This window comes from Amaranthus tricolor, chromosome 10 (genome assembly GCF_026212465.1).
Source record: "Amaranthus tricolor cultivar Red isolate AtriRed21 chromosome 10, ASM2621246v1, whole genome shotgun sequence".
Taxonomy (NCBI): Eukaryota; Viridiplantae; Streptophyta; class Magnoliopsida; order Caryophyllales; family Amaranthaceae; genus Amaranthus; species Amaranthus tricolor.
The window spans coordinates 24,851,159-24,923,247 of NC_080056.1; the positions used below are offsets into that span (position 1 = coordinate 24,851,159).

Below are 72,089 nucleotides of genomic sequence, written 5' to 3' on the forward strand. Positions count from 1 at the left end.
TCATTATCTATGCATGCAAACAAATATCCAATCACAATACATGCAAATATAATAATCAATATTGTAATGTAGCATCATATCAATACTTTAATATCAAAAACATGATTATCAAACATTATGAACATGAACAATAATCAATAAACAGCAACTATCAATTTTTATATCTATATTCCCTTTTAAACAGAAAAATATTAAATCAGTATCTCCACAAATTTTCATCATTCAAGTTTCCACAGATTTTTCATATCTCCCCAAGCATGAACATATCTCCCCCAAGCATGAATGTTGAATGAATGCATTTAGCAACAAAACAAACAGCAATATATCAGAGCATAATATAGAGCATAATATATCAGAACATCTACAAACTATGCATCCAATCAGTAAATTATATGCAACATGCAACATGATATATGCAACATGATAAGCAAATTAAGCAAATTAAGCAAAGAAAAAATAATTTACATATAAATCTCCCCCTTTTTGACTTTCATCAAAAAGTAAACAAGGAAAAAAAAATTGTTCATCAACCATCAACAACTAAAAAATTACTTCCTGGACCTTGTCTTCCTTTTCTTGGAAGGTTTTGGTTTACCAGGTGACGTGGTTTCATCAACTGTTGGAGGAATGGTTTGGATTGGGGTGGTATCAACATGAACAGGAAACTTCATTTCCTTGTCTGCCTGCTCCTCATCAACTTCTTTCTCTTTTTCTCCTTCCTTCTCCTTTGCCTCCTCCATGACAACATCCTCTTGTGGCACAGCAGCAACACCCTCATCAACATCTTCTTCCACTACCACATCTTCAACTACCATACCTTTCATTTCTTTCATAAATGTGTCTAACATAAAAGTCAGAGTAGACACCTTATCATGCAAATCAAGTAGGGAAGATTTCATTTCACCAACCTCTAAGTCAAGAGACTGGAGTCGGGAAATAGTGGTGTGTTCTTTAATGTGAGGTTCAAGACGTGAAAGCCGCTTACCATGGATCTTTTGCAGATCCTCTTTGTCAGTTGAAGACAAATGTGAGTATAACTGATACTTGCCATGTATTTTAAAAATACCAAGAGGAGGGAGGATTTCACTTGACAAAGATAAAGGACCAGAATAATCCACTTCCTCTGAATCAGAGAGCAGATTAAAGTGATCAAAGATCAATGTCAATAGGTTGGCAATAGGAAGAGAACAATTGCGAGTATGAGAACTGCAAAATCGCATTGTAGAGAAAATAACAAAAGCAAAATCAACATTCTTAAAAGAGGCAATTTTCCACATCAATATTAGATGGGAATCTGTAACTAATTCATATGAGGAGTTGTGAGAGAAGACAGTTCTAACAAGAATATAATGCAGTAATTTACCACATAAATTCAAAGCATTGTGGGTCAATTGTTTAATAGAGGAGAAATCAGAATATGATTCAAGAATAAACATATCCTTAGCATTTTGTAAAGCCAGAATGTTAGGAGTTTTATCATCATTAGGGTTTTAGAGATGATAAGCTCTTGTCCTTTGACAAAGCTTCTTAAAGCTTGATTGCCATCAATCATAGTAAAAGACAAGTTTGAATAAAAGACTTTTACAAGAGCCGGATAAGTAGAAGAACCGGGGTTTAACAACATACCATGAGTTGATTGAATGAATGTAGAGATAATCTCAAGATCTTCAAATAAGAAGAAATTGTAATCAAGAATATCAACATAAGAAAGTGAACGATTTCTGAAAATATCAATCCATCTCCCATACGCTGTATGATTCTCAAACCATTGTTTTGGAACCTCTTTAGTGTTTAATGGTGAGTGAATGATAGGAGTTATTGGTTCAGGCATTTTGGTTTTGGATGATTCACCTTTTTCGGATTTTGTACCACATTTATTCATCTTTTTTTTGGGTGCCATTGAAAGATATTTTGAAAGCTTGAAAAGGAAATTGAATAGGTGTTTGATTTGAAAATGCAATTAAGAGATTAATTGGATTTGAACCAAAGTCATGAACAAGACCCTAATGCATGGTTGACGTCCATAAGTAATTCAAACAAACAATTTTGTTTTAAAATAATTAAATATCCTTTATTGATTAAAGGTATTTAATTATAAATCCCATATTTATAATTAAATACCTTTAATCAATAAAGATAAAGGACCAGAATAATCCACTTCCTCTGAATCAAAGAGCAGATTAAAGTGATCAAAGATCAATGTCAATAGGTTGGCAATAGGAAGAGAACAATTGCGAGTATGAGAACTGCAAAATCGCATTGTAGAGAAAATAACAAAAGCAAAATCAACATTCTTAAAAGAGGCAATTTTCCACATCAATATTAGATGGGAATCTGTAACTAATTCATATGAGGAGTTGTGAGAGAAGACAGTTCTAACAAGAATATAATGCAGTAATTTACCACATAAATTCAAAGCATTGTGGGTCAATTGTTTAATAGAGGAGAAATCAGAATATGATTCAAGAATAAACATATCCTTAGCATTTTGTAAAGCCAGAATGTTAGGAGTTTTATCATCATTAGGGTTTTAGAGATGATAAGCTCTTGTCCTTTGACAAAGCTTCTTAAAGCTTGATTGCCATCAATCATAGTAAAAGACAAGTTTGAATAAAAGACTTTTACAAGAGCCGGATAAGTAGAAGAACCGGGGTTTAACAACATACCATGAGTTGATTGAATGAATGTAGAGATAATCTCAAGATCTTCAAATAAGAAGAAATTGTAATCAAGAATATCAACATAAGAAAGTGAACGATTTCTGAAAATATCAATCCATCTCCCATACGCTGTATGATTCTCAAACCATTGTTTTGGAACCTCTTTAGTGTTTAATGGTGAGTGAATGATAGGAGTTATTGGTTCAGGCATTTTGGTTTTGGATGATTCACCTTTTTCGGATTTTGTACCACATTTATTCATCTTTTTTTTGGGTGCCATTGAAAGATATTTTGAAAGCTTGAAAAGGAAATTGAATAGGTGTTTGATTTGAAAATGCAATTAAGAGATTAATTGGATTTGAACCAAAGTCATGAACAAGACCCTAATGCATGGTTGACGTCCATAAGTAATTCAAACAAACAATTTTGTTTTAAAATAATTAAATATCCTTTATTGATTAAAGGTATTTAATTATAAATCCCATATTTATAATTAAATACCTTTAATCAATAAAGATAAAGGACCAGAATAATCCACTTCCTCTGAATCAAAGAGCAGATTAAAGTGATCAAAGATCAATGTCAATAGGTTGGCAATAGGAAGAGAACAATTGCGAGTATGAGAACTGCAAAATCGCATTGTAGAGAAAATAACAAAAGCAAAATCAACATTCTTAAAAGAGGCAATTTTCCACATCAATATTAGATGGGAATCTGTAACTAATTCATATGAGGAGTTGTGAGAGAAGACAGTTCTAACAAGAATATAATGCAGTAATTTACCACATAAATTCAAAGCATTGTGGGTCAATTGTTTAATAGAGGAGAAATCAGAATATGATTCAAGAATAAACATATCCTTAGCATTTTGTAAAGCCAGAATGTTAGGAGTTTTATCATCATTAGGGTTTTAGAGATGATAAGCTCTTGTCCTTTGACAAAGCTTCTTAAAGCTTGATTGCCATCAATCATAGTAAAAGACAAGTTTGAATAAAAGACTTTTACAAGAGCCGGATAAGTAGAAGAACCGGGGTTTAACAACATACCATGAGTTGATTGAATGAATGTAGAGATAATCTCAAGATCTTCAAATAAGAAGAAATTGTAATCAAGAATATCAACATAAGAAAGTGAACGATTTCTGAAAATATCAATCCATCTCCCATACGCTGTATGATTCTCAAACCATTGTTTTGGAACCTCTTTAGTGTTTAATGGTGAGTGAATGATAGGAGTTATTGGTTCAGGCATTTTGGTTTTGGATGATTCACCTTTTTCGGATTTTGTACCACATTTATTCATCTTTTTTTTGGGTGCCATTGAAAGATATTTTGAAAGCTTGAAAAGGAAATTGAATAGGTGTTTGATTTGAAAATGCAATTAAGAGATTAATTGGATTTGAACCAAAGTCATGAACAAGACCCTAATGCATGGTTGACGTCCATAAGTAATTCAAACAAACAATTTTGTTTTAAAATAATTAAATATCCTTTATTGATTAAAGGTATTTAATTATAAATCCCATATTTATAGAATAAATAATTTTTAAGAAATTGAAATTAAATTTTCAATTCTCAAACTCATGCATACATACTCATATAATCACAATCAAAACATGCAAACAATATGTAATGTTCCCCCTTAATACATACTTAGTATTTAAGTAACAGTTAACGTCTCAATCCTTTTACTCTTATGTCATTACTCCCCCTCAATTCATGCAACATCATTTAGCATGCCAAGTTCCATACGTATATATGCAAAACGATCAGCACTTAAAGGTTTTGTAAATATATCCGCCAACTGATTTTCAGTAGATATAAAGGATAAAGAAATATGACCTTTTTCAACATGATCTCTTATAAAATGGTGACGTACCTCAATGTGTTTTGTACGTGAATGTTGTACAGGATTCTTAGTAATACAAATTGCACTTGTATTATCACACTTTATTGGTATACCTTGGAAATCAATTCCAAGATCTCGAAGTTTTTGAGCAATCCATAAAATTTGAGAGCAACATGCACCTGCAGCTGTGTATTCAGCTTCAGCTATAGATAAAGCAACTTAATTTTGCTTTTTAGAATACCATGAGATTAATGATTTTCCTAAGAATTGACACGATCCTGAGGTGCTTTTTCTATCAACCTTGTATCCAGCATAATCAGCATCTGAAAAACCAATCAAACTAAAATTTCCACAACTAGGGTACCATAGACCAAAGTCTTTAGTCCCATATAAATATCTAAAGATTCTCTTAACTGCTGTTAGGTGAGATTCTTTTGGGTAGCTTGAAAACGAGCACATAAGCAAACACTAAACATGATATCAAGACGACTAGCAGTTAAATACAATAAAGAACCAATCATACCTCTATAAGTCTTTTGATCAACACTCTTACCATTTATATCTTGGTCTAGACTTAGTGTTGCACTCATAGGAATGTTAAGCATTTACATTGTACTTCTTCAACAAATCTTTAACATGTTTACTTTGACAATTGAATATGCCATCTTTCTTTTGCTTTATTTGTAGTCCAAGAAAGAATGTTAAGTCTCCCATCATGCTCATTTCAAATTCCTTGCACATAATCTCAGAAAATTCCTTGCACAAAGAATCATTAGTAGCTCCAAACAATATATCATCAACATATACTTGAACAACTAGAATATCTTTTCCTTTAGTTTTAATAAAAAGTGTTTTATCAATTTTACCTCGTTGAAATTCATTTTCAAGTAGATGTGAGCTAAATCTGTCATACCAAGCTCTTGGAGCTTGTTTCAAGCCATATAGCGCTTTATTTAGTTTAAACACATGATTAGGTAGATCAGAATTTTCAAAGCCGGGTGGTTGTTTAACATATACTTCCTCTTGCAAGTATCCAGTTAAGAAAGCACATTTAACATCCATTTGATATAGTTTAATATTCATGTATGAAGCAAAAGCAAGCATAATACGAATAGATTCTAACCTTACAACTGGTGCGAAAGTTTCATCATAATCTATACCTTCTTCTTGATTATAGCCTTGAGCTACCAGCCTTGCTTTATTCCTTACAATGTCTCCATCCTCATTGAGTTTATTACGAAAGACCCATCTAGTTCTAATGATAGTACGATCTGAAGGTCTTTCAACTAGATCCCGAACTTTGTTCCTTTCGAATTCATTTAATTCATTTTGCATTGCAATGATCCACTCTGGTTCTTTTAAAGCTTCTTTAACATCCTTTGGTTCTACAAGAGAAACAAAAGTAGAAAATGCACATAAATTTTTAAGAGAGTATCGAGTTTGCGTACCTTTGTTTGGATCACTTATAATGTTTTCTGGAGGATGTTGAGATGATATTCTAATTCTTCTTCGTAGTATGAATGGTGTGTTTTCATTCAAAGAACTTGTGCTTACTCTATTTGAGGTGTTTCTAATTGGTGTATCTAAAGCAGTAGATTCAGGAACTATCTCAAGTTCTTGAGATTGGGTCTCAAGATCAGACTGTGAGTCTTCACTGTTTACAATCTGATTTCCTTCATCATCAATACTTTGTATGGTATCCTGCATGTTATTCCTTTTAAATGCACTAATATCATTATCATCCAGTTCGTCATCACTCAAATAATCAAAATGTTTATTAAGGTTCAACTTTTTAAATCCTTCATTTAATTTTCCATTTTCGGATTCATTTCAGCACTCGATAAGCTTTACAATTTATTGAATATCCAAGAAATATACCTTCATCACTTCTAGCATCAAATTTACCTAAATTGCCTTTACCATTATTATGAATAAAACATTTGCAACCAAATGGTCTAAGGTAAGCTATATTCGGTTTTCTTCCTTTGAATAACTCATAGGGAGTTTTCTTAAGTATGGGTCTTATAAGGCATCTATTTAAGACATAATTAGCTGTGTTAACAGCCTCAGCCCAATAGTGTTTAGCTAATCCATTTTCAATAAGCATTGTCCTAGCCATTTCTTCTAAGGTTCGATTTTTCCTTTCAACCACACCGTTTTGTTGGGGTATCCTAGGAGCTGAAAAGTTATGAGTTATTCCATATTTTTCACAAAAGGAGTCAAAGCCTAGTTGATCAAACTCTCTCCCATGGTCACTTCTAATCGAGACTATTGGAAGGTTCAGTTGAGTTTGCATCTCTTTACAACGTCTTGAGAATGGTTTCAAGGCTTCACTCTTATCCTTCAAAAAGTCAACCCATGTAAATCTAGAATAATCATCAACTGTAACTAAGATGTAAGATTTACCTCTTATGCTCCGTACACGCATTGGTCCACACAAATCAATATGTAAGAGTTCACATGGTCTCGATGTACTTACCATTTTCTTCAGTTTGAATGAACTTCTTACTTGTTTACCTTTAATGCATGCGTCACAAATAGGACTTTGTTTATAGTCAAGAGCTGGAAGTCCCTAAACTAGATCTTTACTTACCAACTTTTGCATGGTGTGAGTATTGATGTGACCAAGACGTCTTTGCCATAGTTTTGGATTATCTGTAATAGCTTTCAAGCACTTGAAATTCTGATCTGCAATTTCGTTAGCATGTAAGGCATAAACATTATAATTTCTAAGGGCAGTAATGAGAGTATCTCCGGTATTAGGATTTTTAACAACACATTTTTCTTTATCATATTTTACTTCATTACCTTTATCACATAGTTGAGACACACTTAGCAAATTAAATTTTAGACCTTCAACTAAATAAACGTTGTCAATAGTTTTAGATGGATTCTTACCAACTTTAGCAACGCCTAAAATTTTGCATTTACCTTTGTCTCCTAGAATGATTGAGCCATTGCATCTTTCCTTAAGTTCAGAAAATAAAGAGATTTTACCACTCATATGTCTCGAGCATCCACTATCTAGAATCCACTTTTGTTTATCCTACAAAACAAAAAAAATATATCCTTTCTCAACCTTACTTGGCTATCCATGTGACAAATTTGGAACCATATTTGGGATAGACCATGTTGGGTGGTCTTGTCCCTTTAAGAACCCATATTTGCTTTATCTATCCACGCAATTCAAGAGGAAAGGAATTCTTGATAATATAATTTTCCTTACGTCTGTATGGACATGCAAGTCTAATATGTCCTTTTTTGCAACAAAAGGTGCAAGTAGGTGTACGTTTATATTTATATGCACTTTTCACAAATGTGGTTTTACTCTTATAGTTATGTGTAACATTATTATAACCAATACCACGTTTATCACTAGATGGTTTTTGACGTGTAAGCATTTTAGTGAATTTAGATTCAGATTCATTTAGCTTGGTTAATGCTTGTAGATTTTTCTCAGACTCATGTTTCAAGGTTTTGAACCTGGCTTCAAGGTCATTATTTTCATTCTTAAGATTAATAAGTTGTTTAGTCTGGTTGAGATGCTATTCTTTCAAGATCTTGACAGTCTTTTCAAGTTTAATTGTTTCAGCCTTTAGCGATTTATTTTTATTTAAGATCTCTTCACAACCTTCAGCATAATGACGTATTCTATCCTCTAAGACATCTTTTTCTTCTTTTAAAATCTTTTCAATTTGAAACATATTAACGAGAGTTGTAACTAATTCATCTTTTGAGCATGTGTTAAGAAAGTCACGTACCTCTTTATGGTTTAGATCTATGTCATCATTGTTATCATTATCAGCCACAAGACATACATGAGCTTGTCCAAATCAATTTGTGAATATTCGGACTCAGACTTTAGTACATCATTTCCTTGAGCATCCTTTTTCATGGGTATCTTAGGTCCTTTAGTTATGATCTCCCAAAGTTCCATATCTTGATCAATCACGAACATTTTCATTAAAGTTTTCCAATGTGAGAAATTTGTACTGCAAAACAAAGGTGGTCTTGAGCACGAACGTCCTTGAGCAAACAACCCTTCTCCTATTGGATCCATCACAAGATATTACTCTTTTTATGTGAAACTTAGCTCTGATACCAATTGAAAGTTAATAGGAGGTTGAATACTCTCTAGAGGGGGGGGTGAATAGAAAGTTTGGACTATTTTAAATTGTCTGGCAACTTGTTTCAAGAGTTTGAGGAGTCTGTCAAAACTGTTTTCTGGAGCAGTTTTGAGTCAATTCGTAAACAATGACGTATGTGCGGAAAATAAACTTTAAAGTATAACACACGATATGTTAACGAGGTTCGATTCTAACCAACCTACTCCCCGCCCATGGGTTCTCTTTCAACCCGTAGGATTTCAACGCCTTTTATTAATCCGACTTTAATACAAACAAGAAGATCTCACTATCTCCTCACACCACGTTCTTCCCCTTGAAGAACCGTATTACAAGTCCCTTTAATAAAAGCAAATGCCAAATCTCACAATAGAGATTCACAAGTTTAACACTTAGAAAAGTATTCTTGGTTAGGCGTATTAAACTTAATCTAACTCTTTTTAAACTCTTAAGCCTATTACAAATGTAAGAGTTAGATGAACTAAGAATTACAACTCTTTAAACACTTAGAGAATTTCTAAATCTTAAGTCAAGAGAGAAAGAGGTGCATAGAGGTGTATCCTTAATTCTGAAATGAAGCCTTGTATTTATAGTGTTATGCCTCAACACATCATGGAAAACAATAAGGCTCATTTCCGTTATTTTCTGTTGACCTGGTCATTCTGCGCCTGTCTTCAAGATCTTGAGGTTAACTTCAAACTAACATGTACTGACAGCTAAAATAATTTCGTCATTGTGCTTGTAATTTGTCTTTAATATTCAACGCTATGCTGCCACGTTAGTACTCATACAAGATAATGAAAACTAAGCACAAACCAGATATATCAACGTTTAACATAATCATTCAAATTAATTCCTATTCTTAGTATTAATTCATATAGTCATTTCCTATTTTTAGTATTAATTCAAATAGTCATTTCCTATTTTTAGTATTAATTCAAATATCATCTTATTAATAAGAAACTCTATAATTACCATAACTAATTCAACATCAAATATAGCCGTGTACTATAATTAACAAAACATGTGTACCCTATACTATATTTAATCATCAAATTAATTTAAGCACATATTTAAATTCAAATTCAAATATAAAATATTTGAACTATTATATCTTAAACGTTCAAATAAAACATTCAAACTTAATTTCAAATAATATCAAAGATAATTTTAATGAACCTTGACCTATTAAAATATTTCAAATATAATTTCAAGGAACATTGACCTATTAAAATATTTCAAATATAATTACGAAATTAACCTGATTATAAATGTAATTATCTTCAAGACTTTGAAACGTATTTCAGGACTTATAAAATTAACTTTAAAATAAACTTAAGTTCTTTAAGCATATTCCAACATCTTCGAACTCAAATATATATCACTTATCAAATGTATATCAAATATGATTTTAGACTTACTTAAACAACTAAATGTAATTACTTAATTTATTTGTTTAAATCAATATGTGTTTTGAATTATCATCACTTAAAAGGAATTGAGTCTTCAATTTCCCTTATCATTATTTAAGAGAGTTGAGTCTTCAACGGTTCAGCATGAGAGTGTAGCTTATGGAGGTGATGCAAGTAATGACAATGTGGATGAACTGGGCTGGAAAGTTTAGAGCTATCAACATCTCCTTTATAAAGTGCTAGTCCATCGTGTCATAGACTTTGCAGAGATCAATTTTCATTAGGCGGCTAGGTGAGCAGCTTTTCCTGGTGTGTATTTTTTACCAAGTCTTTGCACAGAAGGACATTGTGTATTTTGCTTCTTCCAAATACGCACGCCCCTTGAGCTTGGTCAATCAGATCCCCAAGGACCAATTTGATTTTTAAGCATACCAATTTGGAGACACATTTGTATATCACATGGCAGCAAGAGATAGGGAGATAATCACCTAGGTGTTGAGGGCAATGTGTTTTGGGGATTAGGGTAATGGTGGTGGTGTTCCAGCTTCTTGACATCTTACCTGTGTTGAGGAATTGAGAGATCACCTGAATTACTAAAATAGCCCTAAAATTACCCGCTTAATTAATTATAATTAATTAAGTGTAAATGGATTATTTAATCTTAAGCGTAATATTTTATTTTGACTGAGTAAATTATTTTATCACCTTTGGGTATCAGTCTAATTAAAATTTGGGAACTAAGTAAGTTATACAGTGGAAATTAGGTAAAAGAAAAACAGATGAAAGATGATTATGTGTCAAAATGACACACAACCCCTTAGGTAGCTCCTTATTTGAGTTAACAGTCATCAAACTCTTGACTCATCATCACCATCACCTCATATTTCAGGATTGCAAAATCCTGTCCAATTTCACAAAAACTCAATCATTCATAATCTTCACTACTTGTGAAATAAATCTGAATTTGAGTTTATCCCTTGCAAAATCCATAATAAATTAAGGTTATGTTATGAAAACCAATCTCTTTTCCATCCCCATTTTCGAATCCTTCTTACAATTATGGGAATTCTATTTACTTCTATTTTTTGTCATCAATTGAAGGATTATCTTTGAGTTATTAATGGAACTTAAGATAAAGGTTTTGATTGAAGTGTAACTTGGGATTCATCATTCAAGTATCAAAAGTTAGGGTTCTTGTTGATTTAAATTGGGGATTTTGTGACTTAAATTGAAGTTCAAGATTGAAAGTTGGAAGGCCCTTCAATGGTGATTGAGATAATTCACAAACTAATCTATTTAAGCATAAATTAAATGTTTTAAAGTAATTTTAAGTTCTTAAATGGTTGTTGATTCATGTTCAAAGTTGAGAGTAAGTTCAGTTTATTTGAGCAAGTTCTGTTCAAAATTGTTTGGCTGTTTTGAGACAGTTAGAGTTGTTTCTAGGTTCTGATTTCTGCATAAGATTTGTAGAGCTTTAAGTTACGGTCGCGTGGGCACTAGTATCGCCCCAAAATGAGTTCGTATGAGAGAGTTATGTCCAAAATACTAACAGACTGTCATGAAAATCGAGAATAGTCAATTATGAGATTAATTGTTCAAATTGAATTTCAATTGGGTATTCCTTTAATCAAGTATTTAGGATTAATTTATATTTATTTTTTGGGTAATTATGGATGGTATGAATTTGTTGAGTATTATTGATGGCGATGCAAAAAGGGAGCTTGGATTATTATCTTTTGGAGTTAGAAGTTGATGCACACAAGGTGTTTGTTCAAATGCATCAATGAAGTTCTTTAGTTTTCTAATCTGACTTTTGATTGAACAATTTTCTCATAAAGGTAACCGATAAACATCCAATATCTTTTAAAGCTAATTTAAGTATTTTTAACTTCAATTGATGATGGGAAAAATATTGGTTTGATTGCTTTGTTTATGTAATATTATTAGTATTATAAAATGATTTTAATAAAAATTAATCATGTTATAAAAATTATATTTGATTAAAAAGTATGTTTATATTGTACTTATTTAAAGAGATTACAAAAGAATGTTTTGTATGTTATTGACTTATATGATATGAGTCTTGAAATATCGTATTATGAAAATGAAGTATGATAGTTGATTTCAAAGAAAATCAATTGAATTATTGTATTGTTTAATATTGAAATATTCGACATTGAAAAATGTCCGTTTTTGGGAATTGGCAATGGATATTTATATCCGGATTATTGTGAAATCCTATAGCTTGATAATAGGTAATGGTTATTTGGATCGGTCTCGAGCCCCCGATCCCGTTTCGTTCTTGCAAGAACCGTATTTTCGGTGATGACGATCACCCGTGTTCTCGGGATTTAGATCAAGCCTACTTCCTAACGGTCCATATATTCCCACGTTTTAAAGTGTTGTTATATTGTTGATTTAATAAGAGTTTTGAATAAATATGTTTGGTATGTAAAGTTTTGTTTGTTTCGCAAATGAAATCATATGTTTCATTTGTCGTTTTGTTTCACTGTTGACTTGTAAAGTAATAGCTGCATTTTGATTTTCGCTATTAACTTGTAAAGTTATAGCCATGTTTTGATTCACTATGAACCAAAGTTTCTTAGTCGTATTTATATCGATATCAAACGGTCTTTTAAAAGAGTTTAGGTTTTGATAAATTATTGTTTCATAAAGAGATACCAAATGAGCAAAAGATTAAATTGGAGACATTTGTTAATGACTTGTATATAGATGTAATAGTTGGTTGGATTACTCAACAATTCAATTGTTGACAGTCTTTGATGGGGCCTATCCCTTTCGGGGAATAGATCCATTTTCAGGTTGGCTCTGCTATGGAGACGATGCATACTTGTATTATGTGTTACGTGCGAGGCGAGGACTTCTTTTTGAAATTCATAATGTAAATTAGATATTTGTAAATTAAATTGTAATAATTTTATAATGTTTTGTAAATAGATCGGATTCAACCCAGATTTCTATAAGTCTTCCGTTGTGCCTTGTAGACAAAATTATTACACTATTTATGCTGGTTTGTGTTGTTTCAATTACGTCCTCTCCAACTATATCCCAGGAAGCTTAATAGAATTTATTATTGAAACCATCCAGCCCGAGGGCTTTATTATTTGGAATGCTTCACATAGCATCCTTGATCTCCTCCCTGCTGAAAGAGACGGTGAGTAAGTTCCTTTGCTCGTCAGAGAGGACTGGACCATTTTGAGCTATGCTTGTGATGGTTTTGACTCTATTTGTGAGTTCTACACTAAAAAGCTGGCTATAGAAGTTATAGAATTCATCTTGAATCCGTGACGGGTCTTTTATATCCTCTCCATTGATGTGGAAGCGATTGATTCTATTTGATCTCTGTCTCTACTTGATGCTCTGGTGAAAGAATCTGGTGTTATCATCCCCTAAGTGGATCCAGTTAATCTTGGCCTTTTACCTCAAAGCCGCTTCAGTATCTTTTTTGAGAAGTTGAAGATGTTTGGAGACATGAAGTTCTTCTGTAGCAAGCTGTTCATTAGTTGGTTGGTCATGGAGTTGACTCTGAATGGACAGGAGCTGCTTGTGCACTTTGTGAATCTCACACATATGCTTGTATCCACCATACTCACCTTTCAGTTGTTGTTTCAAGAGCTGAACACTTCTGAATGGACATGAAGTGTTCCAAATTTCACGCACGTGGTCCAGAAAGTTGTCCTTCCCGGTCCAGTAGTTGAAGAATCTGAATTGTTTTGTTCCCCTTGGAGTAGAAGAGGGGGAAATCAACATGGGAGAGTGGTCAAACAGTCCTTCAGGGAGAAAGGTCACTGTAGCAGTAGAGTATCTCTCTTTCCACAAGTCGTTTCCTAGGACTTTGTCTATCTTACTCAAACTGTTTGGTTGCCCTTTTGTTTGTTTGTCTAGGTGAAAAAGCACCAAGTATAGGGAATGTCATGAATCCCATACCAATCCATGCAGTCGCGAAAAGGCTTGATTTCCTGAAGTCTCACAAGCTGGCCATGTCTCTCATCAAAGTTCGCAACACAATTAAAGTCCCCCATAATGATCCATAGGGATGTGATCGAGTTACTAATTTCCCGAAGGTTATTGAATAGCTGAATTTTCTCCTGGTTAGTTGAAGATCCATAAACAAAAGTACCGAGGAACTTTTCACCTTTCCTAGTAGCTGTTGCGGTATGGATATGTTAACTATGGCATTGGAGAATGTCTAGGTGAATATCCTCCTTCCAACCAACTATAATCCTACCACCATCGTGCCATGCTATGTTGCTTGTGATGCACCAATTAGGGAAGATTTTAAGATAGAGACTACCCATGGCTTTCCTCTTTATCTTAGCTTCTAGGAGACCAATAAGACTAATATCATATGTAGAGATGAAGTTTGCAACTTCAACTTGTTGATTAGCCTTATTAAGACCCCTAACATTCCACGCACATATGTTAATCATTGCCTGGGATGGGGTCAGCCCCCAGCGCTTTTATTTTTGAATTGCATTCATTCAAATGCATAGTATCGTGGTCGTTCAAGTTTTCGGCCTCTGTCACATACTCAAGAGCTGCGAATTTGTTCTGTCCAAAGTGCTCATTGTCAGTGAATTGCGTAACAGGTATTTTTGCCAAGTATTGGCCAGCATTTAATGAATTTTCACGCTGCATTGGTGTTAAACCTAGGATCTGATCAGTGGGGACAACTGCATCATTGGCGTGTCAGTCAGTAGCTAGGTCACTGGCAACAACATTGGTGTGTTGGTCAGAATCAGTGAGGGTGAGATCAGTAGGCTGCCCTCTTGTGGTTGTTGTAGTTGCGGGTTGTCCTTTAGGCTCAACTATCTTCTTTTGGTAATTTTTTTAAAGTTTCTGAATTCGTTATCATCCACCTCTAGTTGTGTCTTTGTATGTTTTGGCTTACCCATTCGACATTCATTGTTTGGATGACCGAATTGAGAACATTTTGTGCACCAAACTGGAATCCAATCATACTGTATTGGTTGGGCAGTTAGCTCATCATTTTCATTTGAGTAAAATAATTCTTCTGGAAATCCCTCTGCCATATTCATATCAACTAGTACTCTAGCATACATCATTCGGGTTTTAGTGATTGTGGTGTTGTCTATTTGCAAGACCTTTCAAAGGTAACCAACAATAATCCTTAAAGCCTCCTCATTCCAATACATCAAATGTAATTTAGGTAATTTGACCCAAATCGAAATTGGGGTAAAGCTAGACTTCTCATAGGATATCTTGGGGTACCAAGGTTTCACAATGAAAGGCTTTTTGTCAAATAGGATCTCATTCATGTTACAAGCCTTTTCTTGGTCTGTTTTAGAGTTGAATCTAACAAGGAACACTCCCCTATTCATCATACCAATTTTGTCTATCTCAAGGCATTCCAAATTCTCCTAACAAAACCCTCAATGACTTGAAGGGGGAGATTGGCACTAGTGACATAACAAACCATAGAGTTTTCCCAAAATTTGATTTCTTCTTCTACCATGAATTTGTGAATTTTACCTATTTTTCGAGTAGTTGAGGGTGTACCTGAGACCGTGGGTTCGGTCTGTCCATCCAGAGGCGTTGCAACGTGGTTCAAGTGCTTGCTGCTCTCTCTATTAGGGGTTGTTGCTTTCACTACTTCCACGAAGGTCAAACCTGTAGGAGTTTTACTTTGAGATTTTGCAATTTCAGTTTTATACTCCATTATTGTCGATGAAATTCAATTGGGTGAACAGCACTTATCCGGCTGTGATTTGGGTGAAGAACATGGTGAGTGATCAGGAGATTGACTGTTCGTGACTAAGTTCATCTTGGCCAGCCTTCCTCTCTTGCCTGTGGCCGAAAATGGGCTGAGAACAGCCACCAAATCAGAGAGGAAAACCCTAGTAGGAGAAAGAAGAGCGTGAACTTGTTCTTTTTTTAATGTTAATAATATTCATCATTAATTATTATTATTATTATTATTGTTGTTGTTATTATTATTATTATTATTATTATTTAAATTTTATTTTATTTTATTTTTTTGTCAAACAAGTCTGTTAATCACAAAACATAATACAATGTATTATTTGCCACTTAAAATCGTAAAACTGATGTTTCATTAGTAAAAACTGTTTTTGCTTGTATTTGGCAAAAACTTGATGTACTTGACAAAAACAAATAAAGTTTAAACTTGATGTGCAACAATGTATGTGCGTTGTTTTGATATAGTTGACAAAAACAGGAGTAGAAGCAATAGAACAATGCTTCAATCTCAGCCTGGACTTGGCACCTTACGAAACAGACGAGCAGCAGCAGGTGACAAGAACAGACCAGCAGCAGCAGGGGGATCAGGCAGCAGGTGATAACAGACCAACAATACCTCCTGATTAGACCAAAATCAGCAGCAAACAGCAAGCAAAACACTACGCAACAACACCAAAAAAACAACACGCAACATTAAGCAAAATAGGAACGCAAAACAGCAATGAATCACAACAGCAACCTGCAATGGCAATAAAAACAGATCACAACAGCACGCAACCGCGACAAATCACCGCAACAGCAGCAAATCCCAAGCTAACATACACAGCAACAACAACATGCAACAGCAATACGCAACGCAACAGTACGCGCAGCAGCAACACGCAACACGCAACACAGCACAACAATAAACAACATCAGTACACAACAAAAACACAAAAAAAAGGAGCAAAGACATCAGTAAATAGCGGTATGGAACAACGCACGTTGTAATCAGTACACAACATGTTAACATCAATGCACAACAACATCAATACACCAACAAAACACAACTTCATCAGTTGAATGCTAAGAACAGCCCACACGTGCACATGCTAAAAAAAACAACGCATATACCAACAAAACATCTAAAAAACGTTGAACCATTGTCATTTCTATAAAAATTTAATAATCGTATACCAAAAGATGTTATTCTCATCCTCTAGTTCATTCTACGCTTGTATTTGGCACTTTTGAATGTCGTACACACTCCTTGGTGGCAGCCTAAACACGTAAAAGTTAGATTTTCATAATTGGTACCAATACAAAGAACAAAACATAATATAAAGTTAGATGAAATTGAACATTTTCATCAATTATACTTGCCTTATAATTTGTCCCACAATAAGTTGTCCAACATTTGTGTATTAGCTCGTTTCTTGGACATATACATTGCCTACAATTAAAAAAAATGATTGTTTAGAATTCAAGTTTAAATGAATAGATCAAAAACATTATAAAGAAGAAGGCACGTGATAATCATATACCATTCCAACTAAATGACAATGAGACGTATTTCTTTTATGTTTGTCTCCGTGAATAAAATTTTTGACTAGTTCAGAATTCTCCATGAGAATCTTATCAATCAACTTCTCCGATTCTTGATAGTTCAACTAATAAAAAAAAATCATGCATTATATATATATGAAAAGGTAGTTCAACATCATATATATATGAATACTTTATCACTTCCTTCAGCCATTTTTATTCGCTTGATCTGTCGAATTTCATGCGGTCTAGTATTAGCTTCCATTGTTCAACATTTCTCTAAGATTGGAGGTTGGTTTACAAGTAGAGCAAACTAGGAAGCATGAGTTTGTCAAGGTGAATTTTGTGTTTGAAAAATCGCCTTTAGTGGATTACGTTCATGTGGAAAGATTTGTTGAGTTTAACCCTACAAAAATTCGAGGTCGAATTTTTCTAAGAAGGGGAGGATGAAACAAGTTGATGGAAGCGTACATTTAAATTCTAGTGTTGTTTCACAAGGTAATTCTCAATTTCTATACAATTAGGATTATCTCGTTAATATTATCTGTAAAGTGATAATTAATGTATTTAATAAGGATGTGTGATTTTGTCCGATAATATACTTTATATTTTTAATAAACAAATTATATTTACTACTATTTTGTTACAAATTTAATTTGTAATATTATTTTGATGAAATTTATATTATTATTTTAATAATAATTTTAAATGCGATTGAATTTGGGAGAAAATTTCTTTTTGATATTAATTCCAGTTGCCACCAAATGATATTAAAATGGTAATTTGGAAATTGAGATTACAATTGAATATTCTTGAGATATATTACTTTTTTTGGGAAAATTTATAATCCTAAAATAAAATGTATAATGTATGTTTGATTATATGTTTATGTGCTGACAAGGGAAATGAAGCTCTTATATTTGTTGTGATCCAAGTATAAGGCTGATGAACAGGTATCCCTGTTTGGTTAGTATAGCTACCGATAGGAATTTTTATTTCTGATACTTAATACGATGTTTGGTCTTCCTTCTATTTGTTGTGATCCAAGTAGGGGGTGTGCACACTAGGGTTATCTGAGACTACTCTGCTAGCCTTGAATTATATGGGATGAAGACCTCTTAATGAAGTATGTATAGGGGTAAAGCCTTGCCTATTGGCGACTTCGTTCCCTCAAGTTAATGGGATCACCGATGCCTAACTTGCGTAATGTGCTATTGAAAGCCTCTGACGAAACAGCCTTTGTGAGAATGTCAGCTAATTGGTCACTTGATCTAACAAACGGAAGACGAATGACCTTGTTCTCTAATTTCTCTTTGATAAAGTGTCGATCGATCTCTACATGTTTCGTTCGATCATGCTGGACTGGGTTTTCGGAGATGCTTATTGCAGCTTTATTGTCACAATATAAAAGACTCGTCTGTTTCTGATGAAAGCCCAGCTCTCCTAGAAGCTTCCTGATCCATAGAGTCTCTGTAACTCCTTTTGCTATCCCTCTGAATTCTGCTTCAGCACTGGACAGAGCGACCACCTTCTGTTTCTTACTCTTCCAAGTGACTAGATTACCCCCTACAAGAGTGAAGTATCCCGAGGTAGACTTCCTGTCGTCCCGATCACCAGCCCAATCTGCATCTGTGTAACCAATGAGGTCAAGATTATCATTTTTTGAGTAGAAAACTCCTTTGTTACTGGTTCCCTTTAAGTATCTCAGAATCCTCAAGACTGCTGCCATGTGTTCCACTTGGGGTCGATGCATGAACTTGCTTACAATCCCTACTGCGTAGGCAATATCTGGTCTCGTGTGGGATAAGTAGATCAGTTTTCCCACCATCCGTCTATACCGATCTTGATCTGCCGCTTCTGCTCCTTCAGCGATTTGTAGACCATGATTAGCTACCATAGGGGTGTTTGCTGGCTTGCAATCTAACATACCTGTTTCTGCTAAGAGATCTAAGACGTACTTTCTCTGATTGATGAATATCCCCTTTCTTGATCTTAGAACTTCTATCCCAAGAAAGTATTTTAGTTGTCCCAAATCCTTCATCTCAAACTCTTGGAATAATTTACTCCTGAGACGATCAATTTCCTTGGAGTCGTTACCAGTAATAACCATATCATCTACATAAATCACAAGGCATGTAATTTGGTTTCCATTCTTCCTGAGAAATAAAGTATGGTCTGAGTTACTCTGCTTATAGTCAAATTTCTTCATTGCTGTGGTGAATCTTCCAAACCATGCCCTAGGAGACTGTTTCAAGCCGTATAGTGCCCTTTTGAGTCGACACCCCTCTCCTTGACTATACTTATCTGAGTACCCGGGTGGTGGCTTCATGTACACCTCCTCTTGAATCTTTCCATGTAAGAAGGCATTTTTTACATCAAATTGAAACAGAGGCCATTCTTTATTTGCTGCTACGGAGAAAAGAACTCGAATGGTATCGATTTTAGCCACAGGTGAGAATGTCTCCGAGTAGTCTACCTCGTAGGTCTGTGTGAACCCTTTTGCAACAAGCCTTGCCTTATATCTTTCAATGGTTCCATCAGCATGATACTTGACTGAGAAAACCCATTTACAGTCAACCGCCTTCTTATCACCTGGTAATCTACACTTCTCCCACGTTCCATTTTTCTGGAGAGCCATAATCTCTTCATTCATAGCTTGCTTCCACTTTGGTTCTTGAAGGGCTTCCTCAGCAGTTTTCAGAATAGTACTGGAATAAAGGGATGCATTGAAAGCAACAGCTGTTTGTGATAGATATTCATCACCTGGTCTACCAACAGGATATCGAGATCTCTGTGATTCATACTCAAGATCATACCTCTTAGGAGGCATTCCTCTTGTGCTTCGAGGGGGCAGATTGTATTTCCTGGGGACAGCAACACTACTGGGCACAGTATAGTCAGTGGACATATCAATAAAGGGAACAGTAGGACTCGGTATTACCTCTTGTTCGGTCAGATGCTCAGGGACTGGGGTAGTATGCTGAGGAGATGATACAGTAACAATGTCAGTGGCAATATCGGTGGTAGTGCCTACTTGCTCTTTAGGAGCTCGACTGTCAGCCAAGGGGTGAATCAACCAGCTGAGATCCTCACTTATACTCTCCCCCTGAGATCGAGGCTGGGTGTAGTAGGGAGTTTGTTCAAAAAAGTCACAATCCATGGTGGTATAAAGTTTGTTATGGAGTGGGTCATAACAGCGATAGCCTTTTTGGGTAGTACCATACCCAAGAAACACACATTTGACTGCCCGGGGTTCAAAATTTGTGCGGACACGAGATGGGAGATGGACATATACAACACACCCAAAGATGCGAGGGGGAAGGGAGTGAGAGGAGGGAACAGGAGTAAAGGTATTGAGTGTGGCAAGAGGGGTCTGGAATTTGAGGATTTTGGTGGGGAGGCGGTTTGTGAGATAGGTAGCAGTAGCAATAGCTTCAGGCCAAAAATAGACAGGTACATGAGAGTCAAACATGAGAGCCCGGGCTATGTCAAGAAGGGTACGGTTTTTGCGTTCAGCAACCCCATTTTGTTGTGGAGTGTCGGGGCAGGATGTTTGATGAATAAGACCGTGGTCAAGAAAAAACTGTTTCATTGCAAGGGAGATATTTTCACCACCATTATCTGAGCGAAGGATTTTAGGTTTAGCATGAAACTGAGTGAGAATCATGTTATAGTATTTCACAAAGACATCAAAAACCTCAGACTTGTGTTTCAAAAAATAAACCCAGCACATTCGAGAATAATCATCAATAAATAACACAAAATATGAAAAACCATGAGAGTCAGTATGTGGGGCGGGGCCCCATACATCAGAATGTACTACATCAAAGGGTTTTGGGGAACGAGTATTACTAGGGTAATAAGAGTTTTTATGACTCTTAGCTAGCACACAAGTTTCACAATCCAAGGATCTATTACAACTATTAAGTGAAGGAAAAAGTTGTTTTAGATAACCTAAGGAAGGGTGACCTAAACGACGATGCCAGGTCCGCAATTGGTGAGCAGGAGATCCATGAGCAAGCATTGCACCACTATTTTGAATCACCTCATCGACATAGTACAGTCCACCTCGTTCAGTACCACGCCCAATGATCGTCCCCGTCTGAGCATCCTGCACAATACAATTTCCAGAAGTTAAAAGCACAGTACAGTTCAAGTCCTTGGTTAACTGACTAACGGACAATAATTTATGAGACAAACTAGGAATTAATAAGCAATTTGTAAGATGAAGGGAAGGAGAAATGTGGACCGCTCCAGCTTGGGCAACTGGTATACACTCCCCATTAGCCGTCTGGATATGTGTTCGGTTAGTAGGATGTGTGAATGAAAAATCGCTAGGGTCAAAGGTCATCGAATCGGTCGCCCCACAGTCAAATATCCACCGAGATTTAGTGGTATAACCTAGGAGGCTTTGGGAAGGAGTGTTATGAGTGCTTGAAAAAGCATTGGGCTTGGAGGGTGAATTTGGGCCGGAAGAGGGGGAATTTGGGCCGGAAATTTGTGGGGTAGGGTTTTGTGAGGTGGTGGTATTATAAATGAGGGGGTTAGGGTATGAGAAGGGTTTCATCCCTTTCCCTTTCCCTTCCTTGACGGCTGTGCTGTCTCTCTCTCTTGGTTTCTGTTTCTCACCATTTCCGTCTCCCTGTGCAACATTGACTGTCCCTTCTTCTTCCTCTTTGCTCCGGTCTCCTATTCCTTCTGATCTCTGGCATGATGTGGACTGATCGTTGATGAGGAAAGCCTTGCCGCCGGTCCGGCTTGCCGGTGCCTTGGCGGCGGCTTTCCTTTTTTGTAGATCGTCCCACCACTCGGGGTACCCCACAAGTTTGAAGCATCCCTCCTTTGTATGCCGGGATCCTCCACAGTAAGTGCACCGGAGTTTTCTCCGGTCATCTTCTTCTCGGCTTTTCTGGAGTGTTTTGTTTCTCGTGGCCAATCCCGACCCAATCTCTGAGGGATTTGTTCCCCATGATGAGGCGTCGTTCATAATACTCCGGCGTGATATCTCTCATCTGATCGTAGCATATGCCATCTCCACCGTCGGTAAGGGTTCCCGGTTGAGAATTTCTCTCCTTTCTTTGTCAAGACTATCATTAATCCCGGTAAGAAATTGATATAGCCTCTGTCTTTGGATGTATTTGTTGAACTCTGTTATATCCTGTGGACAATTCATCGGATTTGGCATTCTTCGATCTATTTCTGTCCATAACATGTTGAGCTTCCCGTAGTAAACTTCAATGGTGTCATTGTTCTGCTTTAAGGTCGATGCCTTTGAACTCAAATCGAAGATTTGTAGTTCATCCCTACCACATCCTAAGAGACCTTCGATCCCTTGCCATAGGCTGTGTGCTGTTGTGTAGTCCAGGAATTGATTGACAATATCTCCATTTATGTTCTCGATTATCCATGCGATAACCATGGCATCTTTTTGTGCCCATTGGTTATAATTGGGGTCTGATAGTGGTGGGGGTCTGGCAGTGATGTGACTGAGCCGCCCCCGGCCTCCAATTGCAACGTGCATTAATTTGCACCATTTTGTATAATTGTGGTATGTTAGTTTTTCTGAGATTTTGAATGATGTTGGGTTTTCGGTTTGGTTGGTTGAGTTGTTGATTTTCTGGAACATCTGAAACATTTGTTCCATTTGTTCCATGGACATTAAGCTTTGCTGTGTTTGGTTTTCTGATGAATCAGCCATTTTCGAGGTAAGACCCGGTAAATGATGATGCCTTCCCGAATCTGAACCCTAGGGCTCTGATACCATGTAGATTTAAATATACTGATGTTTTTGTTTATTGAAAGAATATTGTTCTTATTTCTGATTAAAGCAACTCCTCTTTAAATATACATATGCAACATTCTAATTTTAGGAAGCTAAGGAAAAATAACTGTCTAACATTAATCCTAAACCATCAGTTCTCCAAAATGGAGATCATGGGAGTAACTGTCTAATATTAACTGAAAATACATTTGTAACTGCATAATAACTGTCTTCATTCCAATATTATCCATCTTCTTCTATGATGGCAATTCGCACTTCTTCAGGCATTTCACCTTCAAATCTTATATAGCCACTTCATAATTCAACCAAATTCACCATTTTCAAAGCTTTTCAAACCATTTTCTCTCGTCCATCGCCCACCAAGTTCATCATAGTTCATTCCTCAACTTACCCTTCTCCTGTTCTAGAAGAAGAACCTTCCCCTGTTCTTCCCCTTGTTGAATTCACTTATGGAGCTCCAAAATATGAGGAACAGAATCTTAACAAACTTATTAGAGAATTGTTAAAGGATCCTAAGACTAAAGATCTAAGGTTAGAGTATTATGAGAAGGCAAAATTGAGTTCACAACCAACCCCAGAAACTTATCGAAGAGAATAATGTTGTTGAACCACAAGTTGAAAATGTCCTACAATGGGCAACCTACCATGAGCATCCTAAATGCCCCAATGATAAATCCATGAGCATCCTAAATGAGTTTTAAGAAACTTGAACAAATTACTGATAAGTGATGCAATCTTGATGATTTGAGTAGTTGAGGAAGAAGATTAATGGAAGAGGAAAGGTAAAATGACAATTTCACAACATAGTGGAAAAACAAACTTTTTTTCCTTCATAATGTTATTATAGCTCAATGTTCAAAAGTAGAGTGTTATTTTGTGGAAATTTTTTTAAGAATTGCTACCACTGGTCTTTTGCCATAATTTATTCCTACCATGTAGAATATCCCTTTGTTAACTTACTTTATAGTTGCTTAGCTTTACATTTATTCCTTATCAGCAATAGATGTGGCGGTAACGCTCTCATGATAAGAACTTGGCATATGTTTTCTTTTAAAATGTGTTTTTAAAATTGGACCTTATTATGAGGGTGTTACATCAAGTCTTCCAATCTACTTCATGAGTCTATTTAAGATGCCAAAATTAGTAGCTAAGAAAATCACAGCTACGCAAAGAAGATTCATCTAGGGGGACTATACTGGCGAAAAGAGAACTGCTCTTGTAGTGAAATGGTCAAATTTAGAATTACCAAAGAAAATAGGGTGCCTTGGTGTTGGTAATATATTGTATAAGAATTTGAGTCAACTTTTTAAATGGTGGTGGAGATTCACGAAAGAAGATGATACCCTTTGGAAAAGATTTATCATGTCAGCATATATGATTATGACAAAGTATGTTTGGTTTGATTGTATTCGAGCAGCTACAGGCTCATTGCAGAAGTCGTGTTTCAAGCTCAAAGCTCAAGAACCAGTGTCTTGCTTAAAGGAGGTGTGGTGGTGTATTTGATAAGCTACACAAAAGGCTACAACATGTTCTCTATTGCATTCAAGACAACAGCACTGATTCCTTATTTTACCTTAGTTTATAAGATAGGTTTCTGTTAGTAGTTAGTTGTTAGTTATAACAAACTCAGAGTTTGTTATATGAGTTGTAATTCCCTTTTGTATTCTGTTTCTTGATTTCTTGTTGCTCTATATATAGAGAGCTAACCTATGTGTACATTAATTAATTGAGATTCATAAAATCATTTTCTTTGTTTTTCCTTTGGCTCAATTATCACATGGTATCAGAGTAAATGCTTTGAATCCTCGATCCTAGTTCCTGTCAAAGAACCATTTTCTTTCTTTTCTGATTCTTCTGTTTTCGCCCTTCTGTTCTTCCATTCTAACTTTTGTTCTCTTTGTCTTTTCATCTGTTCTTTTCTTTTTGATGGCAAATAAAGACAAGCATGTTAATCCCACTTTGAATCAAGCCATTCCATATATTTTACATCCCACAGACACAGGTTTAAAGATTGTTACAAACTTGTTCACAGGTGTGGGTTTTAAGGGTTGGAAAAGGGCTGTGACTATAGTTTTATCAGGAAAAATAAGCTAGGGTTTGTGGATGGGTCTGTGAAACGCCCTGTGAACAACACATCCCTTGGCAAATCTTGGGATAGAGTAAACGATGTGGTCATAGGATGGCTTCTTAATGCCATGGATCAGAAGGTTGCAAGGAGTGTCCCATATTTCAAGACTGCAAAGGAAATATGAGATGAGTTAGAGCATATATTTGGTCAATCTTCCAGTGCTCAACTCTAATCTGTAGAAGAACAAATCAGCAAGATTAATCAAAGCAATAACATCACTATAGAAGATTTTTACACACAAATTAAAGGGTTGTGGGATGAGAATGATGCACTTGATCCCCTTCTAGCTAGTTTGCACTTGCAAGTGATGTTTGTGTGATGTTTCATCCAAGATTCTACAGAGTCAACAAAAGAGGAGACTCATTCAGTTCCTCAAGAAATTGGATATCAAATACCAACAGGCTCGAAGTAGTATTCTTATGTTGAAGGATGTCCCTATTGTCTCCGAGGTTTGAGTGAATCTTGTGCAACTTGACGTGCAAATAGAAGATTTTAATTGACAATACTAACAGACGTAAGCAATCTTAAAACAATAATAAAATTTAATTCAATAATTAAAATTTTCTTTTGTCATTCCTATTTTCGCAACTATGATTTTAAATATTTTTGCTTAACAATTTAAGTAATCCAATTCGATTTGCAGTTTAGATTTGTTTTTAGTTAAAATATTGGTTTGGATAGGTCTGAAAAAGTCACCTAGAATTAATTTGGTTTGGTTCAATTTGGATTGCGGCCCGATTTGGTTTGGTTTGGATTGAAAAATCAAAACCAAAATAAATTTGGTTTGATTTGGTTTTATGAAAAACCAAACCGCAAATCGAACTTTTACCTCTACTTGTAACTAGACGCGAGACTACTTTTACTAATACCAAAAAGAACATCTCCCAACTTTTCATATAGAAGCACGCGGCCCCTCAGGATATATTATTGGCTTTCATGATAGCATGCTACAAACTTTTGGAAATCTGTTCATCATCATCATCCTACCCAGTGTATCCCGCTCATAGAAAAACTATGGACAGAGTCTGAAGAGGGAAGTACAGCGGCAACTCATACCCATAAAGGAGAGCGCGGCAAAAGGAGTCCCCCGGCTCAAGAATATGTTTGTTGAATATAGGTAGAATTGGATAGTAATGGTGTTGCTAACATATGCATCAGCAAAAATTATAATGGAAAAACCATTTAGAGGTTCATGCTCCCATTTCTAGCAGTGTATCTTGAGGCACTTCAAGATGTACTAATCAAAAACGCTCAATTCTAGTACATGAAGAAAGAGCCACTTGTGGTAACAGGGATATTAGTTAGCTACGTAAATGGCATAAGCATGCCCTAAACTAATACTACAACATAGAGAATGACAGAATTAGAATAAAAGGATTGGCTCAGGCATACACTTGCACTTTTATTGAACTCATTTTCACAAAATGAAAAGACCATAATACATCTTTCATAATGAATACATGGCCAACAAGGATAAGGTCTTGGTTTGATTATACAATAGATGACTAAAAGAAACCGAAGCTTAGCTTTAGGTCAAAAACCAACTTATGCCCTACCAATGAACCAATGAATGCTTGAATATCCTTTTATTTTTTACCCAAATCCTAAGGTAAAATTCAGTTTATATTTAGCAAAAAGACATCGTTTGTTTCTTATGATACATAAATGAGATGTAACAAGGAGCTTAAAGCACCCTCAAATGTGGCCAACCCCAATATGATCGTCCTTTCTCCCATAGAAATTTTGGGATTCCATGACCTGAAAATATCGAATAAGGCCGAAAATCAATCAAGCTACTATCACTTTCTTCGACAACAAAAATGATGATTGTAAGGTAACAAAACTAAATGAAGAGGATGAGTGAACAAACCAAAAGCAAAATTTGAAGTAGCTGACAAAAGCTCTTGGTATGCAAAAAAAATCTACGACTACAAATGGATGAATATTTCTCCTGAAACAAAATCTATGAACATCATAAATTCAAAAACCTCAATCAAAGGCACTAACAAATCTCCACAAACATCATCTCTCTACGGGCACTCAACACCAAAGACTTTAAGCAATAATGAATATTAATATAAAGATATTTACCCCGGAAAATATGGCGCTTACATCTGTATCTATCAGAAAATGCACTTTAAGAACTTTGTCAATTCACCAAAGCAAAAAACTTTGCAAAATTTTCATACACTCACTTTAATCCAAATTACATAAGTTTGTTGACATGAATTTTAAACTCACCTCCAAAAACGTTTTGCTGTAATGCAAAACTGATTCCGTAAACATAGTTCCAAACTAAAGTTAGACTTTCAAATCCTACAATAAACCAATCAGTATCCTGATATTGGAATTTAACAAACTTAAAACAAAAAAAAAAGTACTTATTAGGTTTTGAATCCCTAATAATTAAGCTTCAATGACCTAAATTTTGAAACTTGCTTTAATTAGCAGGTATAAAAACTCTAATTCAAACATCAACAAAAGAACAAAATTTTGAATGACTAAAGCAATTACAGATTCGATTTACATGTTTCTTTCGCGAGTCGTCTTGGATTTTTGAGCGTTGCCACCGCCCATCTTCTGAATCGATCAAGAATAAAAAGCCCTGTTTCTCTATAGAAGTTTTTTGCAGAAGAAGAAACAATGATTACAGGTTAAGGGTTGAAGATGAAAAAGGGAGGAAAAAGGCAGTGAGGAGGATATCAGGGATAAGATGAGATGTGAAACAAGAAAGGGGCGACAGGAATTAGGGCAAGAAATGTTTACAGTGACAAGGTTTGCGTAGAAGAATATGTGAGCTGTGGTGCTGAAGTGGACGAATTACTGTTCATTAAGGGATTGTGAATAATGTTGTATTCTTGGCCATTTTTTATAGTAAGAGGAGACACCATTAAGAGAAATAGCATCAAATCATGAAGGAGCTAAATGGTTAAAGTTTAAAATTGACCAAATTATTTGAAGTAGTATTGCATTTGATTGGTTATTTAACCGACTTTAAATTTGTTACTAATTATTAACTTATTTGTATTTTTAGTAAATATTTAAATAACTTCATAAATGTTTATAACAAAACGCTTTATAAATTATTGAGGGATTGTAAACAATTTTAATAAAATAAGCATTGCTTAAATTTTAATATTTAAATAATAATCACGAGCTTTAATTTAATTTAGTAAATTTAAACTTGAGTGATGATAAAATTAAGTTATTTATCTTAATTTAAAACGGAAATTAAGATTCTTAAATTTGTGCCTATTACAATCAATCATTCATAATAAAAGTAATTTTGTTACATTAATTTGTTACAATACTATAATTATCATTCATATTTAAAAGTGCTTTTACTATCTTAGGAATAAAAACAAAGTTGTTTACCAAAGAAAAACTATAATTTTTTGAAAAAACTTTTCAGCATACCTCGTATGCGGCCGTCTCAATATTAAAACACTGCATATGAGACCACACTACAACTACATACTGCTTAAAAGCGCTCACATGTAGCTAAAAAATCCGTCAGATACATAAAGCTTAAAGTTTAAAAAAAATCATATATAGCTTAAATTCAATCACATAAAGCTTAAAATTTACAATAAGTGCTTACTATTGACCTCTTTCATACTGCTTTAATTAAATGAGAAAAAAAAAATCAATTAGAGGAAAAATTATATAGTTACAATGATACTTACACTTTAATAATAATCACATATGTTTTAAGAATGTAAACATAGATGATAAAATGAAACATACTGTAAACTTACATCTACAAAAGCTTATAGCTTAAAAACAATCACATACTTTATCTGATTTTTAATAGTTGCTACATTTTTTGTTTCTGCGCTATTCAATGCATGATTTTAATCTTTAATATTTTTAACTTCATATGATGAAAAAAAATTCTAAAAAGTTAATATTATGAAAATATGCATTAAGACGAATCAAACAAGATTACACTTGAGTATGTTTTACATTATACAAGGAGAAATGTATACGAAATAAGATCAGTTGATGAACAGTAATTGGTACAGAAACTGTAGCAACTACTAAAACCAATCCTATACAATTTAAACTGATATTATTATTGAGACGGCCATAAACAAGAATGTGAGAGAACGTTTAAAAAAGGGAATTTCACATGGTAGCATTTAGTTTTCATGAAATGTCATTGGTAGTATTTTTGTAAGATTTTTTTGCATGATAGCATCCACTTTATGCACTATCTAACTGCTGTAGTATTTTCCATTAAATTCTTGTTAATTTCCGTGTAATTCATCATTTTGTAACTTTTTTCCACATGGTAGCATCTAGTTTTTGCTCTCAAATGTTTAATTTATCATTTTAACGTTTAATTCACCGATTAATTTATCAAAGCCATTAAATGTAGTAACAATTTTATTTTCATTCAAATTATTGGCATTATAAAGTTCAAAAGTTGCATTACAAACACTAATAAATAATTCAAAAGGCGCATTTTATAAGCTCAAAAAGCGCATTTCATAAGTTCAAAAGGTGCATTCTAAGCACTAATACATATCTACTTAATTGTTACCAACATTTAAGGGCGTTGATAAATTAATCGGTGAATTAAAAGTTAAAATGATGAATTAAACATTTGAGAGCAAAAACTGGATATTACTATGTGGAAAAAAGTTACAAAATGATAAATTAAACGGAAATTAATAAGAATTTAACGGAAAATACTACGGCGGTTAGATAGTGCATAAATTGGACTCTACCATGTGTAAAAATGTTACAAAAATACTGCTACTAATAATTCATGAAAACTAAATGTTAACATCTAAATTTCCTATTAAAAAAAACAGTTTAAATATGTCATCCGGTGGGAGGCGGGAACAAAGACATTTTTGTAACTAAATTTCCCAGTCATTATCGAACTATAATCAGCCACGTGTCCGTTCTGTAATAGACTAGCCCAATATAAAACTACTAAATTCGTCAAATATCAGTCATTTCGTTTTCATCCCAAAATTCTCTCGCCATCAACCAACACATATATAAAAGAAAGAAACTTAGAGAGAGAAACGAAAGAGATTTGAGAGTTTTGTAGATAGATAGATAGAGGAAAGGAAGAAAAGTAATAAAAATGGCGCAAGCAGTAATGGCTGCAGAACCACAGGCATTGGCAGCAGCTGCAACAACCATGGTTGCAGAATCACTCGCTGCAGTTAACATCAATGAAGATGTTAACAAGAAGAATCGTATTCAAGTTTCTAACACCAAGAAACCTCTCTTCTTTTACCTCAATCTCGCTAAGGCACATTTCTTCCTTTCTTTTGCTGTTAATTCCTGCTTTTTTGCTTTCGGTTCTAGTGGCTATTCTTTTGGCGTATAGGAAGATTTCGATTCTTTTTATGATTCTGCATGTGCATTTTGTTAAAACATTATCAAGAAAGATTTCATCTCTGTTTTTCAGTTCTTATATATATTTGATCGACTTGTGTAGTATTTGTAACGAAACTGTTATTGATTCAATATTGCTCCATTTTGTTGATTTCTCGCGATTTTTGATTTTCGGAAGCGCGTTTGAAGATTTTCATCCTGTAATGAGTTTTTCTTTGTTGAATTTGATAAAATTTGGTTCAAGAAAGCTCATGCTCCATTTCTTTCGCTTATTTTTCTGGTTCTCCTCTTTTTCAGTTTAATCTGATATTGTTTGATCGACTTTTAGCGCGATTCTTGATTTTATCTTTGTTTATGAGTTTCATATAATGTTTTTTGTTTCCTGTGCATTCGAAGATTTCAGCTCTGTTTTTGTGGTTTTGTACGTTGAACTTTTTAAAGATAATTCAACCTTGATGCGCTTCGCTTCTTAAAGTTTTGTCTCTATAGTGCATTTGACTTGTTTGTTCCATCAGATAATTCTTGCTTGTAATTTGATCTTTGGTTTTATTACTCTTCTATGCTCTAACAGATTAATTATTGGTTACTCAAAAAAAAAAAAAAAAAAGATGAATAGGCAATGTTCAACATTATGTCTGAATGCGTATGTTGCTATTCACGATAATGATATGTGTTTAGCAATTTGTGTTTGCGTATGGTCAAATTCTTGAACATGTTGCAGATTTCTGTTGAACAAAATTATGTAATATGATCTTTCATTTTTCTATCTTCGTCATATTGTTGAATTTACAGTTTTATGAGTTCTGCTTTATGAGACAAGAGTACATCATTTTTGAGCAATTGAATATTCAATGTTCTCATTACGAAGAATTTTATTTCCTGAATATGGGATGATATTCGTTATTCTGTATTTTTACTAATCAGTCAATGATCTTAACTCTTAAGCATTTTTTTGGCAGTTTTTCGGTATATTATGTAGAAGTATATGGTAGAGCAAAGGCAGAGCCTTCGAGATCAATCTGGAATTGATAACGCCTGATGCAGTTTTTTTCATTAAATTTCTTTGCTAATTGATCTGTCTATTTTGACTTTGCTTTGCAGAGATACATCAAGCAGTATAATGACGTTGAGCTCTCTGCTCTAGGCATGGGTATGCTCTGTTGCTACTGTTCTTGATTAAAAATCAACTATTGAATTAGTAAAGTCATAACTGAATCTATTATATTGCTCCTAAACAAAGTTTAAATCCATGAATTACCTTTCTGTTTCTAGTTTATTTCTTGAACCTGAGACTTCTAACGGGCTTGCTAAGTATTCTAGTTTTTCTTATTTACTTCCATGCTGACTCTTAAGTTCTGTGCATATTTCCAGCTATTCCAACTGTTGTTACCATTTCTGAGATGCTGAAGGCTAATGGCACCGCTGTGGAGAAGAGTAAGCCACACATTTCTCTACTTTAAATCATAACTCACACAATTTGGTTTTAGGTTTGACTGTAGTTATATGAACCGTGTTACAGAAGTTTTGACATCAACTGTGGGTTCCAAAGATGAGAACAAGGGCCGTTTCGTGCAGAAGGCTAAGGTTTGTAACATAACCCTCTTCTTTGTTTTGAATAGTAAGGTCAAAATTCTTTTAAAGAATCAACAATCTACCATATTAACATCATTCTAATGTGCAGATTGAAATTGTTCTTGAGAAGTCTGACAAGTCTCCTTCTGCTGATGCAACAACCGAGTCTGTACTTAAAATTGAAACTAAGTCAGTATCTGATGAACCGAAGGAGAAGGGTGAATTAAATATCGAATCAGAAAATGCTGAGAAAAAGGAAGGATGAGTAGTCAGTTTGTGTTCTATCAGTCCACAACTACTCATCTCTGAAGGTCAGATATCTCTTACTGTTAGGCTAGTATATGAAGGTCAAGCAGTGTGTTGGCTTGTGGGTAACATCTCTGATGTTGCCACAGAAGACAGATCTCTAGGAAGTAGCTGATAAAATAGGATGGATTATTTCATTTCGAATCTTTCTGTTCAATTCGTCATAAGGAGTACCATTTTAGCTGTAGTCAGTGGCAGCATATAATACTTGTAGAAGATGTATGCATGTACTCTGTTTCAATTCTAAACAGTAAGAGGCATTATATTCAGATTTACTACTTTTCTTATTGATAGTTCATGAAATGATGAGCAAACACTACTCAGCAGTGCACTTTTATTCATTGTTTACAAACAACAAATGTCGTTCTTTTTGTTTAGTCCAATGTCAATACCATTGAAAATGACATTTACAGGAAATTACCACTAAAACATCTGATGCCTAATGGTTGGGATATTAGTGAAACTGCAAACATAACATAGAGTAGGTGCTTCTAAATCTTGAACTTCAGGATAGGGACAATTTCGCTAGGGTTAGTGCCAATACTTTTACACCATTTGTTAGATCTTCAGGAGCTGCATACTCTTCAGGTTTATGACTATATCCTGCAAATTAACAACAGTTAAAATGGTCATTTGAAAATGTACAACAGGCTCAAGGATGCATTCAATAACAATGCTATAGATTAGTCTATGCAATGAATTTAACAGTTATTTCCATATCTAATCCTATAATTGCATGTTTTGAGGGGAATGTTTATTTGGCATATTTTATCGAAAGGAGAGATTTTAGAAGATGGTAGAGCAGGATTGTACCTTTATAACATGGAATGAAAATCATCCCCATCGGAGATACCCTGAAACAGAGTTGAGTGCACAGTTCACTTGCGTAGTCGATAAAAGATGATTGTAAAATGTAGAAAAAGCCCAAAATTTGACAAAGAATATGTATGATTCATCAATTTAATACACATTCAATCATGCTAAAAGTTCAATATGACAATTACGCAGCAAAAGCACAACTCACCTAGCCATAAACAGGGAATCGTGGTATGCTCTGCTAACCATCAGTTTGTATTTCAACTTTAGCTCAAGGGATGAAGCTTCCATGGCCCTGATTATTTCTCTGTCAGAAAGAGCTGGTGGATCTTTATTTACAATGTCAAATCCCGAAAGCTTAACCTTTCGTTTCTTGGCTATATCAACAGCGGATTCATGGATTTTCTCAACAACCATGTTTCTTCTTGTTTCGTCAATGTCACGTGTGTCTGTCAACAGCCAAATAAACAGTTTACTATGGGCAATATGATTCTGTCTAATGCCTATCCGAACAGAACATGGTCAAATGGATAATCATTAGGGAACTGGAATTTGTAGATCTTCAATAAATCAATAATGTTAGTACCTATTTCCAAGTGCGCTTTGCTCGGGATGCTGTTGACAGCTCTGGGATGCAAGTCGAGAATACCTTGTACAAAGGTAAGATGTAATTATCAATTAAATAGGGTAAATAAATTTATGTTATTGCTTAGAAACAACGAAATAAAGTGTTGCTTAATGTCGTACCAACAGTGCCAACAGTGTCGATAGACCCAGAGTCTAAAACATGCTTTTCAACCGCCAATGCTAATTCAGCAGCAGCTAATCCTGCATCATTTCTGCTAAAACAAAACAAAACTAAATGTAAGTGACATATAATAGGAAAAGTGCAGCAAATATACCATATCTCATGTGAAGAAAAATAAGTAAGCAGGAAAATAACGAAAGAATAGTTTGAAATCCTAGAAAGGAAGAATTGAATTAATGAATTTCATAAATGTGACTGGCTAAAATTTATATAAGTCTAATGGTTATTTGTCTCTGTTCTAGTAAACGATAGCGTTCATTACAGAGCAAAAACAAGGCCGCATCACATCAGTCGCACCGCAAATTTTATTTTATTTTTTTTTGAAAAACTCCTAACTGATATTTACCGTGTTGCAAAGGTGTAAAAACTCACCTTTTGATTTGTCTCGAGGGATATCTCATGCTTTTGACCGATATTTAACGTTATGGTATCCACATTTTTGGATACTAAAATCATTAGTCTTTTAACCTGTTTGGACTATGCAGTGCATTGGTTCATGGATATATCATGTTTTTGCGTCTCATGTTTTTGCGCGATTGCGACGTTGACCACATTTTTCGATAAATATACAGCATGCGTACTAAAGTGATTAGTCTTTTCACCTGTTTGGCATCAAGACAGCACCTGCATGGCCTCCTTCTCCTTCAAAATCCACTTTCAAACTTGCAGGTGCAGCAATGGCAGTTACAACACCAATAGGAATTCCTGAAAATTTGGAATCTCATATTTCATGTCTAGTTCTATGAGGGAATTAACGTTTCAAAATAAAGGTTCACCTTCAGCTTCCAAAATAGGCCCCTGCTCTATATGCAACTCCACAAATCCAGAGTAAGTTCCATTTTTCAGACGGATTGTGGACAGATCATCATTATCTCTAGCATAACCAGCAGATTTTGCAGCATCAAAAAAAGATACATTCTCACTATCAAATGTATTCTTCAGAGTTTTTTCAAGGATTTCACTTCCTGCTATCAAGCGGCTACACATTTGTAACAATACTAAGGTCAGAACCTCCAAAGGGCTCATAGAATAAAAAAAATACTTGTCTGCGGATAGTAACACAAGGCCAATGCAGATTAAGTTTTAGAAAGAAGCTATACCTTCCCAAGCAGCTGATTCCAAATCTTGTAGGCTCTTCTGATGTGAACATAATGACCTCCAAAGACCGTTTTGGTTTAAATCCAGCCCTGCAAGTCGAGGCTCAGTATTTCCTTAGGTTTCTAGCTGCTCAACTATCATAACGTGAAATAAAAAAGCTTTGAGGAAAGGAAAAGGGGATGTTGTGCTCAAAGAAACAACTATTATGAAAACTTAACCAATCAATTATTGCTAAGCGGTGAAAGAGAAGGAATCAATCAGGAACTTGATACAAATTTTTGTGTTTGCGAAGGATAGATACGGTTTGTTTCTGTGAATACTAAAGATGTTGAAGTGCATGATTTCCTAATCGCATAAATATCAAAGGGATAAAAATTTGTATTAGTCCTTTTGGTTTTCCATGTATTTTTTGATGTAAATTTAATGTTGCTAATTTTTTATTCACTAAATAAAAATGTGCAAAAAGTTTGTAATCCTATTGTTTTTTGACGATTTTTCTATGACAATAAGTAAACCTTATGGTTATTGTACTTGATATTGTTTGTAGGTAATAAAAATGTTTATCACTGCAGGTGTAGAACTATTAGAGGCATTGAGTGTCCTGAAAAATTAAGTTAAAAAACATTAATTTTAACTCAGGAAAAATGCAAGATGAGGGAACACCACAAACACCAACACGTGCTCAAGTATATATGAGGTAACCTAAGGTAGAAACTTCCCAGTGAATCACCTATCAAAACCTTCATTTCTGAAACTACCCGCAAATGCTTTTTTTGTTTTACAAGTCCAAAACGATGTAAAATACCATAAGCCTTTCTTTTTGTTTTTTTCTATCTTTTCATTTTGGTTAAGTTCTTTTGATACCTTTTTATACTCGTACCATTTTTTGATGTAAAATAAAATTGCACTTTCGTTTCCTACGTTTTCAAAACTCTAAATTTAATGTTTCTTGCTTTCGTTCCATTTTTCATTTCAAATCGAATTTCGTTTCGAGTAACATTGATATTTTGGAGTCAATTAAACATACTTTTTCAGCACATTAACAGCTTCTATCGCACCTAGGACACCAATAACTCCATCATACTTGCCAGAATACGGTATAGCGTCAATGTGTGATCCAGTTCCAACAGCAGCAAGTTCTGGTTCAAAACCATCCCTATTAAAGAAAGAGATCAGATACATTCTGTTATATATTCTGAGCAACATGCCAATAAGTTCTGGTTCTCACCATGAAATGAAGACAATAAGCCATCAAGTCACAGGCTACAGAGTAATTCACAACTGAACAGACAGGTAAAACAGAAGGGGGGTTGAAGCTATAAATCTGAGCAATACCAATTTCCAAACCAAAACATTGGTGTCTCTCAGAAGCTGTTGATCATTGCAGAAGCTACACTGAATCAAAAATTATACTAAAAATGGAAGAAATAACAGATTGCTTGACAAAAAAATATTTAGAGGTTTGCAATACTTCCAGTCGTTGAAAGGGATATCTCAAGTTTGAACAGAAATTCGTAGCAGTGAGGCATTATGGAGAGAACAGTACAAAAAACTACAAAAAGATTCAACAACGTACCATCGACCAAATATGTTTCCAATGGTGTCCTCCCTGACTGAAAGGCCAGCAAGTCCCATTAAGTTTTTAATGTACCTGCAGGGAGAATAAAAGTTCAAGCACATTAGCTACTTTTACCATTCTATGAGGTGATGTAAATGTGTAAACATGTGGGCTGTAGCTGCCAAAATGCTAAAAGGCTACAAACCTAATACTGCTTAATGTAACAGTAAGCAAAACCAACTACATTGTCTTTGGTAGAACTCCGGTCAATCAAAAAAGTGTTGCAAACAAGAATGTGTTGATCAAAGATGGTCTTCATAAAAAATCACGAGACGAAATTAACACGGTCATATTTTAGGTCAACTAGAAAAGTGGAAGATTGAAACTTTGAGAAAATAAAAGTCAGGAATGACATGAAGAACTGGGATTCGAAGGAGCATATAACAATAGATAGAAATGAACGGAGGAGAATGGAAATTAGTATTAAAGATAGGCCAAAAATGACCACTAACATTGATTTTGTTAGTTGTAGAATAGTATTGAAGATACAATAGAATAATATAAAATTTTTGATAGTGACTATTTGTCACGTTAATTTATTTTGGTGTATGTGGTTGATCCCAATTACAGGGTTAAAGTTTTGGCATTGTTGTGTTGAACTTAATACTGGCAACGGAGATATGCAATCATGTTTAGATAGCCACAATTTCATAGAGTAATAGTTTTTTTACCCTCACACTTACACTTCGAGAATTTCTAGAATGTAAGATTTTAATCACTGCTCCTTAACATACCACACAAACATTGGTCAAGGTATATGTTATTTGTAACACTTTTTTCATTCATAAATTTCAACAAACAAGGTGAAAACATACTTCCACAATCTGTTCAAGAAACCACAATCAAAAGTATTATCTCAAGTGCCATTCTTTCAAGGATAACAAAAGGAATTATTAGTCTAGTTGCCCATTGAAATATAAATGAGTTTGTAATGAACTGGAATAGTCGGCCTATTGATATACCATGAAAATATACAATGGAAATGTAGAGTTTATGGATGTAATTAATAGAACAAGATATTGCAAGCTTTCGAGAGGTTGGCACTCTATCAAGAATGAGTTAAGAACTCGGCCAAAAAATAAATAATGTATACAATATTTCTCATATGTTTCTCTATTCCACATACTTATTTATACTAGTTTCCCCATTATAGAATACACACTAGCTAACTAAATAACTAACTCATACTAAAACACCCATGATACCCCTATATCTAATATATGACAGAATTATCTACTTGACTTGTATGAAGCTTTGTCTTTTTTCACCCAAGTTAAAGCTAGCCAATTAGAGGAATAGAATTTGCTACACAAACTAAAGAAAGCTCATGCAATTTTTTTAAGATCACTACAAAGAAACCTAGGTATATTATTGTCACATTCATAGAAATGTATGTTAGTAGCAAAGACTAGATAATAGCTTCACTCTGTTGGATATTTAGAGTATAAAAGGTATAAAAGTTTAAGTACGCTAACTATATGTAAGTATAAGTATAATTAGTGAAAGACCCCATGGCAAAGTAAGGACAAAAGGGTATTTCCTAAGTACTAAGTTAACTCAAAAACAAAGCAAATAATCGGAAGGAGACAGAACCAAAAGCCGAGTCGGGTTTTGGTTTGAAGGGCAAAAGCCGAATCAGCTTTATATGTTGGAAAAGTCTTCGAGGCACCACTAAAAGCTGACACGGCTTTAGAGGATTCCATGAAAAAGCCAAGTCCGCTTTTCCCTTTAGAAATTACGTTTATTCCATAATCTGTCGATTCGGCTTTAGGTTGGGTTAAGGGAAAGTCGATTCGGCTTTTGACTTTGGAAACCACAGATCGTGGGTTTTTGCCTTGGGTTTTTGGCGGTTATTTTTACTTCAGCCTTAAGTAACTTCCCTAATCTGTCATTAATAGACAAAGAGGGAGACATGGAGTAAAGATCATGGGCATAGTGGGGTGGTTACTCCTACTCCTATATAGGGAGGTCTAATTCTTAAGTTTTGGCATGCTAATTTCTGTTGTTATTTTACTCTTCCTCCCGTTCTATTTTCTACAAGTTCTTAATAGTGAAGGAAATTAGCTACTTCTTTCCCTTAAATTCTAAGCTTGCTCAATATAATCTCTATTAGTTCACACTGATCAATTATATAGTGATTATAATTGATTGCAAACTATTGTATCTCGAAAGTGTATTCCAAATTTTTTAATCCTAAGCACCAAATAGGCGGAATAATCTTTTAAGAAAACTAGATTGTGCCTCATTTGGTATCAAGTTTTCGTAGACAGTATTGCCTTAAAGAATCTTTGGTTTATGGTTAGTATTATTTCAGGTTATTTAATTCATTTGTAATTTCAATTTCTAGATTTTGTATTAGGTTGCAATGCAATCTCTTCAAGTTTTACATCTATAAAACATATAACACCCTCCACACATCAAATTCAATGACGAGTCACATACCTTCGAGCAGCAACATCCTTGTCGGTATAGAGAACTCTAGTAACTGATGGGGAAGGGGAGTCTGAGAATGTCGCCAGCTCATCCATCTGATAGAAAGTAAATGCAAGAGATCACAATAAGCAAGATATTAATTTAAAAAATCATTGAAGATTTACATAAAAAGCTTATATAGGAGTAGGAGGATAATTAAGCAAGTTTTGTTAACAAGATGAAGTGTACTTATTGCTTATCTCTATGCACTTTTGAAAAATCCATAACTTCACTGTACCAAAATGTGACCATGTAAGATGCAAATGCAGTATGAAATTGAAAGGTAGACTCTTTGGAGTCGCAAAACAAAGGTCAGATGGGAAAACATCTCAGCTTCAATCTTAAAAACCACATTGCCCTCCACTGAATGCACTTGATGCTTATCTTTATTCTCAAAAAGATACACCCTCCGTCTCTAACATATTGCAACAATATACAACGATACAATTGTTAAAAAAGGACTCATCAAATATTTTGTGGATTGATTAAAAGTGAAAGAAAACGAGCAAAGATGTGTGGATAAAAATCAAAGACAATATCTAACATAGAAATGTTTCAAATTTTGGGACGAACGAAAATAGAAAACGTGGCGGTTTTTAAAGGGACAGAGGGCGTAAGCCATAACACACAATGCTACATTAAACTTCATTTAGGCATTGAATTAATTTATTGTAGAAAAGTATTTCTAGAATATTATTTTGATTTTAATTGATTGTGTAAATTATTCCCTTATTATTTTGTTTCCTAGAATAGTTCATAGTTCATGTATAAATAGGACACTAGGTTTTACATAACAATTAATACAAAATCAATATTCACTTGCCAAACACTTTTTTTCAGCATTATTATTTTCTTCATAGTATCAGAGCCGTAAGGTTCAGATTTGGGTTCCGACGATTTTTTTGATTTTCATCATTTACCAAAATTACTTACCTATAAATGGATATCGGAAATCGGTATTCATCACACAACCCTTTGTTGCAACCAAGACGGTTCAACACCAACAAAAGAATTTTTAATTCTAACAAGTATTTTTCGGCGAGACCCACCACAAATGGTGGTTTCATCATCATACCAAAGCCGATACTCAAAAATTGTCAAATCAAACTCTTAATTATTACCCGAAAACAGCCTGCTCTAGTACATTTTCAGAGGATTTTCAAGCTCGGTTTCACATGTTCGAACTCAACAAAATATAAAACCCACCGTAACAGCCACTAGTGGCGGGCCACCACCAAGGCTCCGGTACTACGAACGGGCGGCATGGCCTGCCTAGCGTCTGCTACTTCACATGGACACCATTTCCATGTATCAGTTGCTATGTCAGAGACTAATGGAAGTGAGGCTCAAGGATTTTAAAGAATGAAGGGAGAGAGAGAGAAAAAATTGGAAAATGGAATCAATTTACCCAATTTCCCCTTATATGCGGCTACTAGCTCCTCCTCAAATATTTCAAGTAACCTAACTCAACCCATGGACCTTACCCATTACCATACCCACGACCCACATAATCCCCAAAATACCCATAACCCATAAAAAACATATAACCCACAAAATACCCATCACCCACAAATTACCCATAACCAAAAAATAACAAGCCCAATTTGGGTTTATTATGTAAACCTTATCCCGTCTCTTGGATATTTGATTGTGGGGCAACGGACACCATGACTTATGATCCGTCTGATATTATTTCTTTTAAACCCACCAGTCGAACCCACATTCAAACAGCTAATGGGGAGTGCATTAGTGTTACTAAAGCCGGGACTGTTGATATTTCTCCTTCGATTCACTTAAAAAATTGTCTCTTAATCCCTAGTTTATCCCATAAATTGTTATCAGTTAGTCAATTGACTAAAGAACTTAATTGCACTCCTCTATTGACTTCGGATGGTTGTACTGTGCAGGATGCTCATACTGGAAAAATCATTGGACGTGGTACTGAAAGAGGAGATTTATACTATGTGGATGAGACGACTCAACAAAGTCAAGCTAAGCTTACTCGTGGGTCCCCTGTTCATCAACTCTGGACATGGCACCGACGCTTGGGTCATCCCTTTCTACCTTACTTTAAGCATTTATTCCCTTCCCTTAAAAGCACTGTTATGTCCTTAGATTGTGAATCTTGTGACTTGGCAAAAAGCCATAAACACTCCTATTTGCATATTGTTTCTCGTTCTACTAGTCCATTTTCTTTGATACATTCTGATGTGTGGGGACCTGCTCCTTTTTCTGCTACCCATAATTTTTTTATTATGTTCTATTTGTGGATGATCGTACTCGTATGAGTTGGGTGTATTTTTTGATATACAAATCTGAAGTTTTTTCGGTTTTTGTTACATTTTTTAATATGCTTCAAACTCAATTTCATGCTAAACCACAAATACTACGTTCTGATAATGGGGGTGAATACATTAACTCAAGCATAAAACAATTTCTTTCGGACCATGAGATGATCCACCAAACTTCTTGCCTTGACACACCACAACAAAATGAGATTGCAGAATGCAAACATCGCACCTTACTTGAAATTACTCGAGCTATTCTGATAGAGTCTCATGCTCCGGCTTCTTTTTGGCCTGAAGCAATTGCTACAACTACTTATCTCACCAACCGTCTTCCGTCCAAACCCTTACAATACAAAACTCCCCTTGAATCCTTGGGATCTTTTGTCTCTCTTCACTCTTCTTATTCCTTACCACCTCGTATCTTTGGGTGTGTTGTTTATGTTCATCTTCCCAATCAAAAGAGAACCAAACTTGAACCTCGGGCAATTAAGTGTGTTTTTCTTGGCTAGGGGGTAAATCAAAAGGGATATCGATGTTTTGACCCTCTACAAAACCGGATGTATACCACCATGGATTGTGACTTCTTTGAAAAATCCTACTACTATACCTAGCCTGATCCTCAGGAGGAGACAGTTAGTGATGACCTGAGCTGGCTAATATACCCAGTTTTGATTTATCCAGGCCCAAAAGAGCAGGTAGGCAAGACTAGCGATGTTATTTCTGAAGTCATAGTATCTCCTCTTTAGCCCACCACTCCAGTCATGTCTATTGAGCATCCTGAGCCGCAAGAGTTAATTTCTGATGCCCCTCAAGTGATTGATAGTAACTCTGATGATGTTGTCGATGTAGATGTTGTCGATGTAGATATACCAAACAGGTATGAGTTACCACCTAGAAGCACAAGAGGAATCCCACCAAGGAGATATGATCCTAAATTTGAGGCACAAAGATCTAGATATCCAATTAGTGGAGAGAGCAATGGAACTCTCTCCTCTTTAGCTATGGCTTTCAATACTTCTCTTTACTCCAATGATGTGCCTAAAAATGTTGAAGAAGCTCTCCAGGACCCAAAGTGGAAGAAGGCAATGGAAGAAGAAATTTCTGCTCTTAAAAGGAATGAAAGAATGAAAGGAATGAAACATGGGTGTACTCAATCAAGTAGCTAGCTGATGAAAAAATTGAGAGGTACAAAGCCAGATTAGTAGCACAAGGGTACACTCAGACATATGGCCAGATTAGTAGCACAAGGGTACACTCAGACATATGGGATGGATTATTCTGAAACTTTCTCACTAGTGGCTAAAATCAACACAATCCGGGTCTTATTCTCAATAGATGCGAACAAAGATTGGCCACTATAGCAGTTCGATGTGAAGAATGCGTTTTTACATGGGAAGATAGAGGAAGAGGTGTATATGAAAGCTCCCCTAGGCTTTTCTAGTGACTTTACTCTAGGAGAAGGGTGTAATGGCCTAAAACAATCTCCAAGGGCATGGTTTGGGAGATTCATTGCAACTATGACGAAGTTTGGTTATAAATAAAGCAACTCTGACCATACTTTATTTCTTAAGAGACAAAAGAATCATATCACGTGCCTAATAATCTATGTGGATGATATGATCATTACCGGGGATGATAAAGAAGAAATTGGTGCCCTCAAAGAGCAACTGTCTCGAGAATTAGAGATGAAAGACTTAAGGCAACCGAAGTACTTTCTTGGCATTGAAGTATTGAGATCAAGAGGAGGCATCTTTATTAGTCAACGGAAGTATATTCTTGACCTGCTAGCTGAGACGGGTATGCTCGATTGTAAACCTGCAGAGACACCAATTATAGCCAATCATGGCCTACGGATGATCAAAGGAGAGAAATTGGCAGACAGAGGGCAGTATTAGATAATGGTAGGGAAACTTATCTATCTTTCTCACACACGGCCAAACATTGCATATGCAGTTGGAGTAGTGAGCAGGTTTATGCATCAACAACAGATACATCACATGACAGCAGTCATAAGGATCCTAAGGTACCTGAAGGATACAAGTTGCAGTGGCATTCTATTCAGGAAAAATAATCACTTAGATGTTCTGGCCTATACTGATACAGACTAGGCAGGTGATCGAGATGATAGGAGATCTACTTCTGGGTACTTTACTTTTATTGGGGGAAACCTTGTTACATGGAGAAGTAAGAAAAAAAAGGTTGTTGCCTTGTCAAATGCTGAAGCAGAATTTCGTGGTATTGCGAAAGGGATAACTGAAGTTATATGGCTAAAGAAGCTCCTAAGTGAACTACACTTCCCGCAGAAGAAGGCTTGCAAATTGTTTTGTGATAATAAAGAAGCAATTAGTATCTCTGAAAACCCGGTTCAACATGATCAAACCAAACATGTAGAGATTGATAGACACTTCATAAAAGAGAAACTGGAGAAGAAAATTATAAGTCTTCCTTTTGTGAGATCCAAGGATCAACTAGCTGATATTCTTACACAGGCAGTGACATCAGAAGCTTTTGAACAAATATTGAGCATGTTAGGTATTGGTGACCTGAAGACCTAACTTGAGGGGAGCGTAGAAAAGTATTTCTAGAATATTATTTTGATTGTAATTTATTGTGTAAATTATTCCCTTATTAGTTTGTTTCCTAGAATAGTTCATAGTTCATGTATAAATAGGACACTAGGTTTTACATAACAATTAATTCAAAATCAGTATTCACTTGTCAAACGCTTTATTTTCCGCACTATTATTTTCTTCATTTATAGTTTAACTTTATGCTGAAAAATCTGCAACAGATCATTATTTGATATCCCATCAAACAACCCTTTAATTTGAACAAATAACATTCAATATAATGAGTAGTACAATCTTTACTTCATACTTCTATAATATAATTGAAGCATACTACTGATTTCAATCATGGCATGAAAGAGATAATCTAAAGTCCACTTTAAAACCCTCAAAAATGCGTACAAAATCAGGTTTCAGCAATCAATAATATAAAATCATAAAGAAATAAAATCCAAAAAAAGAGTGAATTAAAGAGTAAAGACCTGTTTTTGGAGGGAATGAATATCAACAGAGAGTGAGAAAAATAAATCATGATTGAGTTCGGAAGATGGCGATGGGTATCCAGAAAATTGGTGCATAGTTTTGATTGTTGGGTCTACATCTTCGGCAACTGAAACAATAATGGAGAGATAGAAGCAGCAGCAAAGTAGCAGAAGCGATACAATTAAGTGGGATTGAGTTGGTAGCATCTTTGCAGCGTTGTTTGTTGATTTACAGCTTCAGACTTATTTATATCGGAAACATCGTAAGTGAAAGAAAATTAGAGAACATATGATAAGAATTTTTTTAAATTAATTAAAATACAAATGTTTTGGACATAATAAAAGATTTAAGACTGCCATGCCGATTTCTCAAACACACGAATTACAATATCAAATAGTGTTATCGTACATTGATGCGTCTCCGGAAAGTGGTCAACATTTGTATTTTGTTAGAGAAAATGGGAGTCTACATCTGTAATAATGGGAAATGGGTAATGGTAAGCGGTAAATATTGCTATCTTTTCATTAGATTTGCAAAAAAAATGGATAATTTTTAAGAAAGAGGTAATTAGTTGTGTGGATGAAGTAAAAGGGGTTTAAAATGTATATATGGGATTAAAAGAAAGTGATAGACTATTGTCCAAAAATAGAAATGATTTAAATTAACTGGGATCGACCAAGGTGAAAAATACTGCAAATTCAATGAGACGAAGGGAGTACTAAATAATAAGAGAGTGCTTTGCAAATTGAAATTATTATTGGGTCTCTTTGAATTATAGGCAAATAGAAAAGAGATATTTTTAAAAAAAATTAAATATGTCCTCCGATTTTTATTACTTGCACAAAGACAACTTTTACGCAGTCCAATGCGTTCGTCGAATTGTTTTTATCTGGAGTTATACACAACTAGAAGTTATAAAAATTTGATATTATGAAAATATGCGACGAGACGAATAAAAAAAGATCTCACATGACTTTGTTTTTTTCTCGTATAATAACCACAATATGTAAAACACCATAGAGTGATGAATAGTGCTAAATTGGCTTTGGGTGCAAGTAATAAAAATCGGAGGAAGTACTTTTTATATTCTATGAAACTTATGTTGGAAAATAACACACTTGTGATGTCATATCGTAAAATTAAAGAGATATTGACTATCATATATTCTTGATAGGCTAGTCCTCCTAATACCGATTGGATTTAGGATGAAGCCTAATCAAATTTGTGTGCAACCAACTCTCCTCTTATGCAGGTCTTCTTATGTACAAGCCGATAATAAATTCATCAAAAAAAGTCTTTCAATTCTTTCTTGGTATCAGAGCCCTAGTTGAATTTTTCGATGACCATTCCCACCATTTAGTATCGATTACCAAATAGGTTGTAAGTGGTCTAATTTGATATATCTAGCAATCAGTGGGTAAGGCAGGCTCAACCACATCATTGCCTTCCAACCAAACACTGAACATCCAGAACACACAAGATGGGCTCAGCGAGATTCAATTGTAATCTCATGGATAATGCTATGAAAGAATCGAACAAAGGGGAGCAGAAGGAAAAGCGTGTACCGGTGGTTCAATAGGTGGAAAAGAACTATATTTTGATAGCAATAATAGTTGTATCATAGCAGTTTTAATGAGGGGACAACAAGGACTGGTTCTTTGATTAGAAGAAATATGTTATTCAGATAGTAATAACAGTGGTATCAACAGTTTTAGTGAAGCGTTAAGGTCAACAACAACCGACATCACAACTGTCCATTTCAATGCATGTGTACCGTCAAAATCAGGTTATCATACCTCTTTCTTTCCTTCAAACCCTATTTACAACGAATAAGGAAAACAAAACCCTAGCCTATATTTTCCATTGGGATGGAAAAATGAGAAAATTTGAACAAAATAAGCAAAAATGTATTAAAGAATCTCAAAATAAGTATGGCGGAAACTTAATTCCCAAGATTAATCTCCAAACCTAGGTTAGGAGGTTGTTCGCTGTCACTGATAGCGAGCGATTTCTAAGCTGACTTTTTAACTTTGTTTAAGTTATCTCCCGCTGTAACTAACAGCGGGCTATGTACAAAGAAAAAATTTGATTAAGGTATATGGGAAAAACAATCGTCCGCTGTTAGTAATAGCGAACCATTACACATGCAAAAAGTCAACAAAGTCAAAAAAAAAGTCAAAAAAAGTCAACGCAATTGCCCCCAAGTGAATGACAAAAACTCAAGATTGTAGGATGAAGCTTCCTTGTTTCGCAAGATTATGTTGAGGCGTGACATATATATATATATATATATATATATATATATATATATATATATATATATATATATATATATATATATTATATATATATATATATATATATATATATATATATACATATATATATATATATACATATATATATATATATTATATATATATATATATATATATATATATATATATATATATATATATATATATATATATATATATGAGTGTGTGTGCGTGTGTGTGTATATATATATACATATATGTGTGTGTGTGTGTGTATATATATATATATATATATATATATATATATATATATATATATATATGTATATATATATTTTCTGACTATGTGGCTTATATTATTGAAGTTTTTATGGATGATTTTACTGTTTATAGCGATTCATTTGATCAATGTTTAGAAAATTTAGACTTAGTTCTTAAAAGATGTATTAAGACTAATCTTATGTTAAATTATGAAAAATATCACTTTATGGTGGAACAAGGTATAGTCTTAGGACATGTAGTTTCTTCTAAAGGAATAGAAGTTGATAAAGCAAAAATTGAGGTTATACAATCTTTACCTTATCTATCTTGTGTTAAAGATATTAGATCTTTTTTAGGGCATGCTTGTTTTTACAAAAGATTTATTATGAATTTTTCTAAAATTGCCCAACCATATGTAGGCTCTTAAGGAAAGATGTTCCATTTGTATTTGATGATAAGTGTAAGGAAGCCTTTGATTGCCTTCAAGAAAAATTAGTACCTCACCAATCTTACAACCTCCTAATTGGGAATAACCTTTTGAATTAATGTGTGATGCAAGTGACAAAGTAATAGGAGTTATTTTAGGACAGAAAGTAGGACGAGATTCTCATTTGATTTATTATGCTTCTCGTACTTTAGATGACGTACCATGTAACTATATAACAACTGAAAAAGAACTTTATTCTATTGTATTTGGACTTGAAAATTTACGTTCTTATCTTTTAGGTGTTAAAGTAATAATTTATTCGGATCATGCTGCACTTAGAGATTTATTTAAAAAGAAAGAATCTAAACCTAGGCATATTAGGTGGGTTCTATTATTACAAGAATTTAATCTAGAAATTAGAGATAAATTAGGAAAGGAGAATTTAATTGCTGATCATTTAAGCAGATTAATTCTAGATAATAATTTATCTTCTCCTTTAAGTGATGTTTTTCCAGATGAGCATCTGTATGTTTTGCATGGAGAAACTTCCATGGTATGCAGATATTGTTAATTATATTGTAACAAAAAGATTACTAGAGAATTTATCACGTGCTCGAAAATATAAATTAAGGCATGAGTCTAAGTTTTATATTTGGGATGACCCTTACCTATTAAAGATCTATTCAGACCAAGTGTTGAGACGTTGTGTGCCTGATAATGAGATTAAGTCAATTTTGAGTTTTTGTCATTCACTTGAATGTGGTGGACATTTTAGTGGCCAAAGAATGACACATAAGGTATTAGAAAGTGGATTTTATTGGCCTACTTTGAATAAGGATGCACATCTTTTTATGAAAACATGTAAAAGATGTCAAATGACTAGAAATATATCTAAAAGAGATTAAATTCCCTTACACTCTATTATAGTGGTTGAAATATTTGATGTTTGGGGTATAGATTTTATGGGTCCATTTTCTCAGTCTAATGGTAACATTTACATTCTTTTAGCTATTGACTATGTCTCTTAATGGGTAGAAGCAAAAGCTACTCGTATAGATGATGCTAAAGTTGTGGTGGAGTTTATAAGATCACAAATATTTAATAGATTTGGAGTACCTAAGGCTATTATATGTGATAGAGGAACCCATTTTTGTAATAATGTAATGGAATCCGTGCTTAAGAAATATCATGTAACTCATAGGATTTCAACAGCCTACCATTCCCAAACAAGTAGACAAGCAGAAATTTCTAATAGGGAAATAAAATGTATTTTGGAGAAAGTAGTGAATCTTAATAGGAAAGATTGGAGTTATAGACTTGGAGATGCACTATGGGCTTACAGAACAGCATATAAAACACCATTTGGTATGTCACCATATAGACTTGTTTTTGGTAAATCTTGTCATCTCCCAGTAGAATTAGAACATAAAGCATTTTGGGGCGATTAAGAAGTGTAATTTAGACTTACATAGTGCAGGTACACATCGAAAACTACAAATTCAAGAATAAAAAAATATAAGAAACAAAGCCTATGAAAACGCAATGATTGACAAAGAAAAGTCTAAATTATATCATGATAAAATGTTAGTTAAAAAAAGATTTTCATGTTGGTGACAAAGTTCTTCTTTACCAATCTAGATTAAGATTATTTCCAGGAAAATTAAGGTCCAGATGGATAGGACCTTATGAAGTTACTAATATTTATAATCATGGTGCAATAGAAATTAAAGATTTACAGGATGGAAAGATTTCAAAGTAAATGGTCACCGACTCAAGCTATTTTATGAAGGATTTGATTGTCGTTGGATTCATATTCAGATTTTAAAGATGCCAGTTTACGAAGTCTAGCCATAGACAGTAAAATAGAGGCGCTTCTTGTGAGGCAACCCAAGGGAAGTATTTTATCGTTTTTAAATTCTATTTTTATATTCAGTATTAGGTATATTTAGATTAATCTTTCAATTTTCTTTCTACATAAAAATAAACAAATAAATAAAGGTGTTACATTGAGGAAAATGTAAGATTTACGTGTGGGGGGAAGGTATCAAACTCCTCCTATAAATTTTTTTTAATATAATAGTATGACTTTTTGACTTGTAAATAAATTAATTCTAAGAATATTTATTGAAATAGACTATATTTAATAAAGCTTAATTATAAGTTTATTAAGCTGATTGAGGTTATTAAGTGAGTTAATTCGAGTAATAATATTATTATTTTGATGATATTGACTCAAGTATTTCATTTGTTAACATTTTCAAAAAAAAGAGGTATATTTTATTTAATGTATAAAATTCGTATAAAGAATACTTCAATAAAAGTGTATTTTGATTATATTTTATTAATTGATTACTATCTTATCTTTATAAAAATAAATTTAAATAAAATATTGAAAAATAAATTCCTAAATGCAATCCTTATTCATATTACCAATTACTTATTTCAAAAATCGTCTATTACACCCTTACAGCATGTCTTATATAAGACTTTCTTACGATGAGACGGCTTTAATAGAATTTAATGGGTCAAAGCTAAAAATAAACCCCTTTTACCATCAATAAACCGACACACCTCTTCCCTCACATTGAAATCCAACCGACACACCCATTCCCTTCTCTTCATCCTCTACTCTTTCCTTCTCTCTCTCCCCATACTCATGCGCACCACCAGCCGCACCACCAGCCGCACAACCCTCCCCCACGAACAACCACGAGCAACAGGGGCTGCGCGGTCTCTTCCACGCAGCAGAGCAGGCCACGTGTACCCTCACAACAGTCGGTTGTCCCTAGTGCCACCACTCCTTCCCTTGGTCCACCACCACCACAACAACCACTTACAATCTTACCTTAAGTTGAAAGGTCCTTCAATGGTGATTGAGGTAATCCACAAACTATTCTATTTTAGTATTAATTGAATGTTTTAAAGTAGTTTGGTATTTGTGGATTCAATTTGGGGTTTTTAAATCAAATTTAAGCATCAACTTGAATTTAATTAGAGTATATGAGTTTAATTAGTAATTGGGTTCTTGCTAGTGTTAATTAGTATTGGTTATTTGGGTTATTTGATTTCTAGTATAAAACTTGGTATTGTGGATTTTGAAATTTCAGTTTCGAAACTAAACTTTCTGTTTTGGCTATTTTGGGAATGGTTCTGATTGTTTTTGGGTTCTTATATCACTTGAGATTTGTAGAACTTTGAGTCGCGGTCGTGTGGGCACTTGAATCACCCCGAGATGAGTTCGTATGAGGAAGTTATGTCCAAAATACTAGTAGACTGTCATAAAGATCGACAATGAGGTTCCGTTTTGTCCTGTCCGAATTTGTGTTGCTGTTTTTGAAATAGTTAGAGTCGTTTTGGGGTTTTGGTGTCTGCATGAGATTTGTAGAGCTTCGAGTCGCAATCACGAGGGCACTTGAATCGCTCCAAAATGAGCTTATACGAGAGAGTTATGTTCAAAATAGTGAAATACTAGCAGGGCTGTCTTGAAAATCCATAATGAATCTTCTGTTTCGGCTATTTTGGGATCGTTATAATTGTTTCTGGGTATTAGTGTCTGAATAAGAATAGTAGTGCTCTGAGTAATGGTCGCGTAGCCACTTAAATCGTCTCATTTGGTTTCCGTATGAGTGAGTTATGCCTGTTTTAGTAAGAGGTGTTCTAAAACCATTACGGGATTCCTAATTTGGGATCAAGAGATACGGAAATTAATTGGATAATTAAATATTTTTGGATGAAGTATTAGATTCTGTTGAGACTTGTTGATTGTAGGAAGAACAATGACCTTTGTGTTTAATCAAATACATTCTAATAGATTAAGGGTCTTGGTGTAACCTTAAATCCTTGTGAATCTTGATATGTAAGTATGAGATGGATGGACATTGAATTTACGAAATTGGTGGAACATGGTTGTTTATAAGAAAGTATTGGGTAATTGATATTCTTGAATCGACTGTGATATTTTAAAGGTTAGAATGCTAGCATAACTCTTGGTTAAGCTGCGGTCTTAGGAGGAGATGTAATAAGTTACATGTTAGTATAGTAGTATCGAACGCTCTCTAGTGATGTTGTGATCTTGTTATGCTCCAGGAGACGATATCATCGAAGAATCCTTCTGGTTGATAGCTGGATTCGTTACCTTAAAGTGACATCGTCAGTGAGTAGTAACAGTCCCTTAAAGGGTCTGGCCAGACTACTTTTTGGTGTAAAACAGTTTTATCAAAGTTCTTTTGAATTGGAAATTGTTGAGACAATTGTTGTTGTGAATGTTTATGCTGATATTATGATATGGTCAATGGATCGGGCTTGCGAGCTGGTCATTGACGGAGTTGAGGAACATTGTTCCCTGCTCCCTGTTTGAAGCAAATTGTCATTGAGATATTGACTAGCTTCACCCGAGAGTGACATAGCCTTAGAGCTATGGATGAGCCTCTCAACTAGACTCCCTGTGCGCACATAGATCTAGGAAACTGATGTTGCTTTTAAACCTATGATTTGAATTACTGTGTTTTGTTGTTTGGATTGTTACTTCTCATTCAGTTTAATCTGACCTTCTGTTGTTTACATCTTTTAGTTTGAGTATAGATCGGAACCGGTCGGGAACGATGGGTTAACGGTGTTGAATAGCGTTCCAAGGATGTATATTGAGCTGAGCACGTAGGAATTTGTAGATTTGTATTAGGATTTTGGATAAATGTAAATTTGTTTTGGCTGTGCTGGTTAAATCGGACTTGTAGAGAATTGTATAATTATCTTGTGTATTAGTTAGATGTTGGTTTTGGGATTTAGCTGAGTTAGTCAAGTTGAAGAGCTTGTGATCCCTTGGCTCGAGTTTTGGAAGTGTGTTTTCAGTTTCTTGGGAAACGAACCCAGTGATGACCCTGTTTACCTAGTCAACGGTAAGTCGGGTTGTTACAGTTGGTATCAGAGCCAAACCGCGACCGTGGCTAATCCTTAGGGTTAGTTTATCTAGCGGGCATATAATCTTGGGAGTAAGGAAAAACGTGACTTGAGGATTTAGATGTTTAAGATAAGAGATAGGAACAGAAGTGAATACGATTATGAAATTAACCTAGGTGTTTGAGTTAGTCTTGTTTTCTTAGAAGTGTAGGATGTGAGGTGCGAGGATTACGGGGTAAAACGGAAAAACGCTCTTAACGATTGATCGTGACGGCAAGAAGATTCAGTTTGACGATGTAGCGTTAGAATTTGTTCTCTGATGATGCCAATGTCCTGTTGCTTATCATAGTTCCTTGTCGATTATCGTTTTAGTAGCTAGAATAGTATGCCCTAAAATTGTGAATCGTGTCACCTTGTTGCTAGCCCTTTCCTATCAGCTTTTGTTTGTCGATCCATGATTATGATTATAGTTTAGTGCACGAAAGCACGGATATATAGTTGTGTAGTATTGATAATGTTTGGGTGCAAGTGAGTTGAACTTTGAAATTTCTATGACATTGTGGGAGAGTTAGTGAAGACAAAGTACTTGAAGCCTTTGTGATAGAAAAGCCTAAGATAACAGCATATGATAATTTTCAAAGCCTAGTGATTGAGTTGCATACGGTGCTCATATGTTGGTGTAAACGATGAACTTTTTAATGTTGTTAGACCATGTCATATATTATAGTTTGTTTGGATAATGGAGCTTATAAATTTATTAGAGTTAATGGAAAATCGTGTGATTATCATTTAGAATGAACAAAGTTTCTTTTGCTGGTTGAAAGAGCAAATATGACATAAGGATGAGATGTCATTCGTTAACTTGAGGTTTTGTTAAGTATAATTGATTATATTAATTGCAACCGTATATGTATGGATCTCAACGTAAGTTACTTTAAGAGGAGCTAGAGTTGTAAATTTTGGTTAACAAAAAGTAAACATCATACATTACAAAAGAAAAAAAAATTTATGTTCAAAACCTTGGATTAAGATAGTTCGAGGAATGAAGTATGTTGGATTGTCGTATAATGGATTAAAGTAGAACTAGTCCCGAGACTTGGCATTTTATTGTTCATCATTGAGGAATATGTTTACTTTAACTAAGTTAAAATTAGAAGTGCCTTTATGAAAGTTTGGATGCATTGAAGTTTGAAATTCAACAACTATTATTTGTTTACGGCAAATCATGTAGAGAAACTTAATTGGGACTAAGTCATCATGAAAGCGAGACCTTTGCTGGAGGGAAAAATTGCATGTCTTAGAGAATTAATGGACTTAGGAGGTAATTGTAGTGCTTTGAGATACTATATTGTGAGGTAGACAAGTAGGAGAGTTTTCGTCTAAAATCAAAGGTATATTCGTTATCTTGGGAGTGTCATACTAAATGTTTGTGTTGGAGTCAGAAATATGAAATAGGAATTTTGGAAGTAGTTATATATTGAGGTGAGATAAGTAACAAATTTATAATCCGAGGAGTAAGATAGTTGTCATTGGATAAGGACAAATAAGCTTTTGGGTGCATTATGTTCTTATTAACAGTTGTGTACATTGGTTGACTATGGTGGCATAGCAATTTTGTGTATAGTAAGTAGTAGCTTATCGACTTGCGTTACCTGCGTCTATTGAGCGAGTGCATGACATGTTCCACGTATCTCAGCTGAGACAACACATCAGAGACGAGTCACACGTTCTTCAGCTCGAACAACTAACTCTTGTTGACACCTAGCAGAACGAGGAGACACTCATCCAGATCCGATCATAGATAGGAAATGCACGATATACGTCGGGGTAGTGTAGCGCTTGTGAAGGCGCTATGGTCTAATCAAGTTACTGAAGAAGCCACGTGGGAGGCAGAAGATGCCATGAAACACGATTATCCCTCGTTGTTTGCTCAAGTATTTCTATGTTTATCGCCTTATAGCTATTGCATCTCCTTAGTCTTAGAAAGTTAAGTTTGAGGACGAACTTCATTCTAAGTTGGGTAGAATGATAAGATTTCGGAATAATACTAAGTTTTAACTATGTTAGGCTTTCAAGTTTTGTTGGTTCACATAGTTAGTACGGGTGATATAGATTCTTTCAGTGCATAGAGTATGAGTAATTGGGTAACATTGCTTTACGACATGTATGTTAGCCGGATATTTGAGTATATACTTGAGACTTAGTTTAACTTCGAGGACGAAGTTCGTTTCAAGTTGGGTAGAATGTAATATTTGAGAAATTACCAATTAAGATGAGTGAATTTAAGAGAATTACTGGTATGAGAATGACCTTAAATATACATAATATAGATATATTCTAAACTTAATTTCTTCTCTCTTTTCCTTTCTTTTAGTTTGATTTTAAAAAAAAACAAACACAAAATAGCGGTCTTCTTGCCTTCTCTTGATTCGAAAATCAGCAATTGCTTTGTTCTTGGTCTCCAATACCGCACATTTCTGGTACAAAGATTTGATTATTATTCACCTTTTAATTTTGTTCTTTTATATTATATTATCTTATCTCAAATCTATTTCTTTTATACTACATTTGTAGATTCATGATTTATTAAACATATAGACTTGTTGTAATAAGAATTGTTGGAATGTTTGATGTTTAGTATTGAATTGGTGGATTTAAAGGTGATGAAATTAATGGAGGGAAATCATCTTTGATGATGAACGATGATTCTCGTAGGCTTGTGAGTATAGTAGTATGGTTATAAATGTTATAATCCGAAGTAAGTTGACAATGATCGAGTCTTGAGTTAATAAAAGTTGATAGAAAAAAAAAATTATTGTGGATATCTTTAATGAATATGAGATTCAATAAATGACTTAAGGTATTCAACTCAAAGTATCTTGGGAATTATAAGTTTTTAATTAAAAATTTAATTGTAATTGGGAAACAACAAGTAAGTTGATGATTTAATATCTCAAACTAAGGATATAAAAAGGTTGAAATGACCTAATATGTAATTAAAGGTAAAAAAAAAAAGATTTTGAAGTAAGGTGGTTGATTTAGAATACATGTGAACGATCATGTAAAGTAAATCAAGGTTGAAGTTTCAAATTTAAAGGGTTGAAGTAATTCAATTGAGGTTAGTTGTGTTACCAATATGTAATTCATCTTATGTGATTATAGGTATAGTATGTCTTGAATCTAAGATGGGGAGTAACTAAAGTTTATTTGATTCTCATCTCACGAAATTTGAGTTATACATTATGACTAAGGATGATCAGAAGAGTATGTATAATTTCGGGGACGAAATTATTTTAAGTTGGGGAGAATGAAATAGACTACATTCAATAAAGCTTAATTCTAAGCTTATTAAGCTGATTAGGGTTATTAAGTGAGTTAATTCGAGTAATAATATTATTATTTTGATGATATTGACTCAAGTATTTCATTTGTTAACATTTTCAAAAAAAAGAGGTATATTTTATTTATTGTATAAAATTCGTATAAAGAATACTTCAATAAAAGTGTATTTTGATTATATTTTATTAATTGATTACTATCTTATCTTTATAAAAATAAATTTAAATAAAATATTGAAAAATAAATTCCTAAATGCAATCCTTATTCATACTACCAATTACTTATTTCAAAAATCGTCTATTACACCCTTACAGCATGTCTTATATAAGACTGTCTTACGATGAGACGGCTTTAATAGAATTTAATAGGACAAAGCTAAAAATAAACCCCTTTTACCATCAACAAACCGACACACCTCTTCCCTCACATTGAAATCCAACCGACACACCCATTCCCTTCTCTTCATCCTCTACTCTTTCCTTCTCTCACTCTCCCCATACTCCTGCGCATCACCAGCCGCACAACCCTCCCCCACGAACAACCACGAGTAACAGGGGCTGCGCGGTCTCTTCCACGCAGCAGAGCAGGCCGCGTGTACCCTCACAATAGTCGGTTGTCCCTAGTGCCGCCACTCCTTCCTTTGGTCCACCACCACCACAACAACCACTTTTAATCTTACCTTAAGTTGAAAGGTCATTCAATGGTGATTGAGGTAATCCACAAACTATTCTATTTTAGTATTAATTGAATGTTTTAAAGTAGTTTGGTATTTGTGGATTCAATTTGGGGTTTTTAAATCAAATTTAAGCATCAACTTGAATTTAATTAGAGTATATGAGTTTAATTAGTAATTGGGTTCTTGCTAGTGTTAATTAGTATTGGTTATTTGGGTTATTTGATTTCTAGTATAAAACTTGGTATAGTGGATTTTGAAATTTCAGTTTCGAAACTGAACTTTCTGTTTTGGCTATTTTGGGAATGGTTCTGATTGTTTTTGGGTTCTTATATCGCTTGAGATTTGTAGAACTTTGAGTCGCGGTCGTGTGGGCACTTGAATCACCCCGAGATGAGTTCGTATGAGGAAGTTATGTCCAAAATACTAGTAGACTGTCATAAAGATCGACAATGAGGTTCCGTTTTGTCCTGTCTGAATTTGTGTTGCTGTTTTTGAAATAGTTAGAGTCGTTTTGGGGTTTTGGTGTCTGCATGAGATTTGTAGAGCTTCGAGTCGCAATCACGAGGGCACTTGAATCGCTCCAAAATGAGTTTATACGAGAGAGTTATGTTCAAAATAGTGAAATACTAGCAGGGCTGTCTTGAAAATCCATAATGAACCTTCTGTTTCGGCTATTTTGGGATCGTTCTAATTGTTTCTGGGTATTAGTGTCTGAATAAGAATAGTAGTGCTCTGAGTAATGGTCGCGTAGCCACTGAAATCGTCTCATTTGGTTTCCGTATGAGTGAGTTATGCGTGTTTTAGTAAGAGGTGTCCTAAAACCATTACGGGATTCCTAATTTGGGATCAAGAGATACGGAAATTAATTGGATAATTAAATATTTTTGGATGAAGTATTAGATCCTTTTGAGACTTGTTGATTGTAGGAAGAACAATGACCTTTGTGTTTAATCAAATACATTCTAATAGATTAAGGGTCTTGGTGTAACCTTAAATCCTTGTGAATCTTGATATGAAAGTATGAGATGGATGGACATTGAATTTACGAAATTGGTGGAACATGGTTGTTTATAAGAAAGTATTGGGTAATTGATATTCTTGAATCAACTGTGAGATTTTAAAGGTTAGAATGCTAGCATAACTCTTGGTTAAGCTGCGGTCTTAGGAGGAGATGTAATAAGTTACATGTTAGTATAGTAGTATCGAACGCTCTCTAGTGATGTTGTGATCTTGTTATGCTCCAGGAGACGATATCATCGAAGAATCCTTCTGGTTGATAGCTGGATTCATTACCTTGAAGCGACATCGTCGGTGAGTAGTAACAGTCCCTTAAAGGGTCTGGCCAGACTACTTTTTGGTGTAAAACAGTTTTATCAAAGGTCTTTTGAATTGGAAATTGTTGAGACAATTGTTGTTTTGAATGTTTATTGTAACGGTCCGGTTTAAGCGACCCGGAAATCCGTATAAAAATACAAATTCCGGTTCATTCTTTGGACTCCAGAGAAAACTTTTCTGTAGGACCGTCAACGTTCCGTCGATAAAGAAATACAGATAAAGCAGAAACAGTTCCAACGTGAAAGATAATAAGTCAACGGAAGTTCTAATGTACAACTCGAGAGCCTAAAGGCCTCTTAACAAAACTAATCGAAATAGCGGAAGCGAAAAGAAAACTACACTATCTCTTGTTATTTAATTACAGAGATTCTGTCTATTCATAATCTAATATAAAAGATAATACATAGTCTTGCTTATTACGGGTTCTACGTCGAGATCTCACTCCAGACCCCACCTGCAATCAACCTACTAGTCGTCGTAAGACAAACCACAGTAGGTTACAAAGAAACAAACCAATACACGTTAGAGACTTCATACAAATATCAACCAGGTTGAAAAACAAGCAATGTGTTCATCATAGCATGCATAGGCTCTAATACATTCATAATTCTGATAATTCCAACTTGTAACGTTGCATGTCCTGTTCAGGTCGTTCAAGTATAAAACCAATCCATTTGGTGGAATACACTTGGGAGAGCTAATCCCAAGGCAACCACCGACCTAAGACGTTGCCCGTCCTGTTCGGGTCGCCAAAGGCTAAAGTATGCATACCCCCATGGTTACCGTAATGATCCAAAACTGCCATGGGAACAATAATTATAATAATCCAACCAATGCGTTAACCCCTTTGGGTAACATAATACATAAATTCTCAATTTCCAATTAATTTCTTTAAAATTATTTGAGATGTCTAATCCTTATGTGAATCACAAAGCCTCAATGGAAATGAACAACACTACTTGCACAACCACATAAACAGTATGGTCTAAGCGTGTACCTTTAAGCGCTGCAAACAACAATGCTCAAGCACAACTGAAATTTCGCCCTCTTATAAATCGAGGTCCTAAATAATACATACACAAAACGATCACATATTAGGACGTGTTTACACATTTAATCCACTCCATATGCCAAAATATCACTAAGACTAGATACTTTTTAATTGTTTACATCCAATTCCCAAAGGTTCCAAATTTCACATTCTGACCAGAAACTTTAAGGGCCATTTCGGACAGATTAGAAAATTCAAATGAAAAATCCGACTTCGCCATTGCGTTCGAAACGCGTCAATTACCTTGGGTACCAATTTTCGTAATTTCTAACATCCATTTACTATTTTAATTATTTTAATCGTTTAACGAGTTTTTAACGCCACGGTTAGACCTGGGAAAATTTGATCCGACCCGAAAATGAACCCGGGACCCGACCCGACAAAACCCGAACCGACCCGAAAGCGACTTAATCTGAAACATGACCGACCCGATAATTACCCGACCGAAAATGACCCGACCGGAAACCGACCCGTTTTGACCGATTTAATATCAATTTTTAGAGTAATTTCAATGTTAGAATTCATTTCAAATAAAATTTTAGTTTTCAAAGTATCTCAACATATTGAGTATATCACTTGAACCCTAAAACTCATCAATAGATCTCAAAAAACACGTATTTAACGTCTTTTTAGCCATCGTAATTATTTTTCTTTAAAAACAGGACGTTATAATCATCTTAATTGAATACATGTATCTTGTTAAATCAGTCAAATGAGTTTTTAATTCTTCTACATTTCAGTAAGCAAATCAATATAATTTATACCAACGTTTCGCACGTTTGAATGAGCTTTTCAAAAAACGAATGTCGCTACCCTAAATGATAAAACGCGTATCTTATAAGACGAAATAAGTACTTAGTTAGTTGTATATCTTTCCAACATGAAAATTGTGAAGATAATTTTAACGTCTTTTTTATCTAACGTTACAATTATAATAAACAAAATAACTTTTATAAAGCGCGTATCTTACAAGTCTTTCAAAATAAGTATTAATTTCCCTATTTTTCTTGCACTTAAATGAACCTGACATACCAACTATTTTTTGAAAATCGTACATGTAATTTCTCTAATGATTTTTTTTAGACATTTTAATGATTTTTTTTATGTTGAATTAGTCGATTGGATATTCTAATGTTTTATGGTAACCCGTTGGGTCAATCCGAACCTACCCGAAACCCAGAGTGATCCGACCTGAAACTGACCTGATTCGAAACTGACCCGACCCGAAAATGACCCGACCGAAATTGATCCGACCCAAAACCCGACCGACCGACTGTTTTCCCAGGTCTAGCCACGGTGCACAAAACAACGGAAAATAACTAACGTTTCCGGGTCGGCACCTTTAACGAGGCAGATCAGCTGCTGCCCGAATACATATATATATATATATATATATATATATATATATATATATATATATATATATATATATATATATATATATATATATATAATATATATATATATATATATATATATATATATATATATATATATATATATATATATTTAAATTCCTCATTATTATTATTTTATATATACATTATCAACCCTCTTTTCTTTTAAAACTCATGACCAAAATAATTCTAGCAAGAACACATCCACAAAATCCTTCAAGAGACTTGAAATTTCATAAATTATGATAACTAAATTAAATACTTAATTCTCTTAACAAATTAAATTTTGTAGAAAATTATAAAACCTAATCACCCTTTTAAAAAAAAAATCAAGACACATATATATATAAATATAACACAATCCTTCTAACAATTCAAATTTTGCTAAAGGATTATTAAACCCTTGGATGACTACATAACTTAATCCATACCAACTTAATTTATACTAACAAATTGAAATTTAGTTAGAGAATTTTAAACCATAAAAGAAATTTATTTGAATATCAACAAAACTCAATTCTTATAACAAATTTAAACTTTGTTAAAGAATATAAATCAAGAACATAACTTAATCCTTTTAACAAAATTAAAGTTTATTAAAGGATTATTAGAGAAAATTACATAAAAAAAATATACTCAATCCTCCTCAAAGTCATAGGATATCATCTTACATAAAAATATAATTCATCTTAGAAAGCCTTGTATATAAAATCTATAACTAGCAATTTCAATTAAACTTACCCCTTTGATCAAAAGATTGAATTGAACAAACCAAATTTTTTTTTCTTTGTGACAACCGAAACCAGGAGCAAGGGAAGGAAATTTTTCTGATTTTTGTGATCACTTTTGGGGATTAAGAATGTGAAGACTTCAAATGAGGTTTAAAGGATTAATAGGAATTAATAATCACTTATTGTGCCATAAAACCCAATTATGAGAGGAGTTACAAAACTCCTCCCATTCACCTACACTCAACCGGCTGCCCCGTTCCCATTCCCTCCTTAATTTTTTTTGTTAATTAATTAATTAATTAAGTTATCGTTTTATTTTTATTTTTTTTTGAAAACAGAAAAGAAACGCTACATGACAACAGCGTACGCGATAAAACGCGTTACCGTTAAAATTTTAACTTACTTTATTTCTTATAATTAACTATGTATAATAGTATAATTCAATATTACTTATTTATTTAATTTTATTATACTTTATTTTATAAAATTTTATTTATTTTTAATCCCGATATATTACGGGGTGTTACATTTATGCTGATATTATGATATGGTCAATGGATCGGGCTTGCGAGCTGGTCATTGACGGAGTTGAGGAAAATTGTTCCCTGCTCCTTGTTTGAAGCGAATTGTCATTGAGATATTGACTAGCTTCACCCGAGAGTGACATAGCCTTAGAGCTATGGATGAGCCTCTCAACTAGTCACATAGATCTAGGAAACTGATGTTGCTTATAAACCTATGATTTGAATTACTGTGTTTTGTTGTTTGGATTGTTACTTCTCATTCAGTTTAATCTGACCTTCTGTTGTTTCCATCTTTTAGTTTGAGTACAGATCGGAACCGGTCGGGAACGATGGGTTAACGGTGTTGAATAGCGTTCCAAGGATGTATATTGAGCTGAGCACGTAGGAATTTGTAGATTTGTATTAGGATTTTGGATAAATTTAAATTTGTTTTGGCTGTGCTGGTTAAATCGGACTTGTAGAGAATTGTATGATTATCTTGTGTATTAGTTAGATGTTGGTTTTGAGATTTAGCTGATTTAGTCAAGTTGAAGAGCTTGTGATCCCTTTGCTCGAGTTTTGGAAGTGTATTTTCAGTTTCTTGGGAAACGAACCCAGTGATGACCCTGTTTACCTAGTCAACGGTAAGTCGGATTGTTACATTTATATCTTTCTATATTATTTTAATTGACTTACATCATATTTGTTATAAGTATTCCTTGGTTTCAAGTTACTAATTTTTAGTGTTATGCTACTTACCCTTAAAATAAACAAAAACTAATTAAAATTAATTTAAAGTAATTTATGTATCACTCATACTATGAAGTTTTTACTCGTTTACTACGATATCTATGTTGAAAGGATCTGTTCCAATAAAAACCATGGTGCATTACTTGAATGATGAAGAGGATGAAATGTGAAGTGTAAAAAACAGAAGTGAAAAAAAAGGAAAAGAAAAAAGTATATACCTTGAGAAACCGATGTGAAAAACAAGGAAAACCTTGTGCCAATAGGTCAAAAATCAATCTTATATATATATATATATCCTATTGGTAGATCATGGCTCAAGAGAGGCATAAGTAGGTCCTAAAAGGACAATGAATAAATTATGAACGAAGAAGTTCAAAACGAAACAAAATATGGTGTTATTTAATATAGAAGAGTGATCAACCAATGGATTTTTAGTACCATGTTTCTATATGGGTTTGAAAACTTGGTTTGAAAATTGTGATGTCATGACAAGAATTAAAAAGAGGATATTACAAGTTTTAACATAAATAACATTTTCTATTAGTTTGTTGAATATTTATGGGTTTCAATAGGAATATATGATTATGTGTGAATTTGGTAATATATCTATATATTATGTTTCTTTCTAATTAAGAAAATTACTTTTGAAATTTGTCATACTTTTATAAAAAGATTTCTTGGAAGAAAAATTTTGAGATTTTGTGGGTATATCTTCTGTAAAGCCTCACGAGATTAAAACTCGTCCACTAGGGGTAACCTAGGAGTTTAAATGGCTTGTTGCATATGCTAAATGCTAAATGCTAAATGCAAATTCGATAATGGTTTAACATTATTAAATATTTAATTTGATCGAGGATGATCAAAGGATAAGTGTGGGGGAATTTATTAAGGGTTAAAAGTTATATTATATTTATTCTCTTTACGTATGATTTTACTACGTTTATTAAATAATATATAATGTTTAGTATATATTTAATTTATGAGTTAATATCTACACTTATATAATTTTATTAATATTTTGTTGGATTTTTGATTAAAAATAAAGTTGGATGAATTGAGAAAATTGAAAGCCGAATGGAAAAAATTGTAATTCGCGAATTACTTTACGTTTCAGTTTTAAAATGGATATATCTCACTCATACGAATGCCAAATTAAGTATTTTTTAAGGCTACGGACATCTACTTGAAATGTTCTATAACTTTTATGTCGTGTAAAAGAGCTAATTCAGATTTTATCAGTGGTAAAACGGCAGTTAAAACCGGCTGGAAAATTATCAATACAGCAGAATTATTTCTTGGATGCAAAATAATTAATGAAGGGACAATGACTATGGCGGTGCTACAAGTGCTGAATGCATCTACATTAGTTAAGGATTGATGATGCAAGCTATGTAGACATGGCCACGGTCCGGGTTGGTCCGGTTCCGTTCCGGTTCCATCCGGTTCCGGTTCCACCCGGTTCCGGTTCCATTTGGAACCTGTCGCGAACGATTCCGGTTCCGGGCGGATCCAAACGGTTCCTTGGCGGTTCATGAGGCGGTTCCGGTGGTTCCAACTCACGGGACGGGCGGGTCGGACCATGGGTTCCATTTTAATTTTTTCTTTAAATTTTTGTATAATAAAAAAATACTATAATATCGCGGACGTACCTTTGATGATTACTTGATTATTAGCGAAATTCATTGCATGTCAAGTTGTCATCGTTATTGAAATATTTACTAAAAAGAATGGAAAAAAATAAATTAATAAGAAACGAATCAATGATAATGTCGATAAAGATGATTAATAAAAAAAGAGGGAGAAAATGGACTTGAACCTAGTACCCAAATGAATACTAAGCTGCCTACGTATCCCGAAGGAATCAAAGCCCACGGAGTTCTTTGTCATACCTTTTATTTATAGTTGTTGAGTGTTGATTCATCGTTGTCGCTTGTCGGATTGATCCTATTCGTCTTCGTCATCATCATGTGGTTGATTAGATGCTTCCGCTGACTCTCCTCCTGACGATGATGAAGTTGTATCCATCATCATCCATGGATCATCATCGTCGTCTTGATCATCATCGTTCCTTAGTCCTTGTGTTCGTATCTCCGCTTGGTCCCAATCTTTCTTGCAAACACATATTTGAATACTATGTGGAGCAAGACGAGATCGCTTTTCATCCAGAACTCTTCTACCTGCACTAAAAGCAGACTCCGACGCAATAGTGAACGCGGGAATTGCAAGGATATCCTTTGCAATTCTCGATAAAATGGGAAATTTAAAAGATTTTTCTTTCCACCACTCCAAAATATTATAGACACTTGGGTCTATTTCAAAGTGGTGTTTTAGATAACTATCAAGTTCTAAATATGTGGTCGAGGAAGAAGAAGATCCTACATAACTATCATCTTGCGTCATTATGTTAGCAATTACTGAATTATAGAAAGTGGGACGAGCCGAAACGCTAGCACGCCTAGACATATCGCGTTTCGGGTTATATACACTAGCGTAAAAATCATACAGTTCAGCTAAATATTTTTTACATGTTCCGACATAATAAGCTACATCGGAAGACGGGCGATCTAACGCTTGATAATAAAATCCTATTACTTTGGTTAGGACCTCGGTTTTAAAACGTGGGTCCAAAATGGTTGCGATTCCATAAATGTAAGGAAAATCGGTAAAATATGATTTCCATTTTTCCATCATTTCAGCAAGAATCGGCCTTAATTGTGGGTTAGTATCTTCTTGTGTATGTTTAAGCAGGTGATAAAAAATAGTAATACATTCACTTATTACTAAGTGAACGTTCGGTTCATAAACATAAGAAAAAATCTTAGTCGCGTGGTCATACGCTTCTAATATGTTATGTACACCTATTGCTAATTCCCAAGTTTCATCAGCTATGAAACTATCTGTACACTCACTATATAGTTGTGTTATTACTGGGCGATAAGCAATCGCCTTTCTTAATAAATCGTTCGTTGACCCCCAACGTGTAGGAGTATCTAATGACCAATACACTTTTTTAAGTTAATATTGGTCACATAATTGTTTATATCTTCTTTTAATCTTTCCGATCCTAAGCCATTTTACTATATCCCTAATTGGTTCTAATAATTCACTTAATTGTTTTATACCTACTTGACAAGATAAGTTAACTATGTGCGCACAACAACGTATGTGTAATAAGCTACCCCCAAGGATTAAACTAAAGGCGGGTTCGTTAAATAAAAGTTCTATACATTTTATGTTTGCGGTTGCATTATCTGTTGAACAACAAAATATTTTATCTAATAAGTTCCATTCCCTACATATCTCTATTAATCTATATTTTATGTTTTCGCCGGTATGTCTTTCTGGCATAGTCTCAAAAGCAATTATTCTTTTTTGAATAATCCAATTTCGATCTATCTAGTGTGCTGTTACACACATATAAGATTCTAAATGTGGGGGAGCAGACCATATGTCAGTTGTTATGCTAACCCTACCATTAAACGATTTAAACATTTCAACTAGGTCATAGCGCATTGATTCGTATAATTTAATTGTTCGTCTTTTAAGAGTGCTCCTAGGGATTGCTCTAAATTGTGGTTGCAATTGTTGTCTAGTGAGACGCTCATATGCCCTACTTTCACCGTGGTTAAAAGGCAATTCATCGCAAATTACATACCTAGAAAATTCATCAATCATGTCATTACGATTATATCTAAAAGGCATACCTGTGTTGGGAATGTCCCATTGTGTCTGTCGGCTTCCACTTGTGGTCCTGCTGCCGCTTGCTGCATGAGTTTCTTTTGTGATTCCATGCTTCTTTGCCAAATGTTTGTTAAAAGATCCCGTTCCACCACCTAACACGTATTCACAAAACACAATAAATAAATGTTTATAAAATATGAATATATAATGTATGAATCTATTATGTATGTATAAAAAACTTAAAAAGTATTTACCTCTGGCGAAATTGTATGAAACTAAGGGCTTTACTCCTTGACTTTCACAAATTTGACAAGTGCATAGGAAAATATCTGGATTCTCGGTTGGTTCTTTTGTGAAATACGACCACACATGTGAAACAGCTCTACCACTAGGAGGTGGCATTGCCGGAAAAGGTTGTCTTACTGGTTCATCTTCATCTAAATAAATAATTTAAAATTATAAAACTATAATTAAATAAATAAATAATTTAAAGTTTAATTAATTTGAAGAATAAAATTATAAAACTAACCGATAGTTTGGAAATTGACTCGTTTACCACGAGCTTGTCTTTGTTGTTGTTGTTCTCCTTGTTCTTCATCTGATCTTGTTGATGACTGTCGAGCTTGTTCTTCTTCTTGTTCTTCTTCTTCTTCAATTTGTATATCTTTTTCCACTTCTTCTGCATATTGATGTAACTCCGGGTCGTACCCTTCCGGATAATTAGGTTCATAATTATAATTACTAATGGAGGGTGTTGTTGATACCGACGGAGTAGAAGTGGCCTTTCTTTTGGAGGAACTGGAACCTCCTAATGATTTTGCCACTTTAGTAACTTTTTTTGTGGCTTTTTTCAAAAATGAAGACATGATTGATAGTATAGAAGTAAAAATAGAAATATAGAATTAAGAAATAAATAAATGATTAATTATGTAACTAACTAAATTAAGAAATAATTAGAAGACTAATTATGTAATTAAGAGAATAATTGCGTAATTAAAGAATTAAGTAGAGAGAGTAAGTAGAGAGAGTAGGAGAAGAGATGAGTTGTGAATGAAAATGATTGAAATTGATGAGTATTTATAGGAAATATCCCAACGGCTCTCTAACGGCTAGTAACGGCTAGTTTGGCTCAACGGTTCCATGGAACCGGTGGGCCGGTTCAACCGGACCGGTCCCGGTTCCGGTTCCATGGAACCGTTGAGCCGGTTCAACCGGACTGGTCCCGGTTCCGGTTCCAGAACCGGTTCCGGTTCCAACCCGCGGGTTTTTTCCGGCGGTTTCACGGTTCCGGCGACTTTTTCCGGCGGTTTCGCGGTTCGGGGCGGTTCGGAACCTGTCGCAAACGGTTCCGATTCCAAGCGGTTCGGGACCGGTTCGGTTCCGGGTAACCCGCCCTGTGGCCATGCCTAAAGCTATGTAATAATAATAAAGTTGCCAAAGTTGACTAAAAGACAAGTATTTGATAAAAAGCTGTAGAAAAATTTGGCAACATTAATTAATTCAATATGATCACAATTTTTACTTGAACATTTGATAAATACAATTGATTACGGATATCAGACTAAGAACGGTGCATGTCTTCAAGTGGTCTACTTCACTTGCTTGAACATTTGTTCTTTCCCAATTCATTCTTCTATAAATACTTGTAAACTCCAAGTCTCCAACCAACAAAGGGTGTGTAATATACTACTAATATAAGATTAAGTAGAGAGAAAAGATAGATTGAAGTCTCTTAGTTTGTATTAAATTTATTTACTTAATCAATTTCTCTTATTCTCCCTACTTTATTATATTTAATTTAAAGTAATTTTATTTGTAGTAACATATATTAATGTCTTGATATATTATTTTTATGAGATTTGAAATGGGTCTTTGATTTAGCAACTTTGTTATTGAGTATTTATGTAAACTAGTTTTTATTTCTAAATTCATAAAAGATTAATTTTGTTGGGTACACTTAATTATTCTTGTATAAGTTAATGTTTTAAAATTAATTGAACTTTGTTGAGTTAGTTTTATGAAAGAAACAACTAGTAATAATAACTGCATGTAGTTTTATTATTAGAGTTTACATAATATTAAATTTAGTTGGGCTATAGCTTATAGAATATCTTCTTAATTGAGTTTAATGGTTAGTGAAGTCTTTTTAAAATTAAAGTAGTCAATTCATTAAAACCAGATTAATGAACACTAGAACTTTACTATCTTGGGTACAAATAGTAAGCTCATATAAAAGAGTTGGCAGAGAATTTATGAGGGTAATATAAATCCCACAATTGCCTATTCATATAAAAGTTATAATTTATCAATGATTAAAAATAATCTTGTCAATGACTAAAATATATATTGCTACTACAATCTCTAATTGATTTACTCTTTCATTTACTTTACATATTTTATTTTTAAGTTTATTTTATTTTTAAGTTCTTAGTAATGTAATCAAAACTCATTTCCACCCCATCCTTTTACTATGCATATTTTCTATTTAAATAAATAAATTGAAAGTATCTTTTAAATTAGTAATCACAATTTCTGTGAGATTGACTGCTATTTACCACTTACTATATTTAGCAAGTTATAATAAGATAAAATATATTTAAATTTGTGGACAATCGAACTTAAGTTATATACAACTATTCGAGGAGCCAATCTAAATCTTCTCGCACACACAATAAAGGAGTAAAAAATTCGTCGAAGATTGCCTCATTTCTCGCCTTCCAAAATTGCCAACACAAAGTCACAAATTTTTCAGCTTCCACTCTTCCCTTACCAATCAAAACCCAGTGCATCATATCATTGAAGGAAGCGGTCATAGGGTAAGGAGGATCAATTGGAGCCATCTTCCAAAATTCAGACGCCCACGGATGCTCATGAAGCAAATGCAAAAGGCTTTCCGCATTCCCACACCTTTAGCAGCTAACATAATAAAGAATCTTGTATCAGACTCAAAATTTTTAATCATAATCTTCCGATTAATTATTCTGAATTTTCAATTCAAATCTCTAATCCTTTGGTTTTCTATTTCAAACCATCTTTAATTCCTAAACCTTTCCTGATTTTGTAATTTCTTTCAAATATTAAACTTAAAAAAAAATTATTTTGTTTAAAATCTTTTTATAAGCACTAAAATATTTTTTTATTATTTTATAGTACGAAAAGTAAAATTTTTTTATTACATTCACGGTTTTGTAAAACACTATGTTTTAACTTTATTCCTTAAACTAACATTACTACTTATTATTTTAATCTTATAACTTTGATTTAATTATTTTATATATAAAAATAAGTCGTATTTTTATTATTAACTTATAGTTTAAGCAAAATTTTCTAAGTAAACTACATATTTTCATTATCAAATTTACCCATTATTTTAAATTATATTTACTTGTACATACTAGAACAAAAATTTGATGAACCAAAATCCTTTCTATAGTAACGCATGATGTTCATCGCTTACACAAGCTATCACCATTTCCTTACACAAGCTAACTTTCTTCTACACTCCAAACTCTTACACATTCACTTACACATTTTAAATCACTTACACAAGTTAACCTTCTTTTATACTCCTAAGACTCTTTTTCATACAATCTAGTGAACTACAAAGTTGCCCAAACCCATTATAAATACCCCCTTAGCCATTAGATCACTTACATCACCATCATCAAATCGTTCTGACATTCTTTCTTATATTTTCACTTCATTAAAATCTTACTACGTTAATACCTTTATTATTAATTGAAGAAATTCAAGAACATGAAGCTTAGAACACTCTTTATTTAGCTTAAATCATCATCATTATGGAGCATTATTGGGTTATTACTTTGGGTACTTAATGTATCATTATTTTTGGAGTTTAGATTAAATTATTTTGGGAGCTTAGAAGATCATCATTATTTTGGGAGTTTGGATTAATTATCTTTGGAGCATTATTGTCTATGTTGGAGGGTCTTATTTCTTATTATTTTCCTAATTAGTACTTAGTACTAATTCTTGGTGTTAGTATGGTATAACTTCTTACCCTACTTTTTTTTTGTGGAATTTTACATTATATTTACTTTATAATATGCAAAGTATGAAATATGCTAATATGTTTTAGTGGAATGTTAGTTTAATGAAAATTATGACCAAGATTATATTAAGTATGTGTATGCTAAAACTATTTTTTAGTATGTTAATTTAATAATCTTTGAATAAGTTTAAAAAGTTGGGTGCAAAATTATATTCTAGTGATATTAAGTATGATTCATGTTATAAACTAGTGCTAATATGTTTATGAGTTATGTGTTACATTAAGAATGTTATTATATTAAAGAATTTTTATGTTAAAACTTTATTAATATGTTTATGTTAGCCTTCAAATTAGTTTTTAAGGTAGTAAGTTATTTTATGAACTTATTTTTATTAAGTATGGTTACATTAAGAATATTGTTATTATACTTTATTTTGAGATTTAAGTTTATCCTTAAGGTTAAAGTAAATTTCTAATTTATTGTGTAAAGTTTTTACTTTTTTAAGTGGTTATGTTAATTATTTAAATCTAGGATTTAGTATGATAAATTAAATTAAGTCGTCTTTTTTATGTGAAAAGGGCCCAAAACACTCATAGGCCATTCGACCACTTTCATATAGAAAAAAAAAGAGTTTGATTTACTATTTTAAATTATTACAACTATATTTTTGATAATAATAAAATAACTATTTAAAAAGATAGTTTTGTAAATTTTTATAAGTTATTAAATATTGAAGTGTTTTTCTTGAGTATATGAGATTTCATAATAAAAGTAACTTTTAACCACTATTTAGTACAAAATTTTTTTTGCTAACTTTTTGACCAAAATTTATGTAAACTGATGCAAAAGTATTTTTAGTATACTTGCCGCTCAAACTATGTGTGAAATATTGATTTTGTGAGATTAGGAGTTTTATTTGTTTTATAATTAGAAATATTGACTTTTGTGAAAATTATAAGTTTAACTTGTTTTAAAACTAGAAATATTGATTTTTGTGAAATTATAAGTTTTATTTATTTTATAACTAGAATGTTGATTTTTGCAAACCTAATAAGTTTACTTATTTTTCTAAACTTGTAGAATTTTGAAAACTTATCCAAGGGATGCAATTTTAACTTGAATTTTAATTAGAATATTTGATTTTTTTTTGAAGAGAATAAAGTTTTATTTATTGTAAAGTTGGAAATGTTGATTTTGGGAACTTATTTAAAGAGAAATATATTTGAAGACTATTGATAGAATAATAAGTTATTAGTGTGAATTTAGCGAACTATTAAAAATAAAGGATATTTCATGATATACCACTGAGTTTCTTCGAAATTCACCATATACCACACAAAATGTTTTAATTCACCATATACCATTGAGTTTATGTCTGTTAGCACAGAATACCATTAATGACAACTACCGTCAGTGTGCCGTTTATGGTAAATTAATAATTCACCATATACCATTTACTTTTTTTTTTTGCATCAAATACCATTTTTTTTAAAAATATACCCGTTGGAATTATGATAAACAAAAGAAGTGTCATACAAACCAAGTAGTTAACATTTTGTTCAAAAACAACTTTATAATAAACACTGTTCAACAAAAAAATGACACTAAACAATGCTAAGTAGCAGCCTTTCTCTTCCTCCTAGTGTTGCCTGGCTGTGAAGAGGAAGCTGCATGTGCTGCCTTCTTTGATGATGCTTTTTTGCCTTGCATGTCACTGCATTGTGGCCTAGTTCTTTGCATAGGCTGCATTTGTTATTCTTATGCCTCTTTCCTTTTTTTGCTTCATGAGCAGCTCTTTTCCTTTGCTTAGGTGGTCTGCCAGCATTTCTTTTCCCTTGGGGTGGTGCAATTTCTGGCACATCTAGTGAAGGCCAGTGAGTTGGATCAGCATGAGGTGGATGTGGTCTCCATAAGTGAGTTTGTAAGAAGCCCCCTTGTAGAAAGGTGAGACAAAGTCCCTAGGATCAAGTCTCTGGTTGTAAATGACCCTTAGCCCATGCTTGCAAGGGATCCCTGATCCTTGCCATTTCCCACACCCACAAGTCATATTTCCAAGGGTGACAGGGAACTTGACATGACCATCCCTCACCTCAAACTCTCCAGCACCAGCTGCAGTGACATGGCAGAACCTAGAATCATTAGTCTTAGTCGCCATCACCCCTTTG

The 72,089-nt window shown here is 34.0% G+C and overlaps 4 protein-coding genes across 8 annotated transcripts; 1 reads left to right on the top strand and 3 right to left on the bottom strand.

The window, feature by feature from the left end:
• Positions 1–21,281: 21,281 nt before the first annotated feature.
• Positions 21,282–28,160, bottom strand: LOC130825358 (uncharacterized). 5 transcript variants are annotated; one of them, XM_057690528.1, is made up of 4 exons: positions 27,748–28,145; positions 27,091–27,183; positions 26,914–26,978; positions 21,292–21,421 (listed from the first exon to the last, which is right to left on the bottom strand). In XM_057690528.1, the coding sequence occupies exons 1-4, from the start codon at positions 27,795–27,797 to the stop codon at positions 21,384–21,386; spliced, it is 246 nt and encodes an 81-aa protein (XP_057546511.1). In that variant the 5' UTR covers positions 27,798–28,145; the 3' UTR covers positions 21,292–21,383. The 5 variants fall into 5 exon arrangements, 2 of the variants coding, with proteins under 2 accessions (XP_057546511.1, XP_057546510.1); XR_009046879.1 differs by lacking the exon at positions 21,292–21,421 and having other exon boundaries at positions 25,334–26,978; positions 27,091–27,171; positions 27,748–28,160; XR_009046880.1 differs by lacking the exons at positions 26,914–26,978; positions 27,091–27,183 and having other exon boundaries at positions 21,282–21,421; positions 27,748–28,146.
• A 2,045-nt stretch (positions 28,161–30,205) lies between these two features.
• Positions 30,206–32,721, top strand: LOC130825359 (uncharacterized protein At2g34160-like). The gene is made up of 5 exons (XM_057690529.1): positions 30,206–30,492; positions 31,680–31,728; positions 31,950–32,012; positions 32,098–32,162; positions 32,260–32,721. Exons 1-5 carry the CDS (start codon positions 30,322–30,324, stop codon positions 32,413–32,415), a joined length of 504 nt encoding a protein of 167 aa, XP_057546512.1. The 5' UTR covers positions 30,206–30,321; the 3' UTR covers positions 32,416–32,721.
• Positions 32,722–32,759: 38 nt separating this feature from the next.
• LOC130825357 (ureidoglycolate hydrolase) lies at positions 32,760–45,034 on the bottom strand. Its single transcript, XM_057690525.1, has 12 exons — positions 44,606–45,034; positions 39,239–39,324; positions 36,755–36,829; positions 36,206–36,334; positions 35,181–35,267; positions 34,857–35,059; positions 34,683–34,785; positions 34,020–34,111; positions 33,859–33,921; positions 33,481–33,721; positions 33,270–33,310; positions 32,760–33,059 (listed from the first exon to the last, which is right to left on the bottom strand). The coding sequence occupies exons 1-12, from the start codon at positions 44,810–44,812 to the stop codon at positions 32,962–32,964; spliced, it is 1,425 nt and encodes a 474-aa protein (XP_057546508.1). The 5' UTR covers positions 44,813–45,034; the 3' UTR covers positions 32,760–32,961.
• A 20,204-nt stretch (positions 45,035–65,238) lies between these two features.
• On the bottom strand, positions 65,239–66,996 carry LOC130825361 (uncharacterized). Its single transcript, XM_057690531.1, has 3 exons — positions 66,441–66,996; positions 66,166–66,348; positions 65,239–66,063 (listed from the first exon to the last, which is right to left on the bottom strand). The coding sequence occupies exons 1-3, from the start codon at positions 66,775–66,777 to the stop codon at positions 65,627–65,629; spliced, it is 957 nt and encodes a 318-aa protein (XP_057546514.1). The 5' UTR covers positions 66,778–66,996; the 3' UTR covers positions 65,239–65,626.
• Positions 66,997–72,089: the final 5,093 nt, after the last annotated feature.

Excerpts from the sequence above, each read along its gene's own strand:
- LOC130825358 (XM_057690527.1), bottom strand. The coding sequence starts at position 23,008 with ATGGCTGATTCATCAGAAAACCAAACACAGCAAAGCTTAATGTCCATG.
- LOC130825359 (XM_057690529.1), top strand. The coding sequence starts at position 30,322 with ATGGCGCAAGCAGTAATGGCTGCAGAACCACAGGCATTGGCAGCAGCT. Across the intron at positions 31,729-31,949 it reads GCTCTCTGCTCTAGGCATGG|CTATTCCAACTGTTGTTACC; the intron begins GTATGCTCTGTT and ends GCATATTTCCAG. Across the intron at positions 32,013-32,097 it reads TGGCACCGCTGTGGAGAAGA|AAGTTTTGACATCAACTGTG; the intron begins GTAAGCCACACA and ends ACCGTGTTACAG.
- LOC130825357 (XM_057690525.1), bottom strand. The coding sequence starts at position 44,812 with ATGCTACCAACTCAATCCCACTTAATTGTATCGCTTCTGCTACTTTGC. Across the intron at positions 39,325-44,605 it reads TTCATTCCCTCCAAAAACAG|ATGGATGAGCTGGCGACATT; the intron begins GTCTTTACTCTT and ends ACTTTCTATCAG. Across the intron at positions 33,922-34,019 it reads CGACACTGTTGGCACTGTTG|GTATTCTCGACTTGCATCCC; the intron begins GTACGACATTAA and ends CCTTTGTACAAG.
- LOC130825361 (XM_057690531.1), bottom strand. The coding sequence starts at position 66,777 with ATGTCTTCATTTTTGAAAAAAGCCACAAAAAAAGTTACTAAAGTGGCA. Across the intron at positions 66,349-66,440 it reads AGTCAATTTCCAAACTATCG|ATGAAGATGAACCAGTAAGA; the intron begins GTTAGTTTTATA and ends TTATTTATTTAG. Across the intron at positions 66,064-66,165 it reads TTCATACAATTTCGCCAGAG|GTGGTGGAACGGGATCTTTT; the intron begins GTAAATACTTTT and ends AATACGTGTTAG.